The 64,274-nt window shown below is 42.8% G+C and overlaps 1 protein-coding gene across 2 annotated transcripts; it reads left to right on the forward strand.

Annotated features, from left to right (window-relative positions):
• Nucleotides 1-15,733: 15,733 nt before the first annotated feature.
• On the forward strand, nt 15,734-53,555 carry LOC147416675 (transcription factor GTE6-like). Of its 2 annotated transcripts, none has more exons than XM_086508173.1 (8): nt 15,734-16,090; nt 21,236-21,454; nt 21,603-21,680; nt 51,188-51,412; nt 52,299-52,409; nt 52,504-52,562; nt 52,640-52,790; nt 52,892-53,555. In XM_086508173.1, exons 1-8 carry the CDS (start codon nt 15,923-15,925, stop codon nt 53,054-53,056), a joined length of 1,176 nt encoding a protein of 391 aa, XP_086364299.1. In that variant the 5' UTR covers nt 15,734-15,922; the 3' UTR covers nt 53,057-53,555. The 2 variants fall into 2 exon arrangements, with proteins under 2 accessions (XP_086364299.1, XP_086364300.1); XM_086508174.1 differs by having other exon boundaries at nt 15,950-16,090; nt 21,229-21,454.
• The last annotated feature ends 10,719 nt before the right edge of the window (nt 53,556-64,274 follow it).

Raw genomic sequence — 64,274 nt, forward strand, 5'->3', positions numbered from 1 at the left:
TTGTCTCTAGTACATGACAGCAAGGGCTGAACAGAATCTTTCACAAACACTACATCTCGTGAAACCAGAATACGTTTTGTTTGCAGATGATACAACCTGTAACCTTTGCTTTTTAGCACTATAACCAACAAAAATACATCAAACAGCCAAAAACACGCATGTGCTCAATAGAAGGCTTTCTATCATGCCATGCTTCATATGGAGTAATAGACTGCAAAGCTTTCGTAGGACACGTGTTAAGTACATAAGTGGCACACATGATGGCCTCAAGCCAAAAAGAATGCGGCAAAGCTTGACTTTTGACCATCCATCGTGCCATTTCCATTAGTGACCTATTTTTCCTCTCAGCAACACTATTTTGCTCAGGTGTATAAGGCACTGTACAGTGGTGTTTTATCCCACGACTAGCCAGAAATGCATTAAATTCATGAGACATATACTCCCCCCCTCGATCGGAAAGGAGGGTGCCCATAATACATTTCGAGACATTTTCAGCCATAGCCAAAATTTGTTTGAAGCACATAAAAACTTCGAACTTCGCTTTAAGTGAAAATACCCATGCATGCCTGGAGTAATCATCAATGACAGTCACGAAGTACAAGTAATTGCCCAAGGACAGAGTTCGCATGGGCCCACAAACATCATTATGCACAAGCTACAACCTGCATGTGGCCCGAACTGAACCATCCTTTGGAAACTTAGAACGGTGCATCTTACCCAAAATACAGTCTTCACAAACATGTTTGATAGGTGCTTCAAGAGGCGGCAAAGAAGCAACTATATCAGATTTCTGCAAACGCAGCAAACTAGCAAAATTCAGATTATCAAAACTTCAAAGTTTTGCATCTGAAATAGCCTTTGAATCTGCAACTGCATTTGCAAAATTTTATCCACACTTGTCATACAAAGTGAGCTTATACAGTCCACGGCACAAAAGGCCAGATGCAACAATTTCATCACCAAAACTGAGATCATGAACTGTACATATGTCATCCACAAATTTGACTACAAGTCCAAGTCTAGCAAGTGCAGATACAGACAAGAGATTCTTCTTGATCCCAGGTACATAAAGTGCATCAACAAGTGTGAAGGAACTGCCATTTGCAGCAGTAAGCACAATCTTTCCAACTCCCTGAACCGGATAAGAGGCATTGTTGGCACAAGTGTGACTGAATTCCCACGAGGGACAGACTCGAGAGAGGTAAACAATTCACAATGTGAGGTAATGTGCTTTGTAGCACCACTGTCGAAATACCACACGTGTGAATTTGTAGCAACTAACAAGCATGCATCATGGACATCAGGATTGTAAGTGCACTCTGCGCTAAAAGCCCATTCTGCATCAACATCAGCATCACAGTCTCCTTTCACAGAAGACTCAACAATGGCTACATTTGTAGTGGAACTAGCATTTGCAGTGGAACCACCCTCTTTCTTCTTAGCCTCTTTGGCCTTCAACTTAGGACACGACTTGATCAAGTGATCATTAGCTTTACAATAATGGAAACACATCTTCTTTTTGCCCTTATCACCAGAATTGCCAAATGAAGTGCTGCCAGCAGAAGCATTAGGAACAAATTTTTTGCCACTCGCAGCAGAACCATAAGAAGTGGCTGCATTACTATTACCACCCTTTCTCTGAGAAGCAATAAAAGCCTGTTCAACTGCACGCTGTCTAGTCCTGTTTTTTCGGGAAAGTGACTCTTGCAACAGCAATGTGCATAATGCATCAAACTTGACAACTTTTGGATTTCCTTGGGTCATAAGTCTCCACGTACTACCAAAAGTCTGGTAAGAATCTTGTAAGGCATCAAGAACAGTCTGCACAAGGGAACTGTCTGAAATGACTTCTCCTGCAGAAATAAGCTGCTCATTGATATCCTTGACACTTGCAAGGAAAGTGTCCAGATCATCTTCCTCATGCATAATCTTTGACTCCAGCTCTTTACGCAGCAAAGCAATTTTAGCCTCATTGCAACTTGCATAAAGACCAACCCCAAGCCTGTTTTGCAGATTTTGCTGAACGGATGTAAGGAAAAATGGTGCGCTTCACAGACAACGCAATCAAGGCATGAGCCTGTGTATCCTTAACATCCTAACGAGCTTGTTCTGCCATAGGCAAAACAACTCTAACAGCAGCAATCCTTGCAGCAAGACCTGCAACATCCTCAACATCGCCTACATCCTCAGAACCAGGACGTACATCAATGCCCTGCACAATATTCCAGACGTCCTTTGACACAAGAAAGTGTTGCATCATATAAGCCCACATAGGGTAATTATCCCCATCCAACCTATCCTCAGCAGCTGTCTCACAGGAACAGAATAATAGAGATAGACAGCAAAGACAAAGAAGGAGATCTTTATATTGATGGATTCTTGCAGAGTTTTGATACAACAGATGAGCAATAGAATATGGGCGCACTCCGTTGTACGGAGCTCGAACCTCCCGACCACCTCCGAGCTTCAATTCGCTTGCATGCAGCGTCTCACTCGCACTCGCACTCACAGAAGAAGAGATCTGTGAATGATCCCCAAACGCACCATCCGTCGTGCTTTTATCCTTCTTTTCCTCGAAAAGCCTGTGACTTCTCAAAATAGTAGCTTTTTAGGCGTTCAGTCAACTCGATTTTTGAACCAAGTATACCTGCGAGAATAAGATAAGAACGTGATCGCTAAGCGATCCGTGAAGGTTAGATTTTTATCATGACACTTTGCACAGATCCTGTTTCACACATTGATTTCTGCATCGCCTACAAAATAGCCAAAAGAACATACTCGTGCAACCAATTCAACATGATAATCAAAGTAAAAAAACATAATTATGTACCTTCTTAATCTCAATTGCAATAGTCTACCATGAAGAAACAAATCCACTTCTTGGTTGATAGCAGGGAGAGTTGTACGATGTTGTATGTCTGCCTGTCCCTGTATATACTACACTGCTACTGCCTTCTGTTTGTTTTCATCATAACTTTTACAAACGAACTCAGAACAGAGAAATCCAGGTACTCAAAACGATGGGAATAGGTCTGGTCTACAAGGCATCGCGGACAAAATTGCGAAAAACGTCTTTCTTTGGCTGAAAACACAACTTTTTAGGTCGCGACTCATAAAACCTCTATTTTTAGGTCTCCACTACTTTTTCAACTTATTTTAAGCTTACCCATACATTTTAAGCTAAAACACATAAATATAAAATACTGATGTTAATAAAAATCTCAATTTTACTGTTCATAGATAGACTATCTGTTATTCATTAATCTTTATCAAATACGTCTTTAGTGTATTATTTAAAAAAATAATATATATTTTCTCTTAATATCTCAAACTCATTCATATAAGCTCTATTTAATAGACCATGCAACAATCTTTCAAATCGTGCTAAACGAAAGATATGCCCTACTATATTCTTTTCGACTTTAAGAACTTCAAAGATTAGTCCTATTACAGCAGCAAACATCTTAAACACATCTGTGTTGTTGTTGTCAACCATGGTAAATGCTGCACCTGATGTGAAAACTGCTCGAAAATAGGAGAAACGGAACGGGAACAACACGTGCTATATAGCACAAACCGTAGAAGACTATAAGGCACTTGTTATGCAGAAAATGGCACTGACAGAATTTTTGCACAAAATGACAAAATTGCATGTGCAGACCTGCCTGTAGTGGAAACGGAGACCGAAATGAGCCGAATAAAAAATCTGAGCAGACTGAGCTTTACGATTTCTCCTGAAATATTTGTCGACCTGCGAACGTTCGCCAAAGCTCACTGAAATCGGAGAAAGTGAGCAGGCGTGTGCTAGAGCAGATGGCAACTAAGCTCGGGAGGACGCAACCTGCTCTGATACCAATTGTTGGAATTAGGGTTGCAGAGAGACACACACAGCTTGGAGAAGATGAAGGAAGCTCAAGGCACACAATAGAGAGTGTATTACTTAGTGTGCAATGGAAAGATAGATAGCCCTAGAGTGATGGGCGTATATACGCTGCATGGGGGAAAAAACCTCCTAAAGAGGGAAAAAATGCCCCGACGGTCCTAGTGTCTTCAAACACATCACTAGCACATGTATATGGTAACATGACGATGATGTCATGCTTGCTTCGAGTGTACCTCTTGCAGATTTGTCTATGGATAGGACATTTTATCCACAGTGGTTACTAGATAGAGATGTTGCTTTCCATGTCACACGATGTCGTGAGTGGTTTAGCACATTTTCTAGTGGGAGACTTTGTTGTGTGAACTTGGCCGATGGTTCGGCGTTTGACATAGAGGGTGTAGGAGACGTTTGTTTGTCTTTGCCCAGTGGTGCATCATACACGCTACGGCATGTGCGCTATGTTTCTTAGCTGAGATAGAGCTTGATCTCAGTGGGATAGTTGGCAGCTTTTGGTCGTCAGGCACTGCTTAGAGAGCAGTTTTTCCAGATGCATTGCGGTTCACTAGTGATTGCCAGAGGAGCCCGTAGAGCGGCCTGGTATATCCTATGTATGTGTTTGAGGTACGAGACGACGTAGTCTTGATTTTGTTGTTGGCATGCTTTGAGCGAGAGAAGAGATGTGTCTCTTTCGCAGATGAGCTCCACCATGCTCATGAGACAGAGAATTTAGTTGTGCAGGATATGCCAGTAGATTCTGTAGAGACATAGATAGAGTAGTAGTGCTCTAGTGAGACACAACAAGTGTTTTCAGACTTTTTGCAGGAAGAGGTAGAGTAGGTATGCTCCCTAGAGACACAGATAGAGCTGATAGATATGGATTTTTTTGACATGCTCATGTTAGAGGTTGATGAGTTGGTCCCAGGACGCACAGTTTTGCCTATGGGTGAGAGGGACGTAGGTTTCCCAATGTTGGAGTTGACACATCCATACTCGATGGGTAGTCCTGATGATGCAGTGATCGCAGATAGCGCAAAGGAGGTGAGTACATCCGGGTTTGTGCATGTTTTGTCAACGTTCGGGCATCTCATGTTCGACCTGTTAGTGTTGAGGCCCGATCTAGCAGCTGCACTGGGAGAATTTTCAGTAGGGATGGTAGTCAGTCATACAATGACTGACACTAGCATGATGCTTCGTGGAGCTTTGCAGACCATGCAGAGTTATCTGCGGGATTTACATGCAGGCTCTAGTGTGGGTACGCACACTCGTCTACCACCGGAGTCGATACAACTACGTGTAGATCAACAGAGTGAGAGAGTGGGCATAGGTTGAGAGAGTTTCTCACCTAGTTTCTTGTACATACTAGTAGTTTAGATAGTAGGTCTCACTTATCGGCGCATCGCCTTTAAGTGGGAGATTGTTGGGATAAAGGCGCTACATTTTTGCCCAAGGCCGGACGTCCGGTGTTCGATCGCCCACCCACTGTGTATACACGCTTTCTTATTCTTTCTATACATAAGAATAAGGAGCACCTCACTCACACTGAGTTACTTCCAGAGGTTGCCACCCACATCTCGTGCTCTTCCCCTTCCCCGCACGCATCGCACAGTGCACGCATACATGCATCCCCGCACATGTGCACTCACACATATCATGTTCCTCAAGCTTCTTGCACTCTGTGCGCTCTCACTATGCTCGGTCATCCTATTCATTCCCATTGCTCTTCCCTTTCCTTTTACATATTGTTATGTTGGGGTGGTAAAGTCCACGTGCCTTTGCTCGGGGTTGGACATCCAGTGTCCAACCACCCACTACCCATACTTATCCTTATTAGTTGTATATATACAAGTCAATAAGGAGCTTCTCATTTTGAGGCCTGCTCCACCCACATAGTCTCTACTGCCTCTTCACTTCCTTGCATGCACGCACGCACTCATCCAGTGCTCGTTTTTTCTATACTTATGTATATGGTTATCCGTTTTATGCTCTGGTGAAAGCTGTTTATCCCAATCTTAAGTCTTTTCTACTTGTCGTGTCTACAATATTACTTGGCGCTTGTAATGCACTGACTTTGCTTGGTTTAGAGCAGAGATTGGACACTGTTACTGTACATTGTTTTGGTAGAGCTACATTTTGCATATGAGAGCATTAGACTGATGCATTGATCATGGTTATGATTGTGTAGTGGTCGAGTGATCTCCCACTTTGTTGCCATTTTGGCATGGTTTATGGTTGAGATTTTGCTCATCTTAGGAGAGAGATTGTGTGATTTCCCAAGATTTCTCACCATAGTTTTTGTTTATTGACATCCATTTAGCATATATGTATGATGTTTCACAGTTTGTAGACATGACTCAAAGACGGAGGTCTCATTTATGCCGATACTTGCATTGTTGGCATTGTGGTAACATACGGAACGTTAGGCATCATTGCTTTCAATGTATGACGCAAGGGCAGTGATGTATGTGAGATGCAAATGTGGTTTTGACACATGCTAGAGCGGTGGCATTGTATGCCAATGACGGTGATGTCACCTTCACCTTTAACGTTCCTCTTGCTTACATGTCTTCAAGAGGTGGAACTTCTCCCTATTGGTTGCTAGATGAGGATGCACTTTTCCACGTCACACCACATCGTGATTGGCTCAACACTTTCTCTAGTGGGAGCTTTGGTTGTGTACACTTGGCCAATGGTTCAATGTTTGACATTGCAGGTGCAAAGATGTTTGTTTGTCATTACCTAGTGCTGAGACATAGTTTGATCTTAGTGAGATAGTTAACACATTGTGGGTGTCAAAAAATGGTTAGAGAGAAGTCTTTTTAGATGCATTGCAATCACTAGTGATCGCTACGGGAGCTTAAAGTCACTTGGTATATTCTATGCATGTATCTCAGATATGAGATGGCATGGTCTCAATTTTGTTGCTAGCATGTCATGAGCCAGAGACGAGACATGTCTCCTTCACGAGTGAGCCCCAATATTATCAGGAGACAGAGCATGTAACTATGTAGGACATGTTATTAGACTCTGTAGAGACAGAAGTAGAGTGGTGGTGCTCTAATGAGACAAAAAAAGTGTCATCAGAGTTCGTGTAGATAGAGGTAGAGAGGGTTTTCTCCCTAGAGACATACACTAAGATGACAGACATGAAGTTGTTTGATATGCTCATGCTAGAGGCTGATGAGTTGATGCTAGGACACATAGTTTCTGCTATGGATAAGAGGGACGTAGCCATCCCAATGTCGGTGATGACACATCCATACGTAATGAGTAGTCCCTAATGATGTAGTGCATGTAGATAGCACTAAAGAGGCTAGGACATCCAGGTTTGTGTTTCTTCAACGTTTAGGCATTTCTGTGCGAACTACTAGTGTCAACGCTTGACCTAGTAGTTGCAGTGGGAAGCATTTGTAGTAGGGATTGTCAGTCGTATGATGACTAGCATTAGCATGATGCATTGTGGAGCTATGCAAACCAAACAGAGTTATTTGTGGGATTTGCATGTAGGCTCTAGTATGGATACGCATGCGCACCTATGACTAGAGCCGATACGGGTGCATCATGTAAATTTAGTGAGCGAGCCAATGGGTGTAGGTTGAGAGAGACTCTCACATGTTTTCTTGTACATATTAGTAGTTTAGCTAGTAGGTCCCACTTATTGGCACATTCGCCTTTAAGTGGGAGGTTGTTAAGGTAAAGGTGATGTGCCTTTGCCCTAAGGCGGACATCCAGTGTCCGACCGCCCACTGCCCATACTTATCCTTATTAGATGTACATATAAAAACTTGAGGCCTGCTCCACCCACATAGTAGTGTGCTCTCCTTCTTCCCTTCTCTGTATGCATGCGGGTTGCATGTATGCACGCATATGCACTGCCGCACACTAATCGTGTTCATGCTTAAAATTTTACACTTTGAAAAGATAATCAAGTGTTTTCAACCTTTTCAAGTTCAAAGATTTTTCCTTAGAAGTTCCCCTTGGACAAACTTGGGAATAAGTCCTAAAGCTAACCACCAATGGATAATCGTATAGAGTTAGAATTTGTTAGTTAGGTAAAAAGGCAAAGCAATGCTATAGCCTTGCTAAAATGAGATAGAAATATATGAGGCTCTTGAATGAAAGGGTCCTCTCACAAACTAGGTCCAATCAACATAGGAAATAATAAAACAATTGAATGAAATGGATCCAATACATAATAGAATTTTGTTTTTTACTAGAATCTTTGGAGATTCCATTTGTAATGTATTTTCAAAGCCTGCATATAGAATGGCCACTTTATGTCTCTCTTTGTTTGCATGGCAATTGTCTCTTTCTCTCTCTTTTAGTCCACGTGTATAGTCAATCGAACTAGTGGCTCTTTATCTCTCTTCATATGCATAGAAACTCTCTCTCTCTCTCTCTCTCTCTCTCTCTCTCTCTCTCTCTCTCTCTCTCTCTCTCTCTACGTGAGCATGGTTTCATCGGACTGAAGGAAACTAGCAAAAATTTAGCATCTGCTTGGACGACCTATCTCTACATCTTTGCCAAATTTGGCTCGAGTTTTGCTTCTGTTTCTACGAGACTCTATCAGAAAGCTAGAACAATTGAATGAAATGGATCCAATACATAATAGAATTTTGTTTTTTACTAGAATCTTTGGAGATTCCATTTGTAATGTATTTTCAAAGCCTGCATACAGAATGGCCACTTTATGTCTCTCTTTGTTTGCATGGCAATTGTCTCTTTCTCTCTCTTTTAGTCCACGTGTATAGTCAATCGAACTAGTGGCTCTTTATCTCTCTTCATATGCATAGAAACTCTCTCTCTCTCTCTCTCTCTCTCTCTCTCTCTCTCTCTCTCTCTCTACGTGAGCATGGTTTCATCGGACTGAAAGGAAACTAGCAAAAATTTAGCATCTGCTTGGACGACCTATCTCTACATCTTTGCCAAATTTGGCTCGAGTTTTGCTTCTGTTTCTACGAGACTCTATCAGAAAGCTATTGGGCATTGAGGCCAATAGCACAAGGTCATGGATGTGGAGAACCCTCGGAGAATCTCTAGTACGAGAGGTGCATTGTGGCTACGAAGGAGATCATCCCATTAGAGAAGGCAAAGAAGGAGGACTGTTGGTGCTCAAGACAAAGAAACATGTCCATTGTGTTCTTTAGCAACCATTTTAGAGCTTTTTGTGTACAATGATAGCCTCCAAGCTGAATGGTATAAACAATAGGAGTTGAGGGTGCATGGGTGGAGGTTGTGGGTGATAGTTGCCCATGCAGCAGACAATGTGGCACGGAGTGGAGTGACAAAAATTAGAGTTTTGTAGGTATTAGTAGTATTTTTGGCTTGCCTGAAAGGCAAAGGCTATACAGATGTCTTCTCTTTTTGATGATTAAATAGGGATAATATATTTTTGTCTTATTTTGTTGGTTTTTTTCAAGATCCACTGTGTGTTATGATAAGATTAGTTGTGCATGTAATAGTTGTATGGTGAGTCTGATTGTTTGAGAGTTTATTTCTAGAACTTCATGAAGGGAAATCTAGGACGTATTCATTTTTCTTACACGTCTATTGCTTCTCAAGTTCTCCCTATGCGCATGAAACTACTTGGCCAAGATTCATTCTACATTCCTCTTTATGATTATCAAGCAGATGTGGTGTCCCTCGCCCACCCAACAAAGCTAAGGTCTTGTTTGCGGTCCACCTTTGTTTGACATTATATAGATGATGCATCTTCATCCTGGCCTAACACCTCTATCGTCTGTATGTGATGCGAGTTCCATCCGCCATGACTAGTAGCAATCTTTGTGGCTTTAGTGGCACTCATATACAACTTCTGAGCAAAGCCATGTCTCCACGCTTTGTTGTAGCAACTAGTTGCATGGTGATCGTCTTTGTCCATGGTAGTTGATGCTGCCCATGTTATGAGAAGTCTTTGTGGTGGCTCTATGGCGCAGGTCCAAGGTTGGTGGGCGAGTTGGAATGTTGTCTATCTTCCCACTCAGCCTGTGCACAAAAATCATACCTACTAGTGGGGACTTTATGACATAAGCAACCCTGATCCTTTGTAGTCTCCTTACCTGGCATCTGACCGAATTGTAGCCCAAACACAAATGAGGAAATCTACATCTTTCGCAATTTCCTTTTGATCACCTTTGCTTTCATTTATAGCAAAATTTGGTTCCTTTTGTCATTATATTGCGTACGTATAGTGCTCCACCTTACCAATCACTCAAAACAAGAATTGAATGACATCGCATTAACTAGTAGGATGCCACCTTATCCCACACAAAAAATCAATCAGTCAACACTTTCAAATTCAATGTATGCCTCTCGATGAGTGCTACCTCAATTGATAGAACAAGAGCTTCTTATATCCAAAGTTTTGGGTTCAACCCCCTTTGACAACTTGTTTGACATGTAGCCCTTAGGGGTTGTTCCCCAAGTCTATATAACGGTTTAGCCAACCTTATCTATCTGAGATGCTCCACCTGAGTGAGTAGGGTGTGTGAGTTGTAATTTCAAGTTGTCGGTATCTCTCTTTTAAATCCGATGAAAATATATGCCTTACTTCCTACTAGCAATAGTTGCTTCTTAATGATAGCTTTCATTTCATATTGCCTCAAATCTCCTCAAATTCCTTTGCAGGCAAAGTTTGAGGCTCCATGCACTACAAAATCTTGCATTCAGGTGTGCGAATCAAGCCCAAAACCACACCTAGCAGAACAAAATCTTTTTGCTAACCACTCAATCATGAGCAAAAAGTTGCCTTCCATGCAACTCTCTGCCTATATACAATAAATACTTTTCTTAGCTCCTCCCCTGCTGCTTGTTCGAGCTCTGCCATCTGTCTCCTTCCTTGCCTGGCACATAACATCCGATGCCTCCCCTCACTTCCCCTCCAACATTTGGTGGTTTTCCACCTACCTCGCTGCCCTTAGCCGGACGGCCTCAATATTGCGCCTGTCAATTCTCACAGCTGCATCTGCCCTCATGGGCACCTTCCAAGATTTCTTTCATTTTTGTAATTTTCTCTAGCCGCCTCAATCTAGACTACTCACCTACTGACAACACTTTTAAAAAGTCCTATTATTAATGAGATTCCCTTCCCCTGCCTAGCCTAAAGCCTAAGCTTTCTTGCCTACATGCACCCTCTTTGCTTGCCATCGCCATCGCCAATGCTCCCCTGCATGCACTCATTGCCTCGTCTCTCCACTTATTCGCGAGTAACCATGAACATGCCTTCAAATGCAACCCTCCACAACTGGCCTTCAACCATCCCTGAAGAGCCCTTCAATTGCAAAGCAAGCACAACAAAGAATTCTTTAGCAAGATGCAACCAAGCACTATTGCGGACCTGTGGTGGTAGGCAAGGCAAAGAGATAGAGCTGCGATGCAGTCCGCTGGAGAGAGAGAGAGAGAGAGAGAGAGAGAGAGAGAGAGAGAGAGAGAGAGAGAGAGAGAGAGAGAGAGAGAGAGAGAGAGAGAGAGAGAGAGAGAGAGAGAGAGAGAGAGAGAGAGCACAAAGGAAGGAGTTGAACATGACATGTCCTCCATGCCCCCCCTTCTTCACTGTTCCCTTCTTCTTTTAAGTTTTTAAATGGCTCATGCAAATTGCAAGCCTCTAATCTTTATCTTAATGGACCCTTTTTTCCATTGTCTCATCAATGACACCCAATGTACTTTTTACATTGTAGAGCTCCGAGGTGGCTGCTTGGCATGATCTAGGCCATTGCCCATCATTCTAATCACACGGCCAACAACGTCGCTAAAAAGCAACTCATGTAGCCGTCGAGAAAAATAGTAGCGCTAAAAACAAGAAAGCCAATGAGAAAAACAACAGCGTTGAACAAGAAAGCATTGAACTGCCACATTGTTGCTTGCAACTATCTACTACACATCGTTGTTTTTTTGGGAAAAGTATAAATTTCCACATCATTGCTTGTAACTGTCTTCTCAATTGCTACCTTGATTACACTCGATGCCTTGACCTAATCCACCAGTTGCCCCACATCATTGGCCTCGCATCACCAAGCTTACTCTACTCCGTCCACAACCATAGCTTGTACACCTATGTCCCCTCGATATCCTATCTGTGTTGGCTGCCCAACGGCCCCAACACCTCTCCATATGCAGCTCTATTCACTCACTTTGCAACCTAACTTCATTGAATCCACATTTCTTGTAGTCCCTCCAGCCTAGCCCTCTGCATCCGACTACTCCATAAAGTCGCCCACCAACTCGGGTTGCCCGTCTATAGCCTTCCATCAATATTATATGCTATCGCAAAAGAAGGCACTTACCCCACTTTAAGTGCAGGGAAAGGGATGCATTACACATTTGATTTTAGCATTTTCATGAATGTGGTGACTAGAAAAGCATTAGTGTCAGCAGATAAGGGGCGTCTGCGGATCAACTCTTCTAGGCATTCTTTGCACTTAAATTTTTGTGCACATTTGCACAATGCCAAGGACGGGTGAGGAGGTCACGGCGGTCATTTTTTTGCTCTAGTAAATGTTGCAGCGAGCCAATCGCATATCGTAGGTCCAAGCTACGTCAAAATCTCATGTCAGGAGACACCACAGTATGCACACCAAGCAGCGGTCTGATAAGGGACCTCTTCTTGGGTGTTGAATTTGTGCGTAGCCAATCCCGACTTGATTAAGACGCTAGACAGTGAGAAACACAATCAGACTCATCTTTCCTTGTGCTTTGTGTCCCCGATGGCAGAAGGAGAATCAAAGATATTCAAAACGAGCTCAAGCATGAGGCTAAAAAAAGTAGGCATTCACACTCACTCTTCCTTGGGCTTTCTTAGGGAGAATCAAAGATCTACAAAATGAGGTTGAACATGAAGCTAAGTTGAAAGAAGAGGAACAACGCAGAAGCATTGGTGATTGGTAGACATGATAGCATAAGTGAACGCAAAAATTGACATGATGAAAGGTTGTTGTAGCAGTTGAGTCCACATCACCAAGTGGGCTCTAACTACCTACCGGTTTGCCAAGTGATAAGGTAGTGAGTGTGGCATGATTAAAGCCATTACCCTTGACCTTAATTAGACAGCTTTAAATAAACATGGAAAGTTTTTTTATTATCTACCGTAAAATCAAAGCGGAGACCTAACCTCCTTATCCCACAACTGACTGTCTTTCTAATCTCTTGCATGGATGACATTGTATGTACTAAACAAAAGTGATTTCATCTTCGGTTTCAAGGAATGACACTGCGGTCACTACATACCTGGCCATACTTACAATGCTACAAGTGGTGGCAGCAGATCGTCTTGGACAACATGTTTTTACATGAGAATTTCTGAATTCATGACAAGCTATTGTGCAGTGAGCTACGTCTGCAACCCTCCTAAGCTTCGGTCCATGTGGGCTATCTGTTTGATGGTAGCCGTAACAATTTGCTATGTAGTTAGTGTTGCTTTATATGTAGCCAAGGTAGGAAGACAAGTATAGTTTTCTATAGATGAGAGGGGATGGCTAGAAATAGCGAAATGGTCAAAGCACCTACAACAACCCATCCAAGAGCTAAGACAATGAGGCATCAACAACACACACACAATTATGGTTTGAAGGGCTCCCTATTCTTTCAAAAGACAGGTATTGGAAAATAGTACGTGACCAACGAAAAGCAACTGCAAACAAGGAGAAACAAAAAAGTTAAGTAAGATTCAACCTTCCCTGGGCTTTTTGTCCGTGGTGAGTGAGGGAGGATCAAAGATCTCCTAAAGAAGCATGAGCGTAAGACTAAGTTGAAAGAAAAGGAACAACACAAACAGTGTCCTCTAGCTTGCACAATTGGATGACACCCATAAACAATCAAGCTGACAATGCAGTTTAATTTCTCTAATGTACTGATACTTTCTGTAATTTTTGGGTTTGTTAATCCTCAACCTCAATCATCGTATCTATTTTAATGTTTTCCAATGCACTTTGTACTTGTTTATTTTAGTGCTAGATGCTTGATGTCAACCTTTGTATATCCTGTTATGTTGCACTAATGATGACGATGAACACTGTCTACTAGCATTGTCAGGACAAGAGTATGAAGCAACCTTCTATGCTCACTAGCATTTGTGTTTTCCTTTGTCCTAAAAGCAAGACTCTAGATGAGGAGAAAGTAAACATTCACATTCAATGCTTTTTAGTGTCCCTTATCACAAATGAATAATCAAAGATCTACAAATGAAGGCAACTCAACAACACTGCAAGGTCCGTTTATCAACATCCAATTCACCATGCCTATGCATTTGCTTCGTCCACACATAAATCCTATGGGGAAGCGCACGACTTTTGTTTCTTATAATTTTTGGAGAGACCATAGTGTCAACTCTCCACCACACTTTTATATGGAACTTCTGCATTACATGCATTGTATAGTTAGCATTTTTACTCTATGGCGCTCCATTGCAAGATGAAATGCTATTTCACATTGCTTTTATGTAGCTTGGCTGAAACATTGTCCTTCACCTTGCACAACTGGACGACACCCATACACAATCACCAGGTCGGCAGTATAGTTTAATTTCTATAATCTATTGATGCTTTCTGTATTTACTGGGTTTGTTAATGCTTCCCCAACTTTAATTTAGCTTTTTTTCCCCCTCACTAGTGCATGCTCAATCTCAATCATCGTATCTATATATCAAATAGACATGCACTTCTTTTCTCACATTTCGGTAATTCAACTTCTGTATTGTAGTAGTCAATGCACTCTATACGTGTTTACATTATCCTAGGTGGTTGATGTATATCTATATAAGTCCTTGTTTAGAAATGCATCTTATATATTGCAACCCAACGTTCTTCTCTATGTAACCATTATGGAGCACGAGGACAACCCTTTATCCCATTGTTTTCCTCCTCATATATGTTTTGCATTAGGTTATGTGATCAGCATCTAAGAGTCCTTGCTCCCTCTGACTGTGACAATGTAACTCTCTCTCTCTCTCTCAAGTTCTATAGCAATGCCCACCAAGCAAGACTAGTTTTTGGCCAGAAGGCCATACGAGAGTGGTGGAGAAAACGTGCAAAGCACTCACCATCCAATGGTCACCATCACCTTAACTTTGATTGTTGACATGTCAAATCATTTCACACACTCAAGTCTCACACCATATAATTTTACTAGTTGATGGTTCACATTACGGTTTGCTAATAAAATATGAAGAATATTTATTTGAATTGTTGGTATGCAATAATAAATGCTATTCGATATATAATCTATCTATCTATCTATATATTTATATATTTATATATAAAAAAGAACCTTACAAATGTGTTGGCAATCATGATCTTTTAACTTTTCTTTGTTGAAGCCTTACTTTATTCATTTGAACATTTTCATTATTAAAGAGTGTGTGTGTGTGTGTGTGTGTGTGCACGTGCATATCTCTCTCTCTCTCTCTCTCTCTCTCTCTCTCTCTCTCTCTCTCTCTATCTATCTATCTAAAATCCCTCTCCATTAAGTGCTCGAGAAAAATAATACAAAATTCCTTTTCTTGAATTCGCCAAGAGGAAATTTTAGAAAAGTAGATGTTTTCCAGCTCTCGATTGAAATTGAAAAAATCATGATATTATAGTGAAATGCATTTTTCTCGAACACTGCTCCATTAACATGTCACATGTGTTTTAATAGTCACTCAATTTACCAGAGCAAAAATGTCGCCTTCTTGAGGCCATCTTGAAGTCTTCACCTTGTTCCACAAGAAGTTTTGGACAAAGTCTCACAATAATTCCCACATTGTGACTTTCCTCAACATCATGAGCTTATGCTCGAGACGCACCGCATACCTAGCTAGGTACGATTGGGGGCAGGGGACCACTGCCCCCCCCCCCATCGGGCCGGCGGTCCGCTGCCCCCAATCGTATCTAGCTAGGTACGCGATGCCTCTCGAGCATAAGCTCATGACGTTATGCATTGTATGAAAAACAATGAAAAAGACTCTGTTTTCCTACATGAGAAACAATTCATGCTCGCATACATAGTGCAGTCAGCTCCATCGTTTAAAAATAAAACGCGAGCCCAGCACCGACAGAGAGGGAGAGAGAGATGACGAGCTTACTGCTAGACATACCAGCTCTTCATGCGGACGCTCATGGTGATGGCGTAGGAGAGGGATTAGGAGTAGCAGGAGGATCAGAGGAGGACTTGCCTCTGCAAGACCCCAAGCTCGAGATCAAAACGCAAATTGAAGAGCTTACTTCTCGAATTGAAGAGGTCAGATTCTTGTCCTTCTTACCTGAATGCACTTGCTTGAATTTTGCCATGCATGCATGCATGTGTGCGCCCGAGAGATACTGTGTGTGTGGAATTTCATACTTAACAGTTTGTGCAAGCAAACTGTTGCCACTTGGTTAGAGATTTTGGGCGATGTCCTCCAAAAACAAACGTGCACCCAAGAATAAAAGTAAGCAAATTTTATGACCCTTTACTCTTATCTTTCATGAACTTTCACATTGATGCTTTTCTTGTTTTAGACCTCTGTCCTTCCTTCGGGTGTAAACAGAGATTTTAGCAGCATTTTGGTTGAGTATTGTGTTCATTTGCTAGTTCCTAGGATAAACCAATATTACGTAGGTTTGGTGTTTTTGCAAACTCCTTTTCATTTGAAGACTGTTGGGCCATTGTTCTGACATCCTTTCTAGCATGGCTGGTGAATTATTGTAGCGCATTAGTACTCTACTTTTTTTGACTCTTTTTGACCTCGGGCAGCTTCATGTGTTTCCATAGTTAACTCTTCAATCTCAACTGTGTATGTGTGACTGTGTACTTTCCTTTCTAACTTACGAGTATTTTGACCTTGTGAGGAGTCAAATGCAAGAGAGCAAGTAAGTCTATTGAAGAGATCGATAACAAGTCAAGTGAGGACACTGAAGTCTGGACCGCATAGAGAGATTCTTGATGTTGTATGCTGGAGTTGCAAATGTATTAATTATGATCCTCACACTTTCGACATTTGAGACAGAGGGAGCGTGACGACAATCTTGGCTTATTCAGTTTATTTTAGGTATTTATTCAGTTTGGCTTTTAGGTATTTATTTTACTTATTTGTCAAAGTCTCGGTAGGTCAATCTACTGAGGTTGCTATAAAAGCAACCCTCAGTCCCCATTGTATACACATTAGTTATTCATTGCCAAGGTTGGTTGGTTCAGGAGACTCTACCAAACGTTATTGGGGCTTTGTATTACTTCCAGAGAGTTGTGCGCTCTACAGAAACTCTTTAGAGCAAGTTCAGAGAGTGTCACAGAGCGAGTTTCTTGCGAAGAAAACGCCATGCCTCGCGAAGCCAACCTCCTCTGGAACATTCATACCTGTGGAGACTCCAGTGCAATCCAGATCAGGTACGCGATGCTGATAATGCAAATATTGTGGGATGCAAAAGATGAGCACCGTCAGACACTTGACGGAAATAAGTTGTACTGCCAATTGTGGAGCATGCAAGAAGTCGCTTCCCATGGTAAAAGATCAGTTGGTTGCATATAAATTCCCGGCAATGATAGGAGGAAACAAAGGTAGAGGAAAACAATCTATGCAAGACGCTCTTCATGATTCCCTTCTCGGAGACCTTGGGGACATGGGCACACAGGATCAAACAGTAGGAAGTAGTGAGCCTAGTGCACAGACTCATACTAGCAGGAAGAGGGCTCGTGCCATGTAGGACGATGAGGATGTATTTTCTGAGGATATTACTAATACGGAGGATGTCACAGGGCCTCGGCAGACCACCTTGCCCTGGTGTGTGGGTACTGAATCTTGGATCAAGGAGCGACAAAAGGTGGCGGAGATGGAGATTGCTACATCTCCTTCAATGTATTGAGGAGTGACTAGTCGACAAGGATGGTGAAGGCTATCGCTCAGGTTGGTTTCACAGATTCATGGACCGGCTTAGATTACAAGAAAATGCGCACGATGATGCTTGATGAGCTGAAGGCTTTGATTGATAGGGCTTTGTTTCCAATGAAGGTAGGATGGAAACAGTTTGGGTGCACCATCATTTTAGATGGTTGGAGTGACATACGTTGACGACACATCATCAACATTTTTTTGCCATCTTGCCTTGTTACTTACTTTTTGCGAGCCATGGTTGCAGGGAAGGTAGGGGAACATATAACAGGTCGGTTTATCTACACACATTCGATAGGCCATTAAAGAGAATGTGGTACATGTTGTCACTAATAATGTCTCAAATTGCAAGGCAATGGGTGACATGATTTCAGCAGAGTTTCCATTCATAGTTTGGACCCCTTGTGTTGCACGTTGCCTTGATTTACTCATGGAGGGGATAGGGAAACTCCCTTGGGTGCTGCCTATTGTGTCTGATGCTACAAAGATCACCACTTTCTTCTGCAAGAAGCACCACACACTTGCTATCTTTAAGAGCCATAGCGACCATGGTAGGTCACTTGATTGATGTTTAATGCAAGTAGACCTTAAACCTCAATCCATACAGGACTGTGTACCTTATGTACCACATATGTACAATATTTTACGTTTGGTTCCACCTTGCTCCCAAGGGTCCTCCGCTCTCAAACTCTGCAACTAGATTCTCTGCAAAGTGAGGCCTTGGGGTCCTTTATAAACAGTAGAAGGGTTGCCTAAACGCAGAGCCGTGAAAAGCTTCAGTTCTAAAAGCACATCACCCAAAAGTATCAGTACTCAAAATCTCAGGCAATTGCCACGTCATCAGCCCAATGCAAATCGCGAAAATCCGTATAGCTTGTCACGCTGGCAGTGGGCACAGCAAGCGTAATTTACAGTCAATAGCCCCAAAGCTCAAGCTTTCGATATTTTGGGGTTTAGGCTCGCTCCTAAAGTTCTTTAGGTCACTAGGGGTTAGTTTTTTAATTCCTAGCCACTTTTAGGTCTCTGGGCCACACTTTCTGGGTTCAGACTTCTTTTGTTCTTGTGGGTTTAGTTTCTCTCGTCCTCTCTGCGATTTCTCTTCTAATTGGGCATGCTATGTCATCACTTTGTGAATTTCCGTTGAGGGTCTCGGTTACAAATCCTGATCAATGTAACCATTTAGCAATCACATCCAGACCGCGCTGATCTTTTCACGGATGTCTTGATCTACTAAATCTTGTTGCTATCAGATTCATATTCTCTCATTTCAATCAAGCAAACTATGGCCATGACCATCCCCACAAGACAATACATCCACATGGCATGCAATTCACAAATTAGACACTTAGTTCACACATAACACTTGTGTTTCAATCATTCAATTTAGCCATCTCGTTCTATCTAGAACTCTTGATGTACCTGTCTAGCAACTTAATTATGAAGGATACATCATTTATCTTTAGGGCCCCTTGTCCTTGGTGCACAATATACGTGGCACTTTTTGGACACCCTCGACGATTTCAAATGGCGTCTTGCCCATAGTGTATGAACAATGTGTCAAAGGTGCAATGGAAAAGGGTCAATCGGGTGGTGATCACGTCTGCAACCGCGAGCAAAATTCCTCTCGGGACCGGGCAGCCAATGGATCATGGATCTATCGCCACATATCTCCTTGTAAACAACCTCCTATCAGGTACCGCCCACTGAACGAGCATGGGTGCAATCTGCAAACAGTGGGCCTGGAAGTGGGGTGTCTTTGCAGAGGATGAGGGGAGCGCTAGAGAGAGAGGGAGATCAATGCCAAACACACACACACACACACACACAAAGAGAGAGAGAGAGAGAGAGAGAGAGAGAGAGAGAGAGAGAGAGAGAGAGAGAGAGAGAGAGAGAACACTAGAGAGAGATGTAGCCCAAACACTTGAAGCTCTGCTCACTGATCACAACATGCCATAAGTACAGGGATTAAGTGGGTAGCTAGTCACTTATTAACAAAGTGTGAACCTATTTAAAAACTCAATAAAAACTTGTGAGCTGAAAACTAATGCTTACACAACACTCCCCAGACGTCCCTGGATGCAACCTCATGCACAAATGCAATGCAGACATAGACTTCCTCGCGGTAAAGCATTTGCTTTTTCAGAAAGCACTCAAAAATATCTTGCTTTTATTCAAAGCTTATGAGAACCCATCTTTATTCATGTGCTTGCGTCTTTACGCGTAATTCTTACCCAGCTCAAATTTCTTGCTCATACCAACGGAATATTCCCTATCTGATGCTCTCGTCACCCATCCTGTGACGCATTAGGAATATCACCAAACTTATGGAGCAACTCCTTTGTGATGCTTAATGGCACCCATGATATGACACATCGGAGATTTTCGTTCTTGATGGCTTTTATTAGTTCTTGTAGATCTGCAGTTCCCAACTTAACAATGGAGACCATAAGTGATGACGTGGCATTGTTGACCAAACTGCTGACATGGCATATTTTTGTAAATGTGGCACGTTTTCCGTTGGCGATGTGTCCGTTTTTTATGTAAGCTTTTGGGCCAGTTTTGGGTCATGCTTGAAGGGCTACCGTTTTTACCTTTGATAGCTTTTGGCGGTACCCTGTGTTTGGACCCCCTGCTTTTCACGCGACTCTTTATAAGTGAGCCTTGAGGAGCCACTCTATAGATTGGTGTATGGCTACACAATTGTAGAGTTCCTCCTCCGGCAGTTGTACTTTGTGATTACCGATATAAAGAGAAGTACCGAAAGGGGCACGAGACTTTGGAGCCAGTGCATTTGGAAGCTGAACTCCGCCACTTTGTGTCGACTTCTCTCATCTCTTTTAGTTCAAGTGCTAAAATTCTTTCAGTTCTGTGTTGTTGAATATTCTTGTCTTGGGTGTCCAAGCCGGTTACTTTCAAAAAAAACCGTTCAGGCTCAAGAATAAGCAACAGCCTTGGAGGTCTTATTACCACCACCCAAGCATTCATCATCATCTGCTGTCAACCTGAATAACATGGTTCATCTTGCCTACTATAGAGCCCTGCCCACTACAAACAAGATAAGACAATCCGTTATTCCCTATGAGAGGAGTCTGCATAGGGTTTGAGGTTGAGGACCCCACCAATGGTGAGGAGGATTATATGCTCTTTGTGATATCAGGCCTGCAGTCTTCTTTTATCATGTCTAGAAATTGTGGAGTCAATTGGACATTACTTTTACGTATTGTTGCTACGTCACTATTTGGCGCATCGAAGGTTATGACTATGTTGAGTAATCCAAGGTTATCTGGAAAAATACTCTTCCCTTCATTATTTCCTTGCTGACATCGTGTATTTTGGTTGCTGGACACTCACTAAGGTAGAACACTCCTACGTTCTTCAACTAGGTGCCGATGTGAATGTTGTAGCCATGTGCTGTAACTCATTATAAACTCTGAGACCTTTAAAAATGACTTATTGTTTCAGCTTGTATTTCACCTTTTAAAAAGTCCAAGGCTTTTGAACTTTGGTGAAGATGACAGGTCGAGCAGCAGGTAAATGATGTTATCCAATCGCGGGCTTCTATGTCAAAAGGCAAAATCCTGCCAGGCAAAGGCGGTTTGAATTCCAAAGACCGTGACAGAGAGAAAAATGCACTGAATGCAAAAAAAAATCAACAAACTGATGCAGCACGGCGTGAAGCAGCTACATCCAAACGAATGGCGGAGTTAATGCGCCAATTTGGCAACAGTTTGCGTCAGGTAGATGCTTTAGGATAATTGTCGTATTCTGAAAGTTCTGTTGGAATGTGCATCTTTGGGGATAGTTTGCGTGTTTTTTGAGTCTTCAGCATTTTGATTGATTGACAAGCAGGAATCTTAGCTGATACTCATGGCTTTGATTTGTCAGATTACGTCTCACAAATGGGCCTGGCCGTTTATGAAGCCTGTGGATGTGGAGGGTCTCAAATTACATGATTATTATGATGTAATCTCTCTCTCTCACACACACACACACACACACACACACACACACACACACACACACACACCCTTTCAAGACACCCACGCACACATGCACGCATGCTCAACAGGTGCACACACTGGGTGGGCACAGGCCACCACCAATGACCATGGATTTCTGCAGTTGTCATCTTGCTGGTGCTTTTATGGTAAAAGATTTCAACTTGTTTATGTAGTTAGTGGATACTAGCTAAGTTTAATATCAGAAATGAGAAGCAAACTTTTCTCCAGCATTAAATGCAAAGTAATAGAGGCTGGATTTGTTTTATGGCATGTGCAAGCAAGATGGGAATAGCTTTGGTCATAAATGGGAAGAAGTTTGGGTTCTTCATGACAGAGGTCGTATCATTTCCTAGGAAGGAGTTTACATGGATTTGGCCAAGATAGCAGCCATTAGAGATAGCCACCTCTATGGTGCGTTCATGATGTTAGGAGCTTTTTTGGATTATGCTTTTACTACATATGGTTCGTCCAGATGTTTGTTTAGAATGCAGCGCTCCTTCGTGAGTCGACCAAGAAGGTTGCCACTTTCACTTTGGGGCCTGGGTAAGAGATAGATTACTGCCTTTTAGCCTCTAAAACAGAAGTGCACTACATGGCCTGTTTTGATAGTGCCAGATCTTTGAAAGTATTCTGAAGTGCATAGCGATGCTTGTGGCAAAAGCATTGTGAGCACTTTTAAAGCACAAGAGGCATATCATAGTCCACAAAAGTAAATTGCTTGCCAAGGCAAAAAGGGTTCACAACTCCTGAAAATCAGTCATGCCTTGAATTCTTGGAAACATTATCTGTCGGGTGCAGACAGAGAAATTGTCCATGCTATAGAAACCCTAATTCACTGTTGAAAACCCTAATTCCTCAAAATTGTCAGAATTAAAATCAAAACGCGTCAATGCGTAGGGCTCATCGAGAGGATCAACTTTGACTTTTGTTGCATATCCAAATTTTGAATCTCTGAAGAGATTTTTAGAGGCCTCTGTAGCACAAAAAAAACATCAAAAGCCTGTTTTTAGAGCTTTTTAGGGCAAAAACGAACTCCTCCTTCTTCATCTCTTTGAATTGAGTGATGATCTTTTTTGCAACCGCGAGCAAACCTCCTCTCAGGACTGGGTAGCCAATGGATCTCGGATCTATCGCGATAGATCTCCTCTTACACAACCCCCTAGCGTGAACCGCCCACCGTATGGACAGCGCAATGACTTGCAAGCACAAACACCATGTGTAGGGTGTCTACACGTTGAGGAGAAGAAGCGCTAGAGAGAGGATGAGAGATCGTTGTTGTCACGTGCACACTTTACTTTAGACTTTAGGACACAAAGGAACTTCACGAATAAGCCTGTGACTAGAATTCAACACTTCAAGACAAACCACGGCCTGGTAGCTAGAGCACTACCAAGCAGACAACGACACCCAGTTGGCCCCAAAGACTGGCGCCCCTTTCGGTATTTCTTTATTCTTATTATACTTGAGAAAAACATGTAAACTTCTACAAGCTGTTTCACTTTTATCAGGCTAAAATTCCTCTACTCCAATCCGATTTCGGTAACATGACCACAGTAGAAGTCTCCACGGACAAAATCCCAAGCAAACATCAACTTTCCACGCACTTTTAGAGCTCTTTGCAAAACGTGGTGAGAAATTGTAGCTCGTTGAATTCTCTGTTTTGCGTTCCGATCCGCGTGCCGATCACTTTTCTGGGTAGCCCTCGCACGTGTAGGGTCAGTTGCCCCTTGAATTAGACGAGATTCCTCGTGGGAAATCTCTCTAAATTGTCTTGTACAAGCATCCAATGCTTTCCCGAGGCTCCCCTGACAAATAAACGATCTGAATGCTTCCACCTAACCCTCACCAAGCTGTCTAAACCTGTTGATGGCTGTAATTGCAGGTTTTTGACCCAATTTCTCCAGCATAACAACGCAAATATCCTTGTAGGTCAAGGACACTTTCCCTTGCGGTATGGAAGCTTTCCAATGAGCTGCAGGTCAATTTCAGCATGTTGTAATTTTCTGTTTTGTCACTGTTAGGTGCCTACTACCCTGTGCACGCATCCCAAGGCCTTTCCGAAGCTCCCCTGGCAATTCCCTGCAATTTAGGTACGAAACCCTAAACCTGCAGAAAAACACAGCATGCTGTAATTCTCTGTTTTGGACCGTTTCGAGCGGAGCAAGCACGCCTACGCGTGTCTCAGGTGCTCCTGCACACAATGGGATTGTTCCCCTGTAAATCGGACGAGTTTTTACGTGAGAAAACTCTCCGTTCTCGCATTCCTTCGCGATGGAACTGTGCGTTCCTGAACGGGATCAGCAATCAGCTAATCTGGTTGTTGTACAGAAGGCTCTTGCCTTGGCAAACACGCATAAACCCCCAGATCTGGACATGGTCATTTGAGAAGCCCAACTAATGGGGCATTACCATATGTGCAAAGGGGAGAGAGAGATGCGCGAGAACAAATCGTCGCGCTACATAGAGCAAGGGAGAAGGCAAGCTTTCCATTAAAGCTGTGAGCACCTGCACCCACTACTCACACACACTGTAGCACACACTTATGGGGTGAAATGAGTCCCCTCTTGAAATGGGCGTCCCCTCTTGCAGATGCTTTTGGCAATTGCATATGGAGCCGCCACGTATCCAGTTTGCGTCTTTTGAGTTAATTTCCTAGTACCCACCAACTTATAAGTGTCGTGAGGGGCCTAAATGACTTTGAATTGAAACTAGGCATCCTTTTACTACTCGGATTCTAGTGCCGATTGGCCTGATCAATTCGTGGTGATCTGCTTCCTGACTACGGGTAAAACTCTCGGTTGTCGGTCGTTTCACACTGGCCATACAATGTCTGACCATTTGCAACTTCAAAAAGAGGGTCCCAAAAATTAAACAAAAATCATGGGAAAGAAACCAACAACTCAAGTTAGCAATTGCCACGTCCTCGTGACATACCGCCCTCTTAAAATCGCAAATGTCCTCGATTGCGTGCCATATATACATGCCATAGATGATTTAGTGTGGTAAGCACCCTTTTATCATTGCATGTATCCGCAAGAAAGATTGTCAAAATATGTGTACAAATGACTTAATGAGACCTTCATACTTTTGTCAAACAATGTACACTGCTATTACACTGAAACCATGAGTACATTTGATGTGCTAGCTCTATCATTACCCCTCCTTTGCAGACGTTGGGTTGGGGCATACGTAGGCTGTAACCCAAAGGCCTCAAGGTAAAGCTGCAATACATTTGGTGACTCTGACAGTTCATGCTCTTCCATCCACTTCGTATCCATAGGTCACCACATAGCATCTTGCAACCTGTCCCTTAACTTCTACATGTGCAAGAGGCTCTTGCCTCTGCAAACGAGCGTAATTCCACAATATTGTGACGTACCACCCACGACCCAGTAAGCTCAAATTTCAAGATGATTTACCAATGCGTCAAAGAATCCAAGCAATCGCCTCAAAGAATCGGCGAGCAGCGTCACCTGGCAGACCCACATGACTCCCGCAGGAGATCTAGTGGCCAATCTACCACCGTGAGACCTCTCCCTATCTCTTGGTGGTTTATACTTGCAAACCCTAAAAACGCAGCAAAAAATCAGCCCTAATTTGACCACTTTTTGGCAGGGCGAACATCGTGTCTGTCCTGTGAAGAAGAACCCTCTTCCCTGGTGTCATCTGTCCTGTCAGTCATAGTGTAATTCCAAGTTCTTGTACTATGTCTTTACTCAAAACAACCGAGGCTCACTTCTTGAGGAAAAAGTGATTTATGTCTCGGCAATGGAACCATGAAATCGGTCTGTAGGGCGGTAGACGTAGGCTTTCACCCGAAACTTTACTTTAGACTTTAGGACACAAAGGAACTTCACGAATAAGTCTGTGACTGGAATTCAACACTTCAAGACAAACCACGGCCTGATAGCTAGAGCACTACCAAGCAGACAACGACACCCAGTTGGCCCCAAAGACTGGCGCCCCTTTCGGTATTTCTTTATTCTTATTATACTTGAGAAAAACCTGTAAACTTCTACAAGCTGTCCCACTTTTATCAGGCTAAAATTCCTCTACTCCAACCCGATTTTGGCAACATAACCACAATAGAAGTCTCCACGGATAAAATCCCAAGCTAACATCGACTTTCCACGCACTTTTAGAGCTCTTTGCAAAACCTGGCGGGAAATTGCAGCTCACTGAATTCTCTGTCTTGCGCTCCGATCCGCGTGCCGGTCACTTTTCGGGGTAGCGCTCGAGCCCTCGCACGTGTAGGGTCACTTGCCCTTGATTTAGAGGAGATTCCTCGCGGGAAATCTCTTTAAATTGTCCTGTACAAGCACCCAATGCTCTCGCAAGGCTCCCCTGACAAATAAACGATCCGAACGCTTCCACCTAACCCTCACCAAGCTGTCCAAACCTGTCCATGGCTGTAATTGCAGGTTTTTGACCCAATTTCGCCAGCATAACGGGGCAAATATCCCTGTAGGTCAAAAGTACACGTCAAGGACACTTTCCCTTTACATATGGAAGCTTTCCAGTGAGCTGCAGGTCAATTTCAGCATGCTGTAATTTTCTGTTTAGCCACTGTTAGGTGCCTACTGCCTTGTACACGCATCCCAAGGCCTTTCCAAGGCTCTCCTGGCAATTCCCTGCAGTTTAGGTGCGAAACCCTAAACCTGCAGAAAAATACAGCAGGCTGTAATTCTCTGTTTTGGACCGTTTCGAGCGGAGCAAGCACGCCTACGCGTGTCTCAGGTGCTCCCGCCTCGAATGGGACGAGTTTTCATGTGAGAAAACTCTTCGTTCTCGCATTCCTTCGCGATGGAACTGTGCGTACCTGAAGGGGATTAGCAATTAGCTAATCCGGTTGCTGTACAGAAGGCTCTTGCCTTGGCATACGCGCATAATCCCCCAGATCTGTACATGGTCATTTGAGAAGACCAACTAGTGGGGCATTACCATATGTGCAAAGGGGAGAGACAGATGCACGAGAGCAAATCGTCGCACTACATAGAGCAAGGGTGAAAGGAATGCAGGGAGTGGATCTCCCGACTACACGGACCGCCTACAGACACGCGTCGGACAAACTACCCGACCATAGCCACCATCCGGCAGCTCCCCCGTGTTGGGGCTAGCGTCCGAGGACGTAGGCGTGCACCTGTAAGACCGAGCGTCCCATACCACCCGGCCTCACCTCCTCGAGGTGACCTGGCACACTCCTAGCCTCGTGGGCTAACCACTGGCACTCTGCCAATGGGGATCGATTACTGCAAATGAGGCCTTGGCCTCGTTGGCCACACTGGCCGTGTTCACACTACGTCCGCCCGGACACTGGATGCCCATCCCGATGGCGTCTGGGCTAGATCCCCTCTCCTATGAGCGGGACATAACAAAGGGAGAAGGCAAGCTTTAATGGTGCCGATTGACCCGACCAACTCGTGGTGACCTGCCCTTCCTGACTACGGGTGAAACTCTCGGCCGTTGGCCGTTTCACACTGGCCATACAATGTCCGATCATTTGCAACTTCAAAAAGAGGGTCCCAAAAATTAAACAAAAATCATCGGAAAGAAACCAACAACTCAAGTTAGCAATTGCCACGTCCTCGTGACAGTAGCAGAAGAACCTGCAGATTGCGATCCGTGGCACGTCCGTGATGTGAAATGATGTGTATGATCTTTTTTAGCATGGATTTAGATGCATGGGACCAAGTGCCAGAGAGTACCTGATCTACATATGCTTCCACGCGGTAGCCGTTACATGAGCATATCTTAGTGGGGAGTTGGAGCCCTGGGTGCGGTGCCGTTTATGCTAAATTCTTCTAGAATATGTATAATATGGATTTAGAATATGGCAAGTGTGTTTGGATTGTCACAGTGTACATACATCACCTACAAGTTCTATGCGGACAAAAATTGTCAAAAATAGCAGGTGACGGGCGGCGGCATAAAATTGCATGGAAAGTGATCCAAAATGGAATATTGATGAAAATTGATGCATATCTATGCTTTTTTTGCTTATGCGATTGATCCACAAATTTAGGGATTGTTTTGACTCCATGGGGGATTTTTCTCATCAAAAGTGGTCGTTTTTGGGTTAAAAAATGAGCTATAAATGGCCTAGTTTTGGCCCAAAATTTGACACATCAGATATTGCCGTGGGGAAGAGAGAGAGGGTTGGTTTTAAGTGAAAAAACTTGCAATTTTTTACTATTGTGCAATTTCATTCATGGTTGCTCAATCTATGTGTAGTGTAGTCTCGCCTCTTTGCAATCTCGTATCTGAGCTTGTGAGGGAGTGAATTAGGGTTCCCCCTTATCAAAATGGTGTGTGGGCTTCAATTTAGAACCACAAAACAGCCCTCACTCCCTAATCTGCTACTGGGAGATACTGGAGCCACCATCGGACAGGAATCTGAACTCTAACACCCCCTCTCAGTTCCTGGACAGGAAACAAGTCCAAGGGAGATGGCATGAGAGGATAATGTCGCATATAATATAGGTTTGGTGAAGATATCAACAGGGTTATCTAACGTTGGAATGTACTCTAGTTGAACAAAGCCATCTTTGGTCTTCTCACGAACAGAATGATATTGTATCTCTATATGCTTGGTCCGGGCATGGAACACCGGATTCTTAGCAATGGCTATAAAACTTTGTTTGTCTGAGTATAGCATGGTCGTATGCTAGGGAAAGCCCATCTCCGAAAGTAGCCTTCGTAACTATACTAACTCACATGTGGCATTGCAAACAGCCTTGTACTTTGCCGCGTGGAAGATAAGGCAACTGTCGGCTGTTTCTTACTGCTCCATGAAATTGCTCTTGAGCCAAAAGAAAAGGTATAACCTGTAGTCACTCGACCATCGTCCATCTGGATCACCATCCTAATCTGAATCACTCCATCCTCGTAAAATGATTTTGGAGTCTGTACCTCCAGTCGCATAGTGAAGCCTAATGATTTGGTCGCCTTCAAATACCGCAGAGTTCGAAGAGCGTGCTTCAAATGTGACTTGGCAGGTCCCTATAACCGGCCAGTACTAATTCAATTACCTGTTAACTTTACATAGAGCACTCAGAAAAAAAGAGATTCATCCAGTGACTATAATGTCACTGCGCACACGGAGATCGACATCCTGTAGGCCCCAAGGATTGGTGCTCCTTTCGGTATTGCTTTATTCAATTGAAAATAGACGATCCGAACACTTAGACAATTGATTTTTTCTCAAAATTTGTTATCAAATATATCCATATTGTAACAAACTTGGACACTCCAAGTCAAGATTCTACCGCGACACAACAAAGATTCACTTCAAAACAGTTCACAAAATTGACACGGCTTGGCGTAGTTTCATGCCTAGAGGTATTGGTCCCAAAGACTGGCGCCCCTTTCAATATTTCTCTTTATATTAATCTGTGTTCAAAGTACAAGAGAGTAGGCAGGCGCTCACTCTCAGACTTTGCGTCCAGATGCTCTGAGAAGTGAGGCCTTGCCCACTTTTTTATAAGTACAAGGGATGCCCAAAAGCAGAGCCCCAAAATCTCTAAACTCAAAAGCTTATAATCTCAAAAGCAATTGTGCCAAAAGCTGCCGCAAATATCTGCCAGCGTAATTTCTGTTGATTCCGTACGGATTGCCACGTTAGCACTGCCAGAGCAGTCTGCGCCGTAAATTCCGGGCTGCCACGTGTCAGACTATCAGCGTAATCTGCGGTGCATTTTCCGGGCAGTTATCCGCATGGTGTGTGTGTGTCCAGGGCTAGCCACGTCATCAGTTTGTGACATACCCCCCTCTTGAAAGAATTGTAATCACCCTCGATTACGCCTGCAAACAGAGGCCATAAATTGTCTTAGCATACACTGATTGTTAGTTCCGACGCACTAGGTACAACACATCTAACCCATGTACCAATTGACAGTCACATCACTTTACATCACAGGACATCACATGACAAATCACATTCAAATTCATTCCAAATCTCAGACCATTATTAATCGGCAACGTGTTTAGTAATCGCATTTAGATCCAGTCGGGACCTCATAGATACACGATTAACTAATCCATATTGCAATCATGTCTATAGAGATTTATGAGACTGAAATGCTGCAATCATTTCGTCTTTTAGTTCCTGCACTCAAACAGGTCAAGTACAAATCAATCAGTATCATTCTCATTTTAGGGAATTCCAATTCATAAAGTCATACAACAAAATACTGTCAGCCTAGCAGTATTCCTGAAACCCAAAGGGACATGAGTGACTCTATATCAAAAAAAAATCAAAGTAATCTGTTGACAAAGGAGCTGAGTGACTCCCCTCTTGTGCAAGCCCGCTGCACTAGATTCACCCATGCTGAATCGGGGTTCTATCTGGCACATCATCTTTAAAAGGCTTCAAGAGACTCACATGAAAAGCATTGTGAATTCTCCAAGTATTGGGCAGCTTCGGTCTAAAGGAGACATCATTTATCTTTTCTTTATTTGCAAAGGTCCATAGTATCTCATACTAAGCTTTGGAGAAAGCCGCTCCTTTCCCTTTTTCTTTCTTAGGTGTGCCTCCTCAAAACATAAGAGCACCCAATCGTCTTCCTTTAATTTCAAATCGCGACGTGTCGATCCATTGCCTTCTTGTGTCTTTCTTGAGATTTCGCTAAAGCCTCCTGTACCTTGGCAAAAGCAGTGTCCAAGTCCCTCGTGTACTGGTCAGCTTCAAAAATCTTATCTTTCGTGCTTAGGAAGGGTGGAACCTTCGTAGCACCTTCAATAATCTCAAATGGCGCCTTCCCCGTCGAAGAGTGGATCGTGTTATTGTAGGCAAATTCCACCAAGGGCAAAAACTTTGCCCATTGAGTCTTTTGATCAGAAATGTAAGACTAATATAAATCCAGTACGACTGAATTTGCAATCTCAGATTGCCCATCTGTCTGCGGGTGAAAAGATGACGAGAACTGCAACCATGTGCCAATGTTCTTACAAATAGCCTTCCAAAACAAACTCGTGAATCGGGGATCTCCGTCAGAGACCATTGTCTCAGGCATGCCATGTAATCTGAATAATTTGGCAATGAGCAGTCTCGCTAAATGGTCCAGTTTGACTGTTTTCTTCACTCGAATGAAATGAGCTTGCTTGCTAAATCTGTCAATAACAATCCAAATACCATCGTGCCAACTCTGTGTCTTCGGGAGATAAAAAATGAAATCCATAGCAATACTTTCTCAGGGGCGGTTGGGAATGGGTAAAGGCTGTCAAACTTGACCTTCTAGCATACCAAGCAACTTCGTACAGAATCGTCCATGTCCTTCTTGAGTCTCGGCCAAAAGAAGTAACAGTCCACACCTGTCAAGGTGGTGTCAATGTCGTGGTGACCCGTAAATGGTGGAGAATAACATTCTGTTAGAACCTTTTCCCTCAACGGCTATGTAACGCACAACATCGTTTTCTTCATCAAGTAGCCATCTCGTATGGAATATCCCGCTACTACTTCCCCATTCTGTATTCGTGTGAATACATCCGAAAAATCTGGATCTGTGGCGTACAAATCGACCATATCCTCGAAGCTTCTAAGATGAATCGCGGAAATTGCCAAGACTAACGGCTTTCGGGACCAAGCATCTGCCACCAAGTTCTTCTGTCCCTGTACATGGACAGTCTGGAAGTGAAACTGCGATAAGATGTTAGCCCACCGCATTGGCTTTTCGAAAGCTGCTTCTGTGACAAGAAGTACCGTAAACTCTGATGATCAGTGAAGACCGTAAAATCGGTTCCGAATAGGTAATGTCGCCATTGAGCAAGAGCATGGATAATGTCACGAGGACGTGGCAGTTATTAACCATGTCACAGAGATGTGGCAACTGCTAACCTTGGTTGTTGGTTTCTTTCCAATGGGGTTTATTTTATTTATTTTGAGACCCTCTTTTTGAAGTAGCAAACGGTCGGACATTGTATGGCCAATGTGAACGGTAGATTCACCCGCAGACGGGAAGTGGTCGGCACTGGAATTCGTATGGTAAGAGGATGTCTAGGCTCAGAGCAAGATCATATAGGTCCCCCCGTCGCACTTAGCAAGTTGGTGGATACTAGGAAGTGAACTCAATTAAGGCGTAAAGTCAAGGTGGGACTACCAACAGAAAGTATCCGACAGTTGGGCCACATTGCATTTTTGGATGCGGTCCCAATGAGGATAGATGGTCAGAAGACCAGTGGGAGCCCAACGGAAGCATCTCCTAAAATTTAGGGAACTGCTATTTTGGGCCACGAAATGTGTTCGCGTCATTACCTTCGGTATGACTAGGGGAACACTTTACAACTCTGTCGCGAAGTCAACTGACGCACCAGTTGAGATATTTTTAGCAGGGAAAGCCCAAACTCGGAAACTGGGCGACGTGTCAGCTTGTGAGCGATTCTGCCACTTTGGGAGGCAAAAACGAGCTGCATATCAACAAAGGGGCGCCATTTTCAGCCACAGGCGGATTGCAACAAGTACAGAAGCTATGGAATGCTTACCTTGCCCTCTATGCACAGTATGGTGACGGGAGTGATGCCCCGCACGCTACATACTGCTCTCTTTCTCCCCTATGTGCAGTTATGTGATGCCCCACAAGAGGGCTACTCATTTGACTGATGTACAGTTGTGTGGGTTCATGCTTTTGTGCTGAGGCAAGAGCCTCCTTGAGCAGGAACAGGGGTAGCTAACTGCTGCTCCAAAGCAGGCACTGGTGAGGGTCATAACCTCACCGTACAGGTGCAAAATCAGCGCTGTGTATGCGCTGTAATTTGACTGTTTTTCAGCCATACGGACGCCAGGATCATTGGGAATCGTGCCCCACTGGCAAAGGACAGTTAGGGGACTGTTTGGGGCTGAAAACAGGGCAAAAACCAGTAAATACAGCGTGCTGAATTTACTGTTTTTGGACAGGAATCAGAGGGTATACGTCAGTGCAAGCGAGTTCCAGCAGGGGAATTGATTTCGCGCAAGTTTTGGGGTTGTTATGCTGCCGAAATTTGGCCAAATCAAATGGTATCTAGGTGGATACACGTGAAGGATTCCCAGGACCTTACCTTGTAATTTACCCTCCTAAAGAATAAAGAAATACCGAAAGGGGCGCCAATTTTGGGGCCTACAGGTTGTTGGCGTTTGCTCAGAGCATTCTAGCTTCCGAGTCGTGTGTGTGTTTAAGTGTTAACTCCCGTCGCAGGTTCTCTTTGCAAAGTGCTCTCTGTGTGTGTGTATAAAGTAAAGAATTTCGGGTGAAAGCCAACGCCTACCCCACCACGGGCTGGTTTCAGATAACCGCCAAAAGCTCTCTCTCATAAATCTGTGCTGTCAATTCCGGCCCTGAAAACAATCGGCTCTCATAGGCAATGACACGGCCTTCTTGCATTAAGACCCACCCAAACTAGGACCACAAGCATCACAATATACTTCGAACGACTTTTGCAAATTCGGCAACGTCAAAATTGGTCCCGTAGTCAATTTCTCTTTCAAAGCCTGAAAGGCAGTCATCTCTGTGGGTCCCCACGAGAAAGGGACTCCTTTCTGTGTCACAATGTGCAAAGGGGAAGCGACCTCTGCAAACTTTCTAATGAACCGCCAATAGTAAGAACATAAGCCCAAAAAGCTTCTAACTTCATGGACGTTCTTCAAATCGGGCCAATCACGTATAGTCTCAATCTTGGTGTGGTCCATCTGTACTCCTGCTGTTGAGACGATGTGTTCCAAAAATGTATCTCCGGTAAGAAAAATTCACTCTTCTTGGCATTGATTACTAACTTGTGATCTGGCAATGCGTGAAAGATCTGTAGCAGATGGTGTTTATGTTTTGTCTCATCCTTGGAGAAGACTATAATGTCATCAAAGAAAGTGCCAACAAAAGATCTGTACTCTCTGAAAATCCTATCCATCATTCGGTTGAAAGTCGTTGGAGCATTGGTAAGGCCAAAAGGCATCACCAAAAATTCATATAAATCGAAGCTTGTCCGAAAAGCTGGCTTATAGACATTTCTTGGCGCGATTCGGATCTGATGATATCCGCTTTTCAAATCGATCCTGTTGAAACAAGAGGATCCCTGTAGTCAGTCAAGAATCTCATGATCCTCAGAATCGGAAATCTGTTCTTGATGGTGATTTTATTAAGAGCTCTATAATCAATGCAGATTCTCCAAGATCCGTCATTCTTAAAAACCAACACCACCGGAGAGCAGTAGGGTGAAGTACTCGGCTGGATAAGACCCTTTTCCAAGAGGTCTTTCACTTGGTTCATAATCTCTTCATTCTAGGCTCAGCTCACACGGTAATGTCACATGCACATCAAACCCTATGTGTACGTGGACAAGCTACTTCATGACTAGGGTTCAATTCAGTTCAGCTTAGGAAGTGTTCTGGCAACCTTTGTGAGTCTGTTCGCAGGCCGTGCATGTCCAGACACTTAGAGTAGTTGCATATCCTCTGGTTGCACACAGTATGATCATCATATTACAATCAGATTCCATCATGAGCATTTTTCAGTGCACAGAACCTATTTTCCCTATTTTACCCATTTTTCACTTATTATTAATAAGTGACTTTGTTGGGAAACTGGGTAGGGCAATTTTGACAAGGAACTATATAAGAAACTAGTGCTAGCAGTATCTGGCAGAAGAGGCAGCAGAGACCCAATTGTCGGGCAGTGCGCCTTCTCAGCAAGACCTTCGGCGGAACAACTTAGTGTTTTCAGCTATCAAGAAAGGCCATCGTTTTTCAGCCATTGCAGATCAGCCCCAGCGTTTTGCAGTTGCAGATCAGCTCGGCGTTAGCAGATTCACAGCAGATCCCCTAGCGTTTTTGCATTTGCAGATTCCCGGCGTCAAGTACCCCATTAGCATCAGCGTTTTGCATTTTCAGCAGTCAGACTCCGCACCGCAACCCCCAAGCCCTCGCAGATCTCACCTTCCAGTAGCAGATCCTCGCCGCAAGGTCAGATCAGCCAGCGTTTGCAGATTCAGCCCGCTATTCGCAGATTTCAGCATCTTTGTTTTCAGCGCGTCATCGTCGCATTGTTGTCATCGCCGTTGTCACCGACATAGAGTCAGAATTCAGCAGATACAAGATTTGCAGATTTCAGCCCCTAGCGTTTTTAGTTTTCAGCCTGTCTTGTCATCGCCATCGTCGTCGTCGACATTGTCGGCAAGTCCATTGCATTTAGACCATTGTACGAGATTTGTGCAATCAATAGCATAGACTTCTCTTGCCATCGAGAGAGGGGCCCTTGGAGGAGGGTTTGACAACTTTTCTGGTGTCGTATTCTTCTCTCTCTATCTCTCAGTCTCAGCACCTTCATTCACAATGTTAACCACTGTCACGTGACACATCCCAACCCTATGTGTCCGTGGACAAGCTACACCACAGCAGGGTTCAGTCAGTTCAGTCAAGTCTAGATTAGCAGGGATCTGGCATTTTTGTTAGTCTATTCGTAGATCGTGCATGCCCAGTCACTTAGCATAGATGCATATCCTCCGGTTGCACACAGCATGATCATCGGAATTCCCATCAGAATCCATTAGCATCAGTTAGGGGAATTTTCCAGTGCATTTAGCCTATTTTCCTATTTTTGGTTATTTTCACTTATTATTTTTAAGTGACTTTCCAACAAAAGTAGGTAGGGCAATTTTGCTAAGTTAATATATAAGCAAACCCAAGTTAGCACTTTCTAGCAGAAGAGGCAGCAGGAGCTTCCCGCTCAACAGGCAACTTCTCAGCAGTACCCCCCCCCGCCCCCCAGCAGTAGACCCTCGCCATACCTCTCCCTCATCCCTGGCGTTTCCATCTCCAGAAGCCATCGCCATCATCATCCAGTGCTTGGCGTTTTTACCCTTTACCTACAGTAGCAGCAGGCTTCTACTAACACTAGCTACCCCTTGCAAATCCTCAGCGATTTCAGCCCCAAGGCCCAGCGTTTTTGGTTCTCTGACCCAGAACTGCCTGGCGTTTTTGGCAAGAGATAGATTCAGCCAGCGTTTTTGTTTACAGCCCTAATCTGCATCAGACCACAGCGTTTTCAGCCTTATGCACAGTAGCAGATCAGCCCCCAAGTTGGTTGCAGATGCTCCCCCATTTTCAGCCATAAAAACGCAGCCAAAACAGTCATTTTCAGCCACCAAAACAGTCCCGAAAAACAGCAGATAAAAGACTACAGATTTCAGCCATCGAGTCGTCGTCGTCACCACCGTCGTCGTCATCGGCATAGTCCCATTGCATCAGTCCATTGCATACGCATTGTACACCTTTGTGCAATCAAAGTAGACCACTCTCGCCGACGAGAGTGGGGCCTTCGGAGGAGGGTTTTACAACCTCTCGGGTGTCGCATCTCTTCTCTCTCCTTCTCTCAGTCTCATTCACTTGCACGCACAATATCCACTCACTTTGTTCGTGATCATAGCACTCTCCATAGACGGAAAGCTCTCTCTTTCCCTAAGAACTAAAAGGAACCTTGAGCAATAAAGATCACTAATCTTGAGAAAATACAACATTCATTCCGCTGCACCTTACATTGGTATTAGAGCTTTGGAAGTGTTCTGCATGCAGCATTACTCAAGGGAAGAACCACGAGAACCGCAAGAATTTTTTTTGCTTGTTGCGATCGCACGAACCCAAGTTCGCTTGGGCATGCCGATTCCTAATCGTGTTTGTTGAAGAGTGACTGGAATCCCAAGAAAGAAGGGCTTGTCCAGCCTCCCCTTGTGTCTCTTTTTCACTCGTTGAGAGCGGACCGTGCACTTAGCAGCCGACCAATCAACGTGAGGTGGGAAAAAGCAACCTTGGTGTGTGTTGCTAATTGGACTATTTTCTTATTTTTAATGATTAAATTTTTTTAAAAGGATATTTTATTATGTGCACTAAGAACTATTAAAAGATTGTAGCTACAGGAACTGCCATCAGGAACGAACAACTCTGATGTGTCATTTGATGGGTGACGGTAAACATCGCGAAGGAGTTTTTGTAAGTTCGGTGGAAAGGACCGGGTTACGAGTGCCCCAGATGCGTCACATGATGGGTGACGGGTGCATCAGTAAGGGGGCATCCCGTAGGCTAAGGAGGAAATCCGAACTGAGTAAGAAAATACGCGTAAGAACGCAAGCACAAGAATAAAGATGGGTTCAATGAAGCTTTTTACGAAAAGTAGGAACAATCGCGGGAAGGCAGACGCTTTCCTGCGAGGAATCTATGTTTGCATTGCATTCGTGCATGTGGTTGCATCCAGGGACGCCTGGGAAGTGTTGTTAAATGCATTGGTTTTAACTTATAAGGTTTTATTGAGTTTTTGGGCAGGTTCAGACCAATTTTAAAATATGCCGGCCGCCCACTTAATAAGTGGGCAGCCACTTAGAAGATAAAGCAACAAAACCAGCCAGCGAATTCTCTCTTCCTATTTCGGGTAGAACAACGCAAAAAAAAAGAAAAAAAGAAAAAAAGAAAAAACGGCCGCGATCTCTACGCGAGCAGTTATTCGTGCCGTGGCCAGGGAGCTATAAAAGTACCACATGTCCTCACTCACGGGAGGTACCAACATCAGCAAGAGAAGACTCTGCCGCAAGAGATTGCGAGACTACGAAGCACGGAAGTCTCTTTTCCCGTGCAAGAGCGACAGGTATCTATTGTGGATTTGCCATACGAATTGTTGTCGCGTGTTTGTGTGGTTTGTTTTGCAGGAATCTCCCGTCTTACGGGAAGGCCCTTCACGGGAAGTACGGCTTCACGCCTAAGTCCCTTACGGGAAGGAACGGCCTTGTGCCCAAGCCCTTTACGGGAAAGCACGACCTTCGGGTCTAAGATTACAGAACGGAGGGGTTTCCTCGGGTTCTCGTGCTTGTATAAGAATTCTCCCTGAATAAAAGAATACTCTTAACGGGGGGGGGGGGGGGGGGGACCAGCCCATCTTCTGGTCCCCAATACTGTGTCGATCTTCTCACTTCTCTCATGTTTTCAAAGAATTATAATTTTCAGATTTTCTAAGTGCTCGTGTACGCTCCCGTTTTGTGACAGTGTGAGCGCAAGACTGCCAAGGGGTGCGCCCGCAGAAAGGAGTAGAACTCGAGTGAAGAGAAGGTCCTTCTCCAACGCGATTTGCAAGCGAAATAAAACCTCAAGAACCTCAAGAACCCAAGACCCTCAAGACTCAAGAACCTCAAGAACCCAAGATTCTTACGAATCAAGGACCTCAAGAACCCAGACCCTCAAGAACCCAAGTTCCTCGCGAGCTTAAGAACCCAAGATTATAGTGTATGGTCGTCACCCGAAGCGGAATGGATACTTCGCATACAAGTGATGAGCATGAGAGAGGCGACGAAGACTCGTCCCCACCCGGAGATGATTTCTTCAACCTCCCCCTTCGCCATCTACTCCACCAAGTCCACCAAACCCTATGGAGGAAATGGTCAAGCAGATGATGGCCATGATGGATAGACAAGAAGCAAGTCGCCTTGCTCAAGACCGTGAGCGCGACAAAAGAGACCGTAAACGCGATGACAAAATTGCAAGAATGGCCGTAGACCAAGAAGCCAAGGACCGCGAGCGCGACGAAAGAAACGCAAGATATGCCGCACAACAAGAAGAAAATCGCATTGCTTTAGAACGCGAGCGCGACGCAAGAAAATAAATAAGGAGGAAGCGGCAGCACGAGCCGCAGCCTTGGAGGCCGAGCGTGAAGCTCGACGAGAGCTACGCACTCAAGAGTTGCTTGCCCAAGTCCTAGCCTCGAAGACCGAACCACCCAAAGATCGTGGGAGTTTGTCAAGTGGCGCAAGCTACGACGCGGATTCCAACCATCCAGTTACAGAAAAGTTGACTTTCAGTATGTATGACGGTAAGATGGATGCTACAGTTATTCATTCTTGGTTGCATCAATTTAATGCTTATTTTGCGATAACTAAGAAGACAGGAAATAGCAAAGTTTTGACGGCAGCTATGTACCTTGTCGATGATGCCATCAATTGGTACCACGCATGGCAAGAGGCACAGCTAGCCGCTCACCTAGAGGCAGCCGACGATTTCACGCCCCTCTCTTTTAGTTGGGCTGATTTCCAAGACAAGCTCAAGGCGCGGTTTATGCCACCTCAGTACCTTGCACGATTGAAGGACGATTGGCGCGCTCTCAAGCAAAATGGTATACCGGTCATGTCTTATCATGTTTTGCAGCTAGGTACCCAACTACGCATGTCGGATGAAGAGCGCAAAGAGGCTTTTCTCTTTGGATTGGACGAGTATATCAAGTACGATGTTGAGGTACTCGATCCAATCGATCTCAACAAGGCGGTAGCGATTGCTCTCGCACAGGAGATGAAGCACAATAAGGGAAAGCCTAAGGAGAACAAGACTTCCACAAGTACCTCGCAGACTTCTCAGAACGGTAAGAACGGTAAGAATGGTAAGAATGATAACTCTTCGAACCAATCTTCCAACAGTATCTCATCAAAGAATTCTTCCAATGAATCTAAGGGTAAGGCTAACACAACTGCTAAACCTAAGCTTACTCCAGATGAAAAGGTAGCACAAGGAATTGTAGGAGGTTACATCACTTCGGAAGAACAAAGCACTTATTCTAAGGAAGGTCGTTGTTTTCATTGTCACATTAAGGGTCACATAAAAAGAACATGTCCTAAGCTTGAATCGAATGAATCTAAAGAACCCACAGCACCCACTACATCTGTCAATGCAATGAATGATAACACGGGTGTGCCCAAAGTTTCTCAGGACCCTCCCATTGATGATTCTCTCATTAAATGTTATGGTCGTACGTCGGGGCACCGTTTTGTCATATTGTTTGACCCAGGTAGTATGCATGATGTGATCAGCCCCTCTCTTGTTGAGAGAGCCCGCCTCGAAGTTAGTCCGAGATCTTCTATCGAGGTCTCTGGCTTTCGTCTTGGTATGGACGCTCTCATCACGAAGGAGTGCCTTGATGTGTTGTTTGCAATTCAACAGACTGCCTTCACTAGAAGATTTGTTGTTTCTCCTCTCTCAGGATGTGGTATGATTTTAGGCATGAAATGGTTTCGTGAAATAAACCCTCTCGTTGATTGGGAGGCTAACACTTTAACTCTCAATGCCAAAAGTGATTCTCCTACTGTCTTTCATGGAGTGGATACTTCTCCTTCTCCATCTCTCATTGCTAATATGCAGGACAAGGTTGAAAGGATTCGGGATCAGGAGCCTCCCTCAGTCTCTTTTTCTCCACAGCATGACACACAGGATTTGCATGATTATGGGAAGCATGATGATGATTTGATTGACCATGATTTGCATAATGATTTGGATGATAAAGATAAGCATGATGAATTGCATGAACCAGATGTGATTGTTCACAATGATGATGTGTTAGTTGATGCTTTTTCTAGTGAAGCTAACCTCGTTGTAGATTCGATCAATCACGAAGATCCGATCTTGGCTCTCGAGCCTTGGTCCAAAGAACCATTACAGGAAGTATTATGTGTTCGCATGATTGATACGCACGCATTGTTCGAGTGTTTCATTCGTGACGGTTTCTTGTATTTTAGTCAGCATCATTATGTGATCCCTTTTCCTAGGCATGACATATTGTATGTTGAGCATGTTTCTCTCATGGATGAGCAGGAATGTATGTGGATTGTTCATGAAAAGCTGAAAAGGTTATATGTAAGGAAGTCACATTTCATGTCTCTTCCTTGGCATGACACAGTTTTTGAAAGAGCACATGAAAGTATGAGCACCAAACATGGGCATTTCCATTGTGATTTGCCACAGTTGATTGATTTTGATCAAATAGAAAAGATTCGAGCGCATTATTTGCATGTGTTTGATGAACGGGTTGTCACTCCGTCTCTATATTCATCTCCATTGCATACACAGTCTTTAGAGAAGAAAAGATTTTTTTTCTTCACTTTACATGGAATGGGTATGTTCATGGTTTTGTGTTGGAGATGGTTTCAGGAATTTTCAGCCATGGAGATTCTTGAAGACGAAAGAAGCAGGACTCTAGACGAAGTTGAAGTAAGGAAGGAGCTATCAAATACTTTGAGTCGCTTTCGGTGCGGCCCAGAGAAGCAAGCGTTGCAGACCTTTATGAAGTTCAAGTACTGCACGACCCACACATCGGAGTGGGCCGGCGAAGAGTCCCTTCCAAGATTGGCAATCTCCCTCGACGCCATACAGTTCGGTACCAGTACCTCACTTTGAAAAGGAGGGGATGTCACATGACACATCCCAACCTTATGTGTCCGTGGACAAGCTACACCACAGCAGGGTTCAGTCAGTTCAGTCAAGTCTAGATTAGCAGTGATCTGGCATTTTTGTGAGTCTATTCGTAGACTGTGCATGCCCAGTCACTTAGCATAGATGCATATCCTCCGGTTGCACACAACATGATCATCGGAATTCCCATGAGAATCCATTAGCATCAGTTAGGGGAATTTTCCTGTGCATTTAGCCTATTTTCCTATTTTTGGTTATTTTCACTTATTATTTTTAAGTGACTTTCCAACAAAAGTAGGTAGGGCAATTTTGCTAAGTTAATATATAAGCAAACCCAAGTTAGCACTTTCTGGCAGAAGAGGCTGCAGGAGCTTCCCGCTCAACAGGCAACTTCTCAGCAGTACCCCCCCCCCCCCCCCCCCCCCCGCAGTAGACCCTCGCCATACCTCTCCCTCATCCCTGGCGTTTCCATCTCCAGAAGCCATCACCATCATCATCCAGTGCTTGGCGTTTTTACCCTTTACCTACAGCAGCAACAGGCTTCTACTAACGCTAGCTACCCCTTGCAAATCCTCAACGATTTCAGCCCCAAGGCCCAGTGTTTTTGGTTCTCTGACCCAGAACTGCCTGGCGTTTTTGGCAAGAGATAGATTCAGCCAGCGTTTTTGTTTACAGCCCTAATCTGCATCAGACCACAGCGTTTTCAGCCTTATGCACAGTAGCAGATCAGCCCCCAAGTTGGTTGCAGATGCTCCCCCATTTTCAGCCATAAAAACGCAGCCAAAACAGTCATTTTCAGCCACCAAAACAGTCCTGAAAAACAGCAGATAGAAGACTACAGATTTCAGCCATCGAGTCGTCGTAGTCATCGACATAGTCCCATTGCATCAGTCCATTGCATACGCATTGTACACCTTTGTGCAATCAAAGTAGACCACTCTCGTCGACGAGAGTGGGGCCTTCGGAGGAGGGTTTTACAACCTCTTGGGTGTCGTATCTCTTCTCTCTCCTTCTCTCAGTCTCATTCACTTGCACGCACAATATCCACTCACTTTGTTCGTGATCATAGCACTCTCCATAGACGGAAAGCTCTCTTTCCCTAAGAACTAAAAAGGAACCTTGAGCAATAATGATCACTAATCTTGAGAAAATACAACATTCATTCCGCTGCACCTTACAACCACTTTGTTGTGATCATTTGCACTCTCTCACTAAAGGAACGGAATGCTCTCCGTTCCGTAAGTAAAAGCAACCCTTGAGCACAGTTCGGAGCACTCATCTTGAGCAAAGTTCAACATTCACTTCCGTTGCACCTTACAGGTAAGGTGGCCGGTTCGGTGGAGTACTTCCAGGTATCAGATCAATAGTATGATCCTCAGGACAAGATGGTGGCAACTCGCTTGGCAGGGCCTCAAAAAAGCAAGCGGCATGAGTGTGTAGAAAATCTTATCGTTCTTTATCAAGTTCAGACATATTCATACTGTGTTCATCATTTAACTCTTTCAAATAGATCGAGTAACAAATAGACTGGATTTCGTTAATTTGGAAACGGCGGAAGCCGATACAAAAAGGATACTCGCCCTTCAGTTTCCATCAAGTACAATTTTTCGGCCCTTTTCATTTGCCAATGTCGCTTTTTTTGCCCGATAATCGACCACGACGTTGTTCTTATGGTAGCAAGGGACTCCAAGGAGGACATCACAACCTTCCAAGGGCATTATGTAAAAGTCCTCGTGCCCCAAATACCCTTGACAATGCAACCGAAGTTTGCCAATGACAGGTGTAATGGCTATGTCCCGTCCGGGTGCTGCTAGAATTGCCTCTGCTTGTGGTCCCATCCGATCGGGTGTAATCTCGAACCGCGCCGCCAATTCAGGTGAAATGAAGTTGTCTGTCCTTGGCTCCTCCATCAAAGAAAATCAGGGCTTCTTGATCTTTCACTTTGCCCCAAGCTCGGCAAAGTTCTGTACTTTCATCAATCGTGCTTGGGTCAGTACCCATGCAATTTGGAACCAGTCCTACTTTCATTTTGCCTTTTTTGCCACGTTCTTGTGCTGCTCTCGAACTCTCTGGCCTGTCTTCATTCTATTCTTGCTGTGCCTTTTTACGGCACTTCGCGGAGACGTGCCCATGTTCCCCGCATCCAAAACACTTCCCCTCTTTGATGTAGTTGGCCCTCTCTCGAAGAGTGAGCTGGGGTCGTGAATCCTTTTCTTGGGAACTCTTTCTCTTTCTACTTGCATTGTTAGAAGTTTGTTGGGTTCTTTGAGTCAAGATCTCATCAGTGGGGTAAGTCAAATCGCCCGAATGTATCGCAAAACCCCGTTTCGCATGACCCATCAATTCTTGAATAGAATTTGACTTTTGTTCCAAGCAGTAGTCTCGGATCTCTGTAGGAAGTCCGCAGCAAAACCGCTCAATTTGTTCTTTAAACGAGACCTTCTTAAATGAAGAAGCTGGTAGAAAAGAGTTCTAAAATCTCTCGCAATAAGCTTCTAGAGCATCTCCCTTGGTCATTCGAAGATGATTCCAAGCAGTTCATATATCCGTTCGTACTCCCGAGTCAACCAAGAAGAAATAAAAAGCCTTTTGAATTTCAACCATCTAATTGGAGCTTCCTTTCTTAGAAGAAGGGTGGACCACCATGTTCGAGCATTTCCCTTGAAGAAAGATGTAGGCCTCCTAATCTTGGAGTGCTTTGAGTAATACCCTCCAGAGAAAGCTATGTCAAACTGTTGAATGAAGGTCAAAGCCCTCAGAGCATCTCGGAATCCAAAAAAAGAGTCAAACTTAATTGAGTGTCCACCTTCTTTGAATTCTTTTACCTTCTTGCTTTTATCTTCGAGGAAGTCATATTGGTTGGCTTTGTAAAATGCTTCTTCTTTGCATAAAACATGTGATCATCGGAGTTCGAACTATTTGAGGATGACTCTTCTGTAGAACTGTCAGAAACTGGGCGAAATCTAGGCTTCTTTGCCTTTTTTTTGCCGTTTTCGAAGCTTTGCTTTTTGCTTCGCTTTTTGCATTTTCTGTCTTCTTCGCTCGAATCAGAAGAGCTAGAAGAACTTTTAGAAGAAGAAGAAGAAGAAGAAGAAGAAGATGATGAACTGGGTAGTCCTTGAAATCGTACACTCTTCTTCTGCTTTCTTGCCGATGCAAAAGAAGGTTGATGACCCAAATAACCCGGGAAGTCAGTCTCTTTCTTTGCTTTTTATCGTGCTTTTTGGATTTGTTGTTTGTGTCCAAAAGCCGGCTATTGAACCACCTTTTGTAATTCTTGTTCTGTAAACATCCTCGGAGAAGGAGGTTTCTTGATTGCCGGTTGATGGGTGGTTTTGTGGCCTTCTGCCACTTGATGTGTACTTCTGCGATGGATTGCGGCGACAAAAATTTTGCAAATTTGGGATCCTTCACAATTTTAATCATCTGCTTTGTTGCCTCGTCAACCAATTGTCGACGTTCCATCTCTTCAATCTCGAACTGAGAAGGCCGAGGTGGGCCGTACTCTTCCTCTGATTGCTCATGAGAATCTTCTTCGTGATCTCCTCTCGCATTCGTAGATGCAGAAGAAGTCGACTGTTTCTTGTTAAAATCCATAAGTGCCGCGAAAAAAGGATCGGGTTTCCCGGTAGAAGAGAAATCGGCCGCACTCTGATACCAATGTAACAAACTTGGACAGCCCAAGTCAAGATTCTATTGCGACACAACAAAGATTCACAAAATTGACACGGCCCGGCGTAGTTCCATGCCTAGAGGTATTGGCCCCAAAGACTGGCGCCCCTTTCAGTATTTCTTTTCATATCAATCTGTGTTCAAAGTACAAGAGAGTAGGTCGGCGCTCACTCTTAGACTCTGCATCCAGATGCTCTAAGAAGTGAGGCCTTGCCCACTTATTTATTAAATAAGGGATGCCCCAAAATCTCGAAACTCAAAAGCTTACAATCTCAAAAGCAACTGTGCCAAAAGCTGCCGTAAAAATCTGCCATCGTAATTTCCGCTGATTCTGTACAGAATGCTACGTCAGCACTGCCAGCGCAATCTGCGCCGTAAATTTCGAGTTGCCACGTGTCAGATTATCATTGCAATCTGCGGTGCATTTTCCGTGCAATTATCCGCAGGGTGTGTGTGTGTGTCCGGGGCTAGCCACGTCATCAATTTGTGACACATATAGCTTCTGATGTTGGAAAAATTACAGACATCAAGTATTAGAGATTCTTGAAGAGCAGAAAGAATATACCAATGAGTGGCTTTATCACATTGAACACAGTTGTTGAAGTCGATCTATCATTTATCGAAGATAGCTCCTTCAACATATAAGGAGGATTATCTTCATCTATATGAAGAGATTGAGACGGGCATTCATAATTACCAAGAACAATACCAAAAATCTCATCTCCCTCAAGGATCAGTAACATCTATACTTTTAATCTAAGAAATCCTTGTTCTTGAAAGTCAGGAACAAATCTTTTTCCAGAAGGAAAACCATTGACAATTATGAAATTCGACATCTTTGGAAAAGAGAATATGTACAATATGAGATCGCAAAATTTGGACTCCAGGGATGAGATGGTGAGATGGTAGGAGGCTGGGTCTGGGTTTGTGCTGAAGGTCGGGGCCTCCTCTGTGGACAGGCCTTCGCTAGATGTCCCATTTGTCGCACTGATTCGGGAGGCCCGAATACTCCACACTGTGGTGGAGCCAACCACCACTCACCCTAGGTAGTAAAACGACCTTCGGGAGGGTGTGGGTGTCTCGGATCAGAATGCGTTTTGTAGGTATGTCAGCTACCTTGGCAGCTACAGAGGCTGTCGTGCGAGGTGTCTTCAAGGCAGTCCCAATCTCTGAACCAATTCTGGAAAGGAGCGGGAGGTACTCTTTCCTCAGGCCTAGGGAGTAGACTGAGATGGGAAGGTCTGCCCCCTCGACTAGAACATCGGTAGCCGGATCGAATCCATGGTGCCACTGCCGAAAATGAGCTCTAGCTGCTTGGATGCAAGGGGCAGCGAGGGCGAGGGGGGGGAAATTGGCTGAGGGAAGCGGCGAGCAGCAGGCTGGTGCAGCACGCAAGTTACGCGCAGCGGAGGAGGGGGTGAAGGGGGGGGGGGGGGTGTGTGCAGCGATGGCGAGAGGGAGTTGGGGTGAGAGTAGCAGCAATGAGCTCATTCCCTGGTAACAACCTCCCGGGGCATTGTTTTTAGGTCCATGTAACTTCAAAAGAGTGCCCAAGGCCTCATTCTTTGACACAAAAGCCGTTGTCATGGCGCTTTGCGTCCATAAGGAGAAACTCAGATAGGATACAGGGTTTTGAGCATTATCATTCCTCAGACGGATTAGTGGCACTTGTTGTTACCTTGGCATGTCAAATTTAACAATGCTTTGCAAACTTGATGTGTATGTACACCAAATGTGTTGCTCGAAGAGTTTACTTTCCAGAATATTGTCACTTGGGGAACTTTGATTGTGGGATATGTAATCAAATGGGTGCCTGGTCAATATGTATACCAAATATGGTGCACTTCAGAAAGCACATCAAGTTTTTAAGGATACTTTGGTCGATAAGTATGCCAAATGTGATGCATTTTAGAAAGTATGGAAGGTTCTTGAGGAGCTTCATTTTCGGAATGGTGTCTTTTCGAGTGCAAAGATTGTAGGAATGTCCAACATAGAAGTGGCAAGGGGGCCTTGGGTGTTGTGCTTGGTAATGTTTTGGTCGATATGTATGAGAAATATGGTGTACTTTAGAGAGCACAAAGGTGATTGAGGAGCTTCTTGTTCGGAGTGTTTTCTCTTGGAGTGCAAAGATTGCGGAATATGTCCAACATGGTAGTGGCAGAGAAGCTTTGGATTGGTTTTATTCCCTATGCCAAAGATGCCTTTGGAGATATGTATGCCGAATAGAGTTCATAGCAATGCTTTGGTTGATATGTAAGCCAATTATGATGTACTTTAAAAGGGTTGGCCAAGCAATGGTCGCCCATAAGACATTGGCTACCAAAACGAAGTGGCCGCTCATAAGAGGGTTGGCCGTCCATAGAAAAAAAAGGGGAGTTAATTGAAGAGGCTAATTTTAACAGGGAAAAAAAAACGGCCAATGAGAAGAAAAAAGCGAAGCAGCACAGCGCAAGAGAATTGGATAGGGAAGGCAACGGCCACTACAGAGGGAGAGGGTCGAGGCCAAAGAAACGAAAATAGTTGAGCAGACAGGGGCGCATACCGCAAGATTTTTTGCAGGTTCAGGAGGCGTACTGCCACATCATAGCGAGGGTTCCCGCTGTTCTCTCAAAGGAAGCCTCGATACTTTGAGGCCTTGGAAGGAATATAAAGCTGGGAACTCGCGAGGACAGTTCTAATAGGGCAAAGCTTGCTTACCTACTCCGTTACCATGCCACAAAGAGTGGTGATGTGATTGGTGACTCTCTTGTCGAAAGAGCCCACTGGAGGTTCGCAAGACATCTCCTTTCGAGGTGTCGTGCTTCGCTCTCTGTATGGACTCTCTCATTACACGAGAGTGCCTTGATGTGTTATTCACTGTTCAACAAGCGTCCTTCCCCAGAAAATTTGTAGTGTCTCCTCTTTTAGGATGTGATATGATTCTAGGCATTCGATGGTTTCGTGAGCATAACCCTCTCATTGATTGGGCGGACAATACTCTCACTTTCAATGCTAACAGTGACTCTCCCATTGTCATTCGTGGAGAGGAAGTTGTTCATTCTTCACCTCTCATTTCTAATGTGCAAGAGAAGCTTGAAAAGAAAAAGAAGGAGACTCTCGCATGTTTTGCTTGATACAGATGTGATTATTCACAAGGATGATGATTTGCATGATAAAGATGTGATTGTTCACAAGGATGATGGTTTAGTTGATGCTTTTTCTAGTGAAGCTAACCTCATTGCAGATACGATTAATCACGAAGAACCGATCTTGGCTCTCGAGCCGAGGTTCAAGGAATCCACTCAGGAAGTATTGTGTGTTCGCATGATTAGTCAGCACACATTGTTCGAGTGTTTCATTCGTGACGGTTTCTTGTATTTTTGTCACCGTCTTTACGTGTTCCCTTTTCATAGGCATGCCGTATTGTACGAAGCACATGATTCACTTATGAATGAGCACGGATGTATGCGGATCTCTCAAGAAAAGAAAGAAAGTTTGCATTCAAGGAATTCACATTCCATGTCTCTTCCTTGGCATGACACAGTTTTAGAAAGAGCACAAGAAAGATTGTCAATCAAGCATCGGCATTTCCGTTGTGATTTGCCACAGTTAATAGACTTAGATCAAAAAGTCAAGTTTCAACCCCATTTTTTGCGTGTATTTGGTAAACAGTTTACCACTCCGCCACTTTGTTCACCTCCATAGTATTTTTCCAGTCACTCTACATGGAATGGGTATGTTCATGTTTTTATGTTGGAAGTGGTTTCAGGAATTTTCCTCTTCGGAGATTCTTGAAGAAGGTGGATCTACGTCCATAGCCGAAGTTGGAGCATTGAAGCCGCTCTACAGATCCCTTTGTGTCGCTTTCGGCGGGGCCCAAAGAAGCAAGCATTGCAGACCTTTATGAAGTTCAAGTATCGCATGACCCACGCATCAGAGTGGACCCGAGAAGAGTCCTTCCTAGGATTCCAGACGTTGTTGGCGATCTCCCTCGATGCCATACAGTTCGGTACCAATACCTCACTTTAAAAAGGAGCGGATGTCACGTGCACATCTAACCCTATGTGCATGTGGACAAGCTACTTTAGGTCTAGGGTTTAGGTAAGCTTAGGAAGTGTTCTGGCACCTTTGTGAGCCTGTGCGCAGGTCGTGCATGTCCAGGCACTTAGATTAGTTGCATATCCTCTGGTTGCACACAACATGATCATCAGCATTACAGTCAGTATCCATCATGAGCATTTAACAGTGCACAGAACCCATTTTCCATATTTTATCCATTTACTTATTATTAATAAGTGACTTAGTTGGGAAACTAGGTAGGGCAACTTTGCTAAGTTCTATAAAAGAAACCTAGCGCTAGCACTTTCTGGCAGAAGAGGGCCGAGGCAGAAGAAGTACCTACACCTGCAGTGCACCTTCTCAGCAAGACCGGCAGGATAACCTAGTGTTTTTCAGCCAACAAGACCAACTGGCGTTTTTCATCAGCAGATTGCCCTAGCGTTTTCAACAGCATCAGATCAGCCCCGGCGTTAGCAGATACCAGATCAGTCTTGGCGTTTTGGCTACAGACTTCCTGGCATTTTTACAGCTTGCAGATAGAGTAGCGTTTTGCAGTTGCCGGCGTTAGATCAGCCTTTTGCCTCAGCGTTTTCAGTTTTCAGCACTTAGACTCCGCAGGTACAGCCCCTAACCTTGCAGATCTCACCTTCCCGCAGCAGATCCTCGCCGCATGGTCAGATCAGCCAACGTTTTCAGTTTCAGCCCGCTGTTCGCAGATTTCAGCATCTGCGTTTTCAGGGCATTGTCGTCATCATCGCCGTCCTCGCCGACACAGTGTCAGAATTCAGCAGATAGCAGATTTGTAGATTTCAGCCCCTAGTGTTTTCAGATTTCAACCCGTCCTCGTCGTCGTCACGATTGTCGTCGACATCGTCGGCAAGTCCATTGCATCTAGACTATTGTACGAGATTTGTGCAATCAATAGCATAGACCTCTCCGCCATAGAGAGTGGGGCCCTTGGAGGAGGGTTTGACAACATTCTGGTGTGGTATTCTTCTCTCTCTATCTCTCAGTCTAAGCACCTTCATTCACAGTGTCATTCACTTTGTTTGTGATCATTTGCACTCTCTCACTAAAGGAACGCAAGCCTTCCGTAAGTAAAAGGAACCCACCCTTGAGCACAGTTCGGAGCACTCATCTTGAGCAAAGTTCAACATTCACTTCCGCTGCACCTTACAGATTATGTCACTTGCATGAAGGATGGACAGACTGAATTTACGTAACTGGCGAGAGCAAGAAGGTTGTGGAAAATTCTCCTTTTCCTTGAATGGTTGATAAATAGGGGAGTCTTGAAGAAGTTTTAAGGGCAAGTTTTTGCGGGAGCTTTGGCAAGAAGAAGCAACAAGAGAAGAAGGGGGTATGGTCTCTCTCAGGAGGAAATCTCTCTCTCTCTCTCTCTCTCTCTCTCTCTCTCTCTCTCTCTCTCTCTTAGGGGGGGAGTTTTCCAGTCTTGGAGAGGTTTTAAGCAGCAGGAGAAGGTGGTTACGAGCAGTTGAAAGCAATAGAAGAGGGATTTTAATAAGCAGTATCAGGCAAGCAAAGAAGAATGAGCAAGAGGAGCACTGGAAGACGAAGGAGAAGGTAAGCGTTGAAGCAAAGGGGAAGAGCAAGGCGGGAAGAGGATGAGGACACCCTCTCTCACGCTCTCATTTGTCAAATGCTTCACTTCTCTCTCTTCTGCTCTCGGTTATGCAAAAGAAGTCAAAACACAGAGCCGAGTTTGCAGTTAAATTTTTGTATTTGATTTCAAAATTTATTAGGAATTCATATTCTGGTTCCAAAGTGTTACAACCGAATACACACAAATGACCAATGGATGCTTCTTGCAATGCTAAGCCTCACAAGGATTGATAGACTGCAATGCTTGGGTGGGACACCTATTTAGTACATACGCAGCACACATGACAGCCTCAAGCTAGGGGCCAGTGCATTTGAGTGAGGAATTTCATCCTAGTGTGTCTCTTCTCGTGACACTTTCTGTTCAAGTTTGCTATTTTCAGTAAGTTCATGGTGGTGTTTTGTTTTACCTCCTTGTCAGCTGACTTACCGATGTGTGTCAGAATCCTGTTTTATGTTTTCTTATAAAATTCGTATGTATTTGTGAATGTCTAAAATCTATTGTAATAGTGTGTATTCATGTGAACGAGTATCTTATCTAATCAATATCTGATTTTGTTTTCATGACTGCATACACTGGTTGAAGAATTAAAATTTTTGACAGTTTTCATTGGCTCAACCTTGTATTTGTGAATTTCTAAAATCTATTGTAGTTGTGTGTACTCATGTGAAGTTTGAACAAGGATCTCATCTAATCAATGTCTGATTTTGTTTGCATGACTGCATACATCAGTTCAAGAATTAAAATTTTTGACAAGTTTTCAGTGGCTCAACCTTGTACTACAACGTTGTTAAAAAGTGCATGCCCGGAGGTTGGATATGTTAAGGTCTCTGGCTTGTCTCTTGGATCAAAAAGTTTATAACTCATCTCTAAAAGAGTGTTTATGATAACGACAGCCTTGCTGTTCAGAAAGTCTTGAAAAATCACTTGCACAAATTAAGATTGCTTGTTTGCATTGTGTGACCAGGTTATAAAGAAGCCAATGGACTTGGGAACTATACGGAATCGAATGGAAGCGAAGGATGGGACCGGCTACAGGCATGTGCAAGAGATCTGTGATGATGTACGGCTGGTCTTTAGCAATGCCATGACCTACAATCAGGAAGGTACAGATGTGCATGTCATGGCCAAAACACTTTCAGAGAAGTTTGAGGACAAATGGAAGTCATTGGAGCCCAAGGTCATTGAAGAGGTAAAGCAATTCATGTGTGTGTGTGGAGTGGCAAAGGGATTTATTAAGTCACATGAAACCAATGCATTCGTAGCATATAGCTGTCAGAATTGACAGCGTGTTGAATAAAAAGGCATTAGCGTTAGATCCTCAGATGTATTGGTTCACCAGTGTTATTTTTCCATGTCCAATACTTGCAAGGAGGAGCCCAAGGTCGTCGTGAAGAGCTAAGCAATTCACACATGTGTGTTGAATGGCAAGGGAAGATTTCCAAGGCACATGAAACCAATGCATTTATAGCATATAGCAATCAGGGCGTGCGGAATAAAAAGGAAGTAGCATTAGATCCATCAGATGTATAGGATCGCCAGTGTTATTTTAGCACCTCCAATACTCACAAGGAGGGAGGTGGCTTTTTTTGTGTGGTTTTTGTAAGACTTCACTGGAGCCCAAAGGTCACTGTGAAAAACTATTCACATGTGTGTGGAATGGCAGGGGAATTTTGGCAACATTAAGACACATAAAACCATAGCATATATCTGTCAGAACTGGGAGCATATTGATTAAAAAGGAAGTATCGTTAGATCAATCTGATGGATTGGTTTACGAGTGTTGTTTTCCCATCTCCGATACTTGCAAGGATAGAGGTGGCTTATTGTGAAGAGGTAAAGCTATTCATGTATCTGTGTGTGGAATAGCAATGCATTCGTAGCATATAGCTATCAGAATTGAGAGCCTCTTGAATAAGAAGGCATTATTGTCAGATCCATGTAATGTATTGGTGCGAGCTTTGTTTTCTATCTCTGATACTTGCAAGGAGGGAGCTGTTTTCTTTAGCCCCATTGGCCGGGGGGGGGTGGTTTTTTCAGATGGTGTAGGTGCTTCAAATTGTGGTTTTATTCTTCAGGATGCTAAAAGACGACAAGAAGAGAAAGAGGCTCACATAAGAGACCTGGAGAGCCTTCAAATGGCAGAAGAAGCAGCTTTGGAAAAGCATGCAAGTGATCTGAATCACCAGGTACACTCAAGAGAAGCCAATTGCAAGTCGTATGTTTGAATGTTGAACTGCAGTATTTGGTGGGGCCTAATCTTAGACACATTAATGTATGCAGTTGGATGAGTTGAATACACAACTGGAAGTCTTGAGACAAGAAGTGGCACCTCAATGCAGGTAGCTTTTCAAATGTTTTGTGTAGTACAATGCAAAATTTGAAGTTTGTAACCCTCAATTGTGGCATTATTCTGAAGGATGATGACAACTGAAGAGAAGAGACAACTAGGACAGAGTTTGAGCCACCTATCTCCAGAAGATCTCCACAAGGCTATTCAGCTCATAGCACAGAAAAATCCAGACTTTAAAGCGAGTGGTGAAGAGGTGGAAGTTGACATCGATGCTCAGGTTCTCTCTTTAGTGCAGTTTACCTGGGTAGTTAACATGCACTGAATTTGTTGCAGGTAGGTAGGTAGTTTTTGTACTGATAAGTTTGTATGTAACATCAGGATGCCTCTACGTTGTGGCGGCTACAGCACTTTGTCAGAGCTGTAATGATATCTCAAAACAAAAGCATGGCATCTAAGAGCTTTGGAGGAAAGATTAGAAGGGTCAATGTTGGGTCTGAAGCAGTTGGGAAAGGGAAGAAACGTAGCAGAAAGGCTTCCCCTTGATGATAGGTTAACTTAGAGCATGTTTTGGTGACAAGCATAGTCACAAGGGAATTCTGTCGTGGGGCCTATCAGCGGATTGGAAACTCCGTTTCCGAAGTCACCGGTTCTTGTTTCTTTTGTGCTGTTTTTTGGCAAATTTATGAAGGATACATGCAAAACATAACTGCAAGAAGCCATTTCTAATCTGTTCCTTGCAAAGAGCAAGCTGTTTCCATCTTAAATGACCTTGCCAATCTTGTTTCCGTTTTGTTGTTCCATGTGACTATGGTGACAAGTTTGGGCTTGGTCTTTGTTCTATGCACCAACTAGTGGTGTGCGCTTCTCGATCGAGTCACAATCGATGTGGCATAAACCATTTGTCGTTTTCCACCTAGGATGATGATGTATATGGCGAGGTTTTACTCCATGATGTACCCATGATGTCACCCTCTTTGTACGCATATATAAGAGGCTTGTAACCTCTCTCTTCTAATGCATAATCTAATGTTTTCTTTGAGTCTACATTGAGTTTTCCTCTCTGCTTACACACACACACACACACACACACACACACGCACACACACACACACACACACACACCCATCCATGAGTGCTACTCTCATTAATCACCCAAGCTCCATCAACAAGCAGCAGTCACTTGTGCTGTGGATCATGTAATATGGACAATATATGACTATCTTGTGATTCGAAGCCCATTTGTCCTTTGCATGGACTGCAGTTTGTGCTTAGTTTGTGTGCTACTTCAGTTTTGTAGTTTTTCTTGTTGTGTCTCATGTCTTAAAGAGAATTGGCTGTGTGTGCGTGTGAAAATGTTTGTTTTAAAGATAGTATTTATACACAAAAGAACACTTTGTTCAAAAGACAACTCCTTTTAAATATTAAGAAGATGATAGATATAATAGTTTTTCAATTTTTGGATCTTATACAAAATGATTAGAATGAGGCATGATTCCAATTTTCAAGAGAAAAAAGTAATCTATAAATGAAACATATTGTCATCTTCAGGTTGGGGACAACAACAAACCTTATCCTCTTTAGGCAAAGATTGAATTCTCACTTGCATCCATGTAAACAAAACAATAGATTCGTTAGCTTTGGATATGTTTGAAAGGTGTCAAAGAACCTACCAGTTGTGATTGATGTCGTACTTAAAGAGTATTAGATTAGCTACCATCATAAGAAGTAAAGAAGCAAGTCATTGTTAATCTCCAGTTTCTTCCTTTAAGAAGTTCTATGAGCCAATAGACAAAAGGCCTCCTTTCATGTTTTCAGAGTAGTTTCTAGTCAATTTGAAGAGGCAATCAAGTGGCCTTCATCCCTTATAAAGTTTTTGTCTATTCATACTAGTTGAAGTAGTTCATCCATCTATACCACCACTTCTTCTTTAAAGTCCTTGTTTATTTCTTTTTTCTAGTATCCAAAATTTTATGTTTGAAAAATTCAAGTTTTTTTTTTTTTTTGAAAAGCCCCACTAAGAGGACAGTACTTGTAATGTAGTTTTTTTAAATAAATATTCTAAGGTTTTTTCTTCTAAGTCAATATCTCAAGCCATCATTCCACATTTATAGAGTAGTATCAAGATAATAATAAGAGACCTACTTTCATCATGGAGTGAAAGTGATGCAACATTCTATCACTCCTTTACTTTTTCTATGCACTCTACATTAGTATTAGGCATGTATTTTGAAACATGATCAGCAATGTTCATTTAAAAAAATGATGTCAAATAGCTTTACTATTTGCAATATGGTGTTCCGAAGCATCTGTATTAGAGACTTATCGAGTAAACCCTAAAGATTTCATGAAAATTCTATGAGATGCTTTCAAATCTCAAGAAGAATCAGTTGGTGTATTTCAATAGAGTGACCAATAGCAATACATTTCTAACCGGTGCTTCAATTAGTGGCATGCAGCATGGCCCAACAATCAAATATGAGCTTCACGTTTAGATCAAGATCTACTGATTATAAGAGGAAGAAGAATACAGTAAAATAGGATTAGGAAGGACAGAAGAAGAGCCATATTTGCCATTTCAATGCAACAAAGGCAGCATGATGTTACTTTTTTCCAAGCACAAAGAGGAAAGTTAGAGCAGGAGGGACATTCAATACTCATCAAGTATCTCTCATTTTCAAAATAGTAAAAGTAAAGAAAGGGTATTAGACCCAAGAATGAATGAAGAGCCATGAGACAATTGAAGAATCGGGTGTGCATCTGCATGAGTGAGTGGTAAAATAAACAAAGCTCTGTTTTACAAACACATCAATATGTAGCATTAGTGTAAAATTATCAAAGCTATATATATCTAAGACTTCGTCTAGCAATTGTTCCTTTCGATCAGTCAAAAGTGTAAGCATACAAGTTAATGGTTTAAGATGCAAGGCCGCAAGAGTACAAGCAAAGGTAGGTTAAAACATTAGCAGTTCAATAGTTTTGAATCATCAGAAGGAAGAGAAGCCTTATGAAACATTAGGAAAACTGTAGGTCACATTAGTATCCCATCTATGCAGATCCAATCAAGGTACGTAGCCAACAAGGTAAGGAGCATATCTAGCCATCGGTCCCATCAAGTAATTATTACGGAGCTAGAGAAGCAACTAGGTATATACATGGTTAGCTATAATCAGTTAAAAAAAGGCACCTATAAGCCATGAAGGAGTAACTATATGAAATGCACATTAGAGGATAACCCTAGCAAGGCAATCCCTTTTAAGGCTTACCTCCAAATTGGAGCTAAGAAATCCAAGACCCAATATCATCGTGTTACAAAAGCTTCCAAATTTATACACAAGTGTCTGGTAGTAGTGAAGACAAGCCAGAGTGGGTAAGTTAGTGAACACAAAATTAGGTAAGGACTAACAAGGCTTGGGCACCTAACTATCAATTATCCTACGTAAGCCATAAAAATTTCACATGAACGTATCCAATACATCCTCAACTAGAGTAGATAGCAACTAACAAGCCATTATGTGGGAGCCAAGCAACTTAATAATGAGTTTGTTTTAGAGCTCAACTATATGACTTTTATGGAGAATTTTCATATCATCATAAAAGTATGAAGGAGTCAAGCGCTTCGTCGGAATCCAAGCTAGACCCTTTTAACCAAACAAGTATCTATTGTGCCATATGCTACCATAACCTAAAATAGCAGAGAAAACCACTTTATGCAACTCTTTCAAGGGAATAAAGGGAGTCAATCACCATATATTAAGCTTAAGCTAAACCCAAATATTCAATGGCAAAAAATCAAATAACTGTCAATGTAAAAATAAAATGAAAGCCACATTTAAACAATAAGAAATTGTGTGGTACTAATGACGGAGTAGCACCCTTAACAATCTCCATGTGTTAACAAGGGGACATTGCTCAAATTCTAGAATAAATTAGTAGAAGAGTTTTTCAAGGCACTTAATCTCTCACACTCGCACTCTCTTACTTGAAAACAAGACAAGAACAATCTAGAGGCTAAGTGAGGGACGGAGATCCCTCACCTTTGTATAGAGAGAAGAAAGGGTCTGAGATGACAACAACTTCTTCATCAGCAAGGTATTTAGAAAGTGCAACTACCCACCCCCTCAAGTAATAAATACAAAGTTCGATAAGCAACTAGGTGAGTACTTGGTTTGATAGAACAATAGGTGAGCATCATGCCAAGAAGCATCTTGAAGGGATTGGTTAGAGATGACAAATTGGTAGCATGATTAATCAAAGAAACCTGGGGATCAAGCAACATAGTCCAACTTTCTTGGTAGAGAATGAAGGCAACATAGGCTACCCATCAAAGCATAGAGAGTCCTGCTGAGGGAGGGAGAGCTAGTAGACCACACCATCTCCCCAAGAGCAAGTAGCCCATAGTGCAAGTATTATTCATCTCCCTTGAGTCCATTGACAAGAATTTATAGGAACATGTCAAAATAGGTGTATGCAATTGAGAAACCATGTGCCAAGGCAAGAGCAAAGATGAACATGCTTCTCTAGGTATTGCTTTCAAACCATTAGGTAGATAAGAATCAAATCAAGGTGAAACATTAGTATGGTAGAACTCACGGTATGAGGAGAAATCTTAGAAGGGGTGCATTGATGCATGAGGCATCAAAGGAAGAAAACATGGAAAAAGTCCTTGCGTTGCAGACCACGCAAAGGGGAATTGTGACGAGGAAGGAAATAATAACTGCATTTCCAAGCCCAATGAGTATTAGGTTTAAAAGCAATTTGGAGAGGTTCTTGTATCAATGGTTCCCACTGCATGCAAGCACCTGTACAAGAGGTTGGATAGTATGTGAGTAAGAGGCTAGCCTTATGGGGCCATTCACAAGGAAAAAAAATCATAGGTGTTAAATCCTTAGCTAAAGTTAAGCAAGCATGCAGAATGAAGAGATAAAGTAAAGCGACCTCCCATGGACCTTTAGAGTGGCATCAACAAAAAAAAAAAACCTTTATTTTATAACTCAAGGGGGTCACCAATAAATATGTTAATATAGAACGTGAGTTCAACATAAGGGGTTTTAAAACCATAGATTTTACCCTTATTTAACATACAAAGGGTACCAAACAAACTAGGTTAACAAAAACTGAATAGAAAAAGGGTGTGTTATATTCAGACAAAATCTATAACGAGTTTTTGGGTGAAAGCATGAATGGGTGGTACACTTTCAAGGATGGAAAGCTGTTATTTTTAATGGCAATTTTCTCAAAAGTGGGGATTGGTAAAGTTTATAAACAAATTCTAAATCTGCCACCCATTATAGATTTAGATTCTCCTTTTGAAGAGCTAATTAGTGATATATAAAATGCCGTAGATTTTTTCATTTTGGTCAAACACATCCAAAAAGAGCCATGTCCCGAACACAGATTTTTTGTCCACCCACTCATGCTTTCACCCTTTAAAAATAGTCCTTGAACACATGTGATACAGAGGTTTTCCATATTATGTACCCTCGCCCCTCCCATCCCCCCCAAAAAAAAGAGGTTTATAAGGGAAGATTTAGAGAAGAGACCAACCCTATGCTAGACCGGCCCCGTTTGTTAAGAAATAGGACGTAGCTAAGTAGATATTAGAGTAGTTTACTTAATGGAAAGATAATTTTCACACACGAGAGATTATAGAGGGGAGAGAGAGAGAGAGAGAGAGAGAGAGAGAGAGAGAGAGAGAGCACAATATACGTGGTTCACCCAGTGTGGGCTATGTCCACGGAAAAACAACCACTCAATGGCTTTAGTACTTCAAACTAAAAGTAGGTTACAAAGGGATTATAACCTTAATGGAACTCCCGCCTTGCTTCACTCTCATTACCTCGCACACACCTTGTTTCTCAACTTCACAATGCATTTTGTGTGTAGAAGAGGCCTCCTTTTATAGGCCAAAAGGGCTGCCCTCTCTCTTGAGAGGCAGCCGTGTGTAGCTGTCCTTGTGTAGTTGTATAAGTCCGAGTTGAATTCTCCCATGCGCCCATGTGCGGCCGCCCTTAGAGAAGACAAGTCTGCCTAGAAATCGGCAACCAGCCAAAGACTTCCATCGACCGCCCCTCGGCCATTTACTACCGACAACCGGCCAACCGATCGATCGTTTTCCGATCACTTTTTGGCCATCGGCTGGCCATAATATTCTGGCGAAAAGGAAATATTCTAGCGATTAGAACAAATCATACCATCATTAGAGAAAGCCTTTTGAAGAAGCACCAATGGTTTAATGTCATCCACATTGAGTTCAGAATCTGGAATGATTAAAACTATGAATGGCCCAAAATGTCCCAATCCAAAGCCTTCATATGCATAGATAAAAACTATTTTGAATGACCATGGTATCAAGACTATGGAGCCAAAAAGGGAATGCACCCATAGTCCCAACAAATATGCACAATCCAAGGTTCATATTATGCCATCTTTTAGAACATCAATTTTTTTCCTAAAGATAAACTCCTCCTCATCAAAAAACCATTCAGTTAACCAGCATGTTATAACCACAAGGATCCAATCCTTTTGAAGGTGACAACACATATGCCAGAGAACAATACAAAGTAAGGTAGTGCAAAAGATCCAAAGCTTATAAAATTCCAAGTTGATGGAGAATAATTACTCCATGTGAAAACTGCAGCTCATGTTATGCAAAGACTTCAAAATAACTTGCTTGATGAAAGGTAATAACAAAAATAGATCGGTCCTTCATCAACACAAGCAATCAACAAGGACAATTGTCATACACTTTTGATGTAAGCAAGCATAGATTCTCGGAGTTGTTAGCCCAAGCCAAATTAAAGTCCAAATTTCCTTTGCTGAACTATGAGGTAAACCTACCCAAGGTTTACCACCACTCCATGGTTGCTACCAAGATATTCTCTTCCAACAAGATGCATTATCTTTAAGACGAGTGAGAATGAGCGCAATTCTCAAGATTGCAAAGACAAAGAAAAAAGGAACAAAAGGGTGTATACAAGGGGTAAAATAAGCTCTCACCCAAAGAGCTTGAGCTATTTAAGAAGGATAATCGGTGTTTTAAATGTAGAGACCAAGGGCACAAACCAAGAGGGACTCTCCTTATGTTACCCATGTCTCTTGTCCGATAGAGGTCAATCAAAAAGCTACTCAACTAACCTAAGCACGAAAAAAAATATGTAATAACCTAAGCTACTCAATTAACATAAGCTAGACAACCAATATGTAATATTCATTAGAGGAGTATCTCCTCCTTTTGAAACTAAAGGTAGCTAGATAGTACAACAAAGTAGCAGTATCATGGTTAAAAACCCTTTTCTCTAAACATCTCCAAATCTCAAAAACCCCATCAAGTGCAATTACATAGACCACAATAGTGTGACTATAAACCATATCAAAAATATGATCAAAATTGAAAGGTAAGTGTCAGGGTGAGGCATCTCAGGATGAGTTTAGAGTAGATAAGACCAATTGATTCATGCAAATCAATGCAATCAGGTTAGATACTCAAGACAAAAGATGATTTATGTGAGGAGCTACAAAGGATCAGGGGCATCTCCAAAATATCTTGAAGCCAAGTATCCACTCATGGCTGGAGAACCTTCTAGCATAGAAAAAGAGCCCCAATAGGGTATGTACAAAAACATTACCAATATCCCTCTATCAAAATTTAGATACAGAAGCAAGATAGAAATAATTTTCAAGTCTAGCATAACATAATTCCCTATGTAAAGGAATACCAGTAAAAGAAACAATTTTCAGCCTGCAGACCAGTACTCAACCAATTTTTCATGTAAGGTCAAACAACCTTAGCTTGGCTATAGTGCTCAAGGACAAGAACTCAAACCGTACTACAGATGTTTTAGAAGATATTAGTGTGAGTAGAAAATCAAAGTACAATAGCATGAAAGTAGCATTGATTTAGAGATCTTAGAGTGAGACAATATTGATGTCGATAGCAAATCCAAGTATAACTAGTCAAGACAACCATCTACTGGTGATAATAATAGCTATTAGATTAAAGTGCCGCCAAAGAATCCGTAAAGTGATGACACAAGATCTTCTCCCATGATCAAGTATAGGTGTCAAGAAATCCTAAGCTAAGCAAACCATATCAAAGCTCAAGCTCAAGCACTGCAGAGCAAGAATCCAACATGAAATAGAAGTTTAAGAGCTAGTGCTATCAAAAATTCATGATACGTACGATTCAAACCAAACCACATAATGGAGATTTTGAAAAAACAAAAATGTCAACAACATTAATTTGGAGACTTTAAAGTGGTTATCTCAGATAAAGAACAAGATAGGGAATGGCAGGCAATACCAACAGTTGGTTTCAGAGCCAGGGTCTAATATCATATTAAAAAAATGGTGTATCAAAGTTCCATGATGGTTTGCAATTTGTTGCTATCCAATTGAAGCATAGGGATCAATTAGAAGCAACAACATAAAGAGCCAATACAAGATAAGTGACCTCTTGCCAGCCAATTCCTTCTAGCATAATCAATAGACAATAGGAAGAGAAGGCCAAAACCTCTCAATAGCTTGTTTGTCAAAAACCCAAAAACAACTCTCATTAAGTGAGTCAAGTTATCTCAAGCATTTAAGGGTTCCAAGCCGGTCAAAGAAAAAATATGTATCCCAATTCATATTGGTAATATGTACCATTTAAAGTAAGACCAAAAGTTTTGAAGCAATGTAACAATTTCAGAGTTTAAACTAAGCCACAAGTCAAATTTTCAACAGGTAGCCTATGAAGAAGGTACACTATCCACAATCTCCATAGAGAAACAAAGCAATCCATAGTTGTAAGCTGGTATAAAAATGGCACCACCATCCTCTCTCTCTCTCTCTCTCTCTCTCTCTCTCTCTCTCTCTCTCTCTCCCCTATGAAGAAGGTACACTATACACAATCTCCATAGGGAAGCAAAGCAATCCATAGTTGTAAGCTAGTATCAAAATGGCACCATCCTCTCTCTCTCTCTCTCTCTCTCTCTCTCTCTCTCTCTCTCTCTCTCTATATATATATATATATATATATATATATATATATGTTGACGGAGCTTCAATCCTTAACTAATATGTATCCAATGCCTTCACTTAAAAGGTTGCATTGTAATGTTTTCCGTCTCCAGCTCCATGGGTCATATATGACCTCCATATACGACAATGCAAACTCTCTCTTTGTCTCTCCCTCTCTCTCACTCACACACACACACATTACGAGTTAATGACTCATTGGATAAATCTTTGAGGTCTCTTGGGATAGTTCAGATGACAATAAAAACTTCTCTCATGGGTGTGTCTGTGAATAAGGGGAAATTGAAATACCCTTTAAACCTCCCTAGTGAGGTAGATTGTCTACAAGGCATGAGTTCAGCACTCGCCTGTTGAGGTTCTATCTCATAATAGCTCTTGTTGGGTTAATAACTCATTGGATTGGGATTTTTCCCACAACCGCAATAACGTCTTTTCAAATGGGTGTGTATGAATAAGAGGAAAATAAATTCCCTTGTAACACCCAAGTGAGGTAGATTGTTTATCCCAATTCTTTATGAATAAGAGGTCTTGAGTGGTACTATCCCTCTCTCTCTGGTTTCTGAAGATGATCTGGATATATGTTGTGCAATTATTCCTCATCATTATGCCCTCAAGTATCATTTTGACTTGATTAAGCATGTCTTAGAGATAACTAGTGTTCACAGAAAACCTGTAAACAATTACAATGCACCTGCTACATTTTGGCTTTTACCTGTGAAACTTGTTTTTGCAATTTGGATTAACTGCAAGTTTTTCCATAGCTTAATTATAACTTTCAAAGAAACCCTATGGCCCACTTTTTCCTATTTGATAAGAAATATGTTCTTTGGGAACACCGGAGAGAAGAGAAGGCATACAAGTTACCTCATCTTTTTCGTTTGTGAAAGGTGAAAGGGTCCCTCTCATTAATGGCCTCATGTCACATCTTTACCGAAGAAGGCCCGAGCAAGGTCAAATTTCGAGGGCATTTTACCCTTTTTTTTTCCCCCCTTTCCATTCGGGTAAAAAGCAGGGTGCCTTACACTAATTTAGCCCCAAATATGTAAAATCTCTTCAATTTGAAGGGCAACAAGATCTGTTGAAAATCAACCCTGGTCACCCAAGCGTGATTTCCTTGCAAATCAATAAAAATCTGTTGTGGCAGAGGACAAACACCTTTTATCCTCATCATTTAAACAAGGGAAAATTACCAAAATACCCCTCTAATTTGAGGAAATTCCCAAAATACCCCTCAAATTCCCAAAATACCCTTGTATCTATTTCGGTTGAAATGTTCAAGATTTTCTAATCTTCCTTCGTTTTTGACAATTGAGATCAGTTTTTGAGTGCTCAGCATGTAATTTATCACCAGTTACCATCGCAAAAAAGGCAATTATGTCTAAAAATAATGAAGCAATTCATCTCCAAAGCCTACGTAACCAACTCAAATAGTAGTTTTAGCATCTTGTACGATAGACAATCACTCTTCTTGTGAAGACCTACATAAAAAATTATTTTTCGAGAAATTTAGTCTCACAACCAGGGGTATTTTGGGAATTTGGAAAAATTGAAGGGCATTTTGGGAATTTTTGAAAGGGTATTTTGGAAAATTTCCAAGTTTTTGAAAGGGTTTTTTCCAAATTTTTGAACAGGTATTTTCCAAATTTGAAAGGGTATTTTCCAAATTTCCAAATTCCCAAAATACCCTTCAAATTCCCAAATTCCTGCACAATAGGGGCATTTTGGGAATTTTTGAAATTAGAGGGGTATTTTGGGAATTTCCTCAAATTAGAGGGGTATTTTGGTAATTTCCCCTTTAAACAATGTAGTTAGTACCCCTCTTGGACGAGCTATGAACATTGCCATGTGGCACTAACAAACAAACCTTTACCCAACATTCTATCGAGAGTGCAATGCTCTACTAGAGTAACAGCTCCTCCGGCATGCCCCTTGGATAACCAGTATAGAATCATGGATTTCAAAAGGTCACGTGTATTAACCTCTTTGCAAGAAGTAAATATGTCGATAAAAAACCTTTGAAGTGTTTCACCTCACTAGAAGCTCATGTAGATGTTACTCTATTTTTCCTGGTGAAAAATATCGCCCACAGTTGTGGCATGGCAGGGCTAGAAAGAGCACAATATTTGACAGACATCCATCGACGACACCTTGCCTTTCACACCGTCAATTGAGATATGCAAGTCGATTGCCTTCTAACTACTGCATACCATCAGAAAGTACCATTACTGCTCATCATGCTACAGCCCTCTTACTCTACAGAATCAGAGGGAGGTCAAAAAAGTGTGCAGGAAAGACGAGCTTCAAAAGATCTTCGCATATAGGTATCACATGGTTGCACTGATTCTCAACAATAATAGTAAAACATATAATTGGCAAAAGCAATCCCACAACTCATATAATTGACAAAAGCAATCCCAAATTTCTCTTCACCGGTCCAAAATAAATTCCCCACCTTCCCAACAGTCAAAACAGCTTCTAAGCCTTGCAAGACCAACTTGCAACCCATCAAAACTCGAATGTTTCATCTCACCATCCAATTATCAATGCTGACAGATCAATTGAACTTTCCCTCAAGCACAACCAATCAAAACTACGAGTCGTCCCACCACTCAATTATCAATGCTGACCAAGCAATTGAATTTTTCCCTTTTAAGCACCAAAAGCAAGACAATTCTTCTCCTCCACATGCATCATAAAGTGGGCACACAGTAACGAATGAGACTTCTACTTTGATAAAGACGACTAA

This window comes from Adiantum capillus-veneris, unplaced genomic scaffold (assembly GCF_014529385.1).
Source record: "Adiantum capillus-veneris isolate H3 unplaced genomic scaffold, ASM1452938v2 Hic_scaffold_625, whole genome shotgun sequence".
Classification (NCBI taxonomy): domain Eukaryota; kingdom Viridiplantae; phylum Streptophyta; class Polypodiopsida; order Polypodiales; family Pteridaceae; genus Adiantum; species Adiantum capillus-veneris.

Bases quoted from the DNA above. Each gene is read 5' to 3' on its own strand.
- LOC147416675 (XM_086508173.1), top strand. From the start codon at position 15,923: ATGACGAGCTTACTGCTAGACATACCAGCTCTTCATGCGGACGCTCAT. The intron at 52,410-52,503 runs GTACACTCAAGA...TAATGTATGCAG, and splicing joins CAAGTGATCTGAATCACCAG to TTGGATGAGTTGAATACACA. The intron at 52,563-52,639 runs GTAGCTTTTCAA...ATTATTCTGAAG, and splicing joins GAAGTGGCACCTCAATGCAG to GATGATGACAACTGAAGAGA.